The 71,316-nt window shown below is 39.2% G+C and overlaps 5 protein-coding genes across 5 annotated transcripts in view; all 5 read right to left on the minus strand.

The window, feature by feature from the left end:
- Positions 1-6,996: 6,996 nt before the first annotated feature.
- Positions 6,997-10,173, minus strand: LOC134614944 (keratin, type I cytoskeletal 19-like). Its single transcript, XM_063459228.1, has 6 exons — positions 9,557-10,173; positions 9,376-9,458; positions 8,685-8,841; positions 8,413-8,574; positions 7,855-7,980; positions 6,997-7,221 (listed from the first exon to the last, which is right to left on the minus strand). Exons 1-6 carry the CDS (start codon positions 10,127-10,129, stop codon positions 6,997-6,999), a joined length of 1,326 nt encoding a protein of 441 aa, XP_063315298.1. The 5' UTR covers positions 10,130-10,173.
- A 7,842-nt stretch (positions 10,174-18,015) lies between these two features.
- LOC134614945 (keratin, type I cytoskeletal 19-like) lies at positions 18,016-22,885 on the minus strand. The gene is made up of 8 exons (XM_063459229.1): positions 22,279-22,885; positions 22,098-22,180; positions 21,407-21,563; positions 21,135-21,296; positions 20,621-20,746; positions 19,766-19,986; positions 19,011-19,045; positions 18,016-18,330 (listed from the first exon to the last, which is right to left on the minus strand). The coding sequence occupies exons 1-8, from the start codon at positions 22,849-22,851 to the stop codon at positions 18,266-18,268; spliced, it is 1,422 nt and encodes a 473-aa protein (XP_063315299.1). The 5' UTR covers positions 22,852-22,885; the 3' UTR covers positions 18,016-18,265.
- Positions 22,886-34,356: 11,471 nt separating this feature from the next.
- On the minus strand, positions 34,357-39,269 carry LOC134565849 (keratin, type I cytoskeletal 19-like). The gene is made up of 6 exons (XM_063425517.1): positions 38,663-39,269; positions 38,481-38,563; positions 37,792-37,948; positions 37,520-37,681; positions 36,994-37,119; positions 34,357-34,581 (listed from the first exon to the last, which is right to left on the minus strand). Exons 1-6 carry the CDS (start codon positions 39,233-39,235, stop codon positions 34,357-34,359), a joined length of 1,326 nt encoding a protein of 441 aa, XP_063281587.1. The 5' UTR covers positions 39,236-39,269.
- Positions 39,270-50,388: 11,119 nt separating this feature from the next.
- On the minus strand, positions 50,389-55,276 carry LOC134614946 (keratin, type I cytoskeletal 19-like). The gene is made up of 8 exons (XM_063459230.1): positions 54,660-55,276; positions 54,479-54,561; positions 53,777-53,933; positions 53,501-53,662; positions 53,012-53,137; positions 52,179-52,399; positions 51,424-51,458; positions 50,389-50,743 (listed from the first exon to the last, which is right to left on the minus strand). Exons 1-8 carry the CDS (start codon positions 55,230-55,232, stop codon positions 50,679-50,681), a joined length of 1,422 nt encoding a protein of 473 aa, XP_063315300.1. The 5' UTR covers positions 55,233-55,276; the 3' UTR covers positions 50,389-50,678.
- Positions 55,277-67,184: 11,908 nt separating this feature from the next.
- Positions 67,185-71,316, minus strand: part of LOC134614947 (keratin, type I cytoskeletal 19-like) — a 7,278-nt gene continuing 3,146 nt past the window's right edge. The window contains exons 3-8 of the mRNA XM_063459232.1: positions 70,640-70,796; positions 70,244-70,405; positions 69,977-70,102; positions 69,376-69,596; positions 68,432-68,457; positions 67,185-67,432 (exon numbers count right to left, since the gene is read on the minus strand). Coding sequence (XP_063315302.1) covers positions 67,371-67,432; positions 68,432-68,457; positions 69,376-69,596; positions 69,977-70,102; positions 70,244-70,405; positions 70,640-70,796 — 754 coding nt within the window. The 3' untranslated portion in view covers positions 67,185-67,370. The remainder of the gene's footprint in view (positions 67,433-68,431; positions 68,458-69,375; positions 69,597-69,976; positions 70,103-70,243; positions 70,406-70,639; positions 70,797-71,316) is intronic.

Below are 71,316 nucleotides of genomic sequence, written 5' to 3' on the forward strand. Positions count from 1 at the left end.
AGTAGGACTGGCACAAACATCCCTCTGCAACCAGACATCTACCTACTGCACGTTATACCTAATATGGACGTACATCCTCACAAAAAAGTGATTTTAAATATCTTGACGGTGGCCAAAGTAGCTCTAGCAAGCAACTGGAAGAGCAAGCAGATTCCTCAGATAGAAACTATAATTGCTAAAATGGAGGGTATTAGTGCACATGAGAGGATGTCCAGCAAGATGAGAGGTAGCCTGGAAAAATATGACCAGGAATGGGCATGTTGGGCAGCTACTTAGCAACTAAAAGAAACTGAGGCGCAAAACTGGAACTAACAACTCAAGGGACCAAGACATTAGGTTGATGAGATGTTATTGATGCTAGACTGTGGAGTGAATCCAGGGAACCCCCTCCCCCCATCCCTTTTCTTTTCTGTACCCTACTCCCCACCTAGTTAGAAAATTTTAACATAAAGTGTTTCAAAGTTATATGCATCACATCCGATGTCGCCTGTTAACGCTCTACCATTCTGTTTAGCCGCAGAGGAAAAGTCGATGTTATTTATTAATGATGCTTGTGCAGATGCAATGTAAACCGTTCACCATGATATGTGTTGCATATATTACTCAACAATATTCAATAAAAATGATAAATGAGAAAAAAGTGTCAAATATAAACATGAACAAATGTACTTCCAAACTTAAAAAAACAAGATAAACTCACAGCTCAGGAATTAAATGTGTTTGGTATATGTTATTGGTTAAGTATTTGAATGGCTTAAAAAAAAAAATCGTCAACATTTTTTTTAAATTAAATTAGTCAGAGTTAACATGGTTTTATGACAGATCATGTCAGTATAATTTATTTGCTTTTTTATATGTGTGGTAATCCATTCGATGCCGACACACCATCCTACATATCCCCTTTTCCCCCAGCTTAAGCGCCCGTCAAGTGAAAACGCTACCTGTTACTTTAACTTTGTATCTTGTAAAGTAGCTAGTTTGAACACTCCCATCAACACAAAGTAATTTTTAACCTATTAACCCTATTAAAACCACAGCCAGATCAATCACTAGAAGCAGAGTAACACTTTCTCCTCAAAGGCAGAATAGATCTCCAACTGAATTTCCGCTAACTGGAGATCTAAATTTAGAGGGATCTCTACCTTTTAAATCTCTAACAACCAGAAATTAATGGTTATAATGGTTGGAAACATTACCACCAGGAGTTGGAGACTGACAGGAACAATCAAATTACTTATAATGCATAATTGTGAAAAATGCCTTGGATTACCTCCGATAGCCTCAATGAATGATTTTACCGTTTCCTTGAATTACACTGCACTACCAAATAATGGGACATGTCACAGTATCAGATTCGGTATCATTTTTATTCTTTTTTTTGTAAGTTATTTTTATTTATTTTTAGTAATGCATTTTGATACAATGGAATATTGCACTACCCTGCATGGTGTGTACGTTATAGTTTACACTGTTAGTCACCTATTTTAGTTTCTGTCTTTTGGGGGTATTGCTGCACTAAATATGTATTTATTTTTTACTACTACAGTATTGCTACAATACATATTGAAGATTTTATATTTGTTAATTATTTTTCTTTCTTTGCACAACTTGGATTACTTACATTTTTATGTGCATTATTAGTAAGTTATGGTGCCAGCTAGGATCTTGAACATAAATGGTTTAATTTGTCAAATATGTCAGATGTACAAAATAAGGTTTTAAAATCTACTTTAAACCCCTGTTACACTTTCTAACAGTAAGCAAATATAGAGTGCTACATTGGAGTAACTTGGATGCACTCAAAAGTCCAAAGACTGCAGAGCAGAATTAACGATAAGGCAAGATTAGGCAGCTGCCTGGGGTCCAATGGTTAGACAGGGGCCTCAGAACCATGACTTTGTCTGACCTCATTCACCATCCCTGTGCAAAGAATAAAGGGGGTCTGAAAACTGGTAATCTGCGGGATTTTAAGCCTTCTCTGAAAGATTACCACCGTATGTCTGATGATTGGTGCTTCATGTGGACAGATAAATGGGGCAGTCTTCAGATTTGCAAGCGCTGATTTACAGGGAGCAGTGCATGTAAGTGCCTGCACCTCAATGCTCATTGCTATGGGTTAGCATGCAAGTTGGGAGGTGTAATATGCAGTATTCTGACTGATAGCATTTGAAGGATGAACTTCGAGCTCCACTTTCAAGTCCTATTCGCCAGTAGGAGGAATTTGTCAAACAAAAAGAATGCAGGTAAAAGTCCCTAGTACTATCACCACTTCAATAAGCTGAATGGCTATAGCACCTAGAGAGTCCCTTAAACACCTTACTAAAATTATGGTAGAAAGATAACTGGCAGACATTAATCCAATACTGAGTGAGTATATTTTTGTTTGATTTTTCTTCTGTGTTTTTCTCTTTTCGTTTTGAAATTACATTACTAAATAATGTAGATGGATTTATTATGTTTATATATTATATCAAATATTACCAACTCTCTTTTTGGCAAATGTTTGGTGTTTCACTTCAACCTACAAAAATCTAAAGCATCGTGTGAAGCCTAGACTCACCATCATTTATTCTTCTTTATAAGACTTTCAGTGGGCTGAAAATATACGATATCTAGGTGTAATGATCACTAAGGAACTACCTAATGAAATTTAGGCCATGCTCTTTTTGAAGGAATAACATCTGCTTGCTATTATAAGGGTCATAAAGCATTGTTCATAGACCATTCTAAAAAGAATTATGGCTAGACTCCAAATGTCACAAGCCTTGGTTTTATAAGGTAAGATCTCTAGAGCTGAGTAAAAATCCATTCCACAATATGTTTCACTAAGATTAATTTGTCCAAGGTTGTAGTAGGATAGACATCTTGCTAAACAAGTCTGGTGAATCGATGTTAAGATCCTGATTTAATAGAATGCTCACGCATCCGTTTCATGTACGCACAAGTAGTATTGCAGGCTCAAGGGAGAGAGCGCAGCATAATGGACAAGGGCGCATGTATGAGTGTGGGAATGGATAAGCAGTCATTGGTTGTCATGTTTGTGTGGGAGTGTTGTATGTGAGGATTGGATGGTGACTAACTAAGCTTACCTCAGTGCTCAGTGCCACTTGGGATCAGGGCCAGCAACAGTTTCCTGCCCACCCACTCTTCTTTTAGATTCTGGTTTGTCGTCAAAGCTGGTGGTGGGCATGTCCTTGCCAAACAGGTTGGGAGATGGTTTACAGGTAGACTAAGAATGTGGATAATGGCTGGGTCTCAACCTCCCCTGTCTCTTATGGTAAACAGCAAGGGTACCAAGTTGGACATGTCCCCACTGAGCTAAAAGCTGTCTGGTGGGGAGCATTAAATGTAAAAGGTAATTTTGTTATGACAATGGGGGAGGTGAGAGCCTTTCGGGGTGTGAGTTAGCTTGGCAAGGATGTCTGATTAAAGTTGAATATACTGTATGACATTATGTGGTATGTTCTTTATATGTTCATTTATTAATGAGTTGGTTATATTTATAGATTTATCATTAAATGCTGTGGCCTGTGTCATCCATCATTGGTGTCTGTCTTTATTGAGGATTTAATAGTTGGTTATGGGAAGGCTTATCTCATCCAGTGCCCACCACGTGCAAAAATGACCTTTGTACTGGATATTAGCATAGAGAAATAAATCTTGTTTTAATGTACTTTCTTAAGATATAAGTCACATATATATTTCTACATTTTTATACTGAACTATACCCAGGAAATATTACCTCCGCTAATGTTCATTGTTTTCACATGTTGTATACAGAGATCATTAACAACATATAATATTGTGATATAGCATGCAGAGATCCTTAATAACAGTGTAAGACGATTTTCTAGATCACGATATATTGCACATTGATTCTATTTTAGATTTTATACAATGACACAAACTGAAAATCTGGTTACACAAGATATATTTTATTAATGAAATTACAGAAAAGATTGATTGTACAGAAAGAGCAGATTACTATAATCAGGTGATTTTAAGCCATTACAATTTGTATCTCATTGTACCAATTATGGCCTTCGTTTAATTCATTTGGATCTGTATTTTAAATGATCATGAACTGTTAGAAAAGCATTGTAAATGACGTATCTACAGAAGGCATTATTAAAGTCTACAGGAATTAATCATCAGATTAATCATCCGAAATGTTTTCCTAACAGAATGTGATCATCTAAAATGCTGAGTCAAACACATTTTTTAAAAAGGCCAGCTTGTGGAAATTTGTCATGAATTACAAACTGATTCACAAAATTAAGGTGAAAATTGCTGAGCTAAAAAATGACTAGTTTGGTTGCTTTAAGTCATACTGATACTCTTCCTCCTAGGCATATTGGTCTTACTTTTTGAAAATCAGTAAAGTCATGGGCTTTTGTGGGGGAGGGGCTTTAGGGGCTGAAGATGTAGATGTAGCGCTTTTTAGACTCGGATTTCTACACTTGGTGGAGGGGACAGGAGGATATTAGTGTTTTTTTATTTTTTATTTTACATCAGACATCTTTTCTAAAAAGAAAGATCAGTATTATAGCTCTCTGCTAGGCAACTTACGGGGAGGGAGCTTTGACCCTGTTGACTTTCGGGAGTAGATACTGGGGGGCAGAACTTTTCTGTCAGTATTGAATTGAATGCCTGGCTATGCTTTAATTGAGTATCAGGGGCAAACTGTTCATGAATAAAGAGAAGTGGACATAAAACAAAAAGGTGGGGGGCTGTCATGACATATCTCCATTGCTCTGTTAGTGTAGGGGGTCATCAAGTTTTCCATTGGGCTCAAGCCCCAGGTGTTTCGGGAACCTACCAACACCCCCGGTTTAAGATATTTTTAGCAAATAAAACCACAAGGATGTTCTATTAAAATGATTTGTTACAAGCATAACTTCCTAACATGAGAGTCAATTTGCTAAAAGAAATTTGTGTTTGAGTTCATAACCAATTTTGTAAAATTTACACAAAATTGCTAATATTGTGTAAGCTCGACCTTTAAGGTGAATGAGAGATTTTTTTTTTATTTCCAAATCAGGTATTTTGCATTTAAATTTTCATGTTTGTTTGTGATTTAGTTCTACTTAGCGAATAGACTCTCTACATTTTCAGCTTCGACTGAATTTCACTTACAATTTACAATTTTAAAATCATTTTAAAATAATTTATTGATAATTATTAAAATTAATTTAAATTATTTCTGATATTTTATTAACTTATTTCAAGGCCATAGCAATTTATTCTTAGTAGTTGTGTTAGTAGTTGTAGTATAAAGTGGTACAATAGTTCTTTTTAAACCTGTCTGATTAATTCTAAGTTTGTGTCATGTCAATCAAAATTGAATTGTATTTGAGTTGGGTAAAGGATTATTTAGGAGACATATTGTGGCATCGAAAACCATAGCATTAATGGTAATTTGAAAGAACAGTGAGTGAAAAGTTAAAGAAGAAGAATCATTGTGTGTTCATCGTAGATCTTTTGAATCCTTTCTGAACTATATTTTTAGCATTTAGCTTGGTGAGAATGTCCTTCATTGTGATGATGAGCACTATTGTTGCTATGAGATCCTAGGAAAACAAATTATTATTAGCGTAAATATAATTCCAAACATAACAGCAGTACAAGTCTTATTCATTAAAATTGGTGTTCTTAACAAAATGTTAGTCTAAAAGAGATACATTTGGAAAAATTGTTCAATTGGACATCTTTTCCAGTTTAATTATTGCAGTCTAAAATGTGCAATTGTCTTGACAATTTTTCACAATATCCAATTAAAGAAGCACTCAAAGTAACTTAGTGATTACAGCTCGCTGGATGGATTAGGTTGTCTATTGTAGACTGTCACAGTCTCCCTACTTAATTTCATATCTGTTAAGAACCCTTTAACAAGAGTCTTCCCAAAACTGACATGCTGCACCTCTTTGGCCTCATGGACAATTCGAAACTTTCATATTTTCATTGTCATTCTACTAGGACCAGACTTATCGGCTGAGAGTGCTTTGGTGGTTTGTCCAGCATTCTAATCTAATCAATACCATGCAGATTGGTTGAAATTAATATTGATAGTGATGAAGCATTCTACATATGCTGAAGGTGGAATAAAACACATACAGTATATCTAAAAAACTATATGGCTATAAGCAAATGCATTATATATGAGATGGGTCCCTTTCTAGTAAAGGCCACTTCGTTTTCTATTCTATAATTTCCCTTTGAAAACAGAAAATTATTTTACAACTTACCATGTTTTCCACCCAAGAAAGAACTATTTGAAACACTGCAAAAGGAAAGAAGCATTTGTTTAGAATTTGTTTTATCCCTTCTTCCATTTTCTATGTCTTTAAAGGCATGCAGTAGACCCAACTAACATGTAGAAGAAGGTTCTTGGGTTTGATGAAACCAAACCTTAACTTTAGCATAAACATCACTGGTTGGCTTATATTAGATAAATAATTGTATCTCTTGTAATTGAATAGGAAAATTGGAAAACTGATATTCAGTTATAAGGAAGAGGTAAACATATCTCCTCTAATAGAATCTAGAACCGATGCACCTAAGAATAGATTGGTGGTACACCTTTTGGCAAGATAATGCTCTGTCAAATCTGTACCTTAGCTGTTTAAGACTAAGAATGGGAATGTTTTGATTCACAGTCATAGCCCAGTTAAATTCTTGAAATAATTATGGAAGCTGGTTCTACCAAGTATTTACTCAGGCTGAATACTTATGCAACTAACTCATGTCTAATAAGATTTAGTTTGATTGACATTTGAGTCACCATAAAAACAACTAAAAAATGTTTGTATCCTGCATGTTGTTTGCATTTTATGTTCTGATTACTTTAAGGGAGTTAGGAGCTGAAAGACTACTTGAAAGTATCAGTTTAAAATCTTACCACGTACATATTTCAATATAGGTAATCCATCTATTTCGATTCGATACAACTTTAAATAAATTAATTCAGATTTAATTGTATATGGGATTGAAGGTAACTTACTGGATGTCTTGTCCTTCCAGAAGGTGTTTGTAGGTGGCAATTTCCATCTCTAGATGTGTCTTTTGGTCCATAAGTATTTTGTACTCGTGATTCTGATGCTCCAGATCAGCTCGGATCTGCCCTAGCTGAGATTCTACATTGTTGATTAGACCTTGTAGCTGGGAGAGCTGGGAGCTGTATCCAGATTCTATTTCTGATAATGAGCCCTCCAGAGCACATTTCTAGAGTCATAAGAAAATGAGAAAGTCACAGATTGAGAAGAGCTCACTTTTTTCATTGAGGAATATTTCAAGATAACGGCAAGAGAAATCGGATATAGGTAAGAATTGGGGCAAAGAAGACATGTAAGTTGGATAGAAAAAATTAAAAACTAGTAAATCCTCTCCAATGGTAAACAAAGTTGTGCCATAGGTATGTTTCACTTATGTTAACATATTTTGATGATCATAAATTGGGAACAAAGATTTATATTGTGACAGTAAATATACTAGGGATGTTGACTGATTTGAGCACTGTGAAGTTCTACAAAATGTCAGTAATATTGCTTTCAATTAATATGCACTCACTGGGGTCATATGGGTTCATAATATGTATATTATTTCCATATTTTATTTACAATAACCTTTAAGCGTCCTCCTACTGGCATCTCTAACAGATCCAAGGGAAATTCAAAAAATGACCATTTCTGGTCTTGTTTTCATTCCTTTACCATCATTTTTTTTTCATTTTTTTTTTTTTTAGAGGGGGTGATCCAGTTTAAGATACTAGCCCATTGATTACTACCTGCAACACACTTGTGTCCGCTGTAATCTACATTGTGTGGCACTACCTTCAATTCAAGTGAAAAGACATACCATGCTTAGTTGACTCTGTAGCTCAATCTCCAAAGTCTGCACACTGCGCTTCAAATCAATGAGTTCAGTTTGGACTGTCTGCAGTTGTTCAGAACCAGATTCCACTTGACGATTCAGCTCTTCACTCTGCAAAGACCAAAAATATGACGATAGGAGAGTTTCACGCAATGTCGTAAACTCAGCTTGGGTGAAATATAGATGCATTACTGAAAATAATGCAAAATTATTTTAGGAATTGATTATGTTCTAAAATGAAAAATATTGCCACCAAAACATTGTAAAAAAACACTTAATGGATTTGTATATAAGGAAATGAACAATATCTTCATTTGCGTGTAGATCATCAGCAAAATATGGGTAGCTTTAACATTGGAACAAATTCCTATCTAGCAGCTCCTGCTCTTATTACAACAGAGATAGACTGACCAACAGAGAGACAGACAGACAGACAGAAAGATAGATAGATAGATAGATAGATAGATAGATAGATAGATAGATAGATAGATAGATAGATAGATAGATAGATAGATAGATAGATTGAATGATATGTCAACTTACCCGTTGCCGGAACATATTTTCGACCTCCCTTAGGTTTCTGTCCATTAAGTTTTCATATTGCTCTCGGATCTCGGACAGGGTTCTATTCAGATCTTTTGATGGAGCAGCGTCAACTTCCACACTGACTCTCTGTCCCAGTTGGGCCCTTAGGGCATTCACCTCCTTCAAATAAACCCCACATAGTCATAATTATTTCTGATTCCTTCATTCACTGCAATCTTTTTTTTATCAGGATGCAATATCCTTTTGTGATATAACCCTTTTCTCATTACCTCCTCGTGGTTTCTCCTCATTTGCTGCAGCTCTTCCTGCAGGTTTCGAACCTGTTGCTCAAGGTCACATATTTCACGATTCAAGCTTTCTAGGACTCTGCGCAGGCCATTCACATCACCCTCAACATTGTTCCTTAGTCTTTGTTCCATCTCGTATCTGACAAATCAAAATGTAAGTTAAAAACATATTGAATTTTTTAAAAGGAGGGTAAACGAATATATGTTGACCATTTTCAGTAAAACACAACATATTAAATTATAGCTGAATTTCAGATATGAGGCCTTTATTTGTGGCGCATGACAGTATCCTATTGTGTATTTTGGTTTATTTTGATTTTGTTTTGTATTTATATTAATCAAATTATTTAATACTGCAATGATTGTTAATCTTTCTGTATTATTCAGTTTACATTCTGTTAGTGCGTATATTTTTCTATTGTATGTTACTGCTAGTATAACAAAATCATATTAAGGGTTCTTCTGCAATATGTTTGAGGCTTGAGATGTTAACTACATGTTGCATTGCTTATTCTTTTTGTATGATGCTTTAATGTTTAATTTATTCTTAAACGTGATGATAAAAAAAATAAGCTAATCCCACTTGTCTTACAGGCAGGATCTATGTGTTTATGTCCTGGGATCTTTTTTTTTTTTTTTTTTTTAATTTTAACATACTATATAAAAAGCATACTTGTTTCGAAAATCATCAGAAGCCAGACGAGCATTGTCTATTTGAAGAGCAATCCTGGCATTGTCTACTGTTGCTCCGGAGATCTATGGAAAATGTCAAATAAAGCTGCAGTCAGCTATAATTTGCAAAATATATTATATTGTTTGTATATGTATAAGAGTAGAGAATATTTTTTTCCTACCTGACACTGGACCTCCTGTATGATCCTGAAGAAGTTGCTGAAATCAGGTAAAGCACTGGGTTGGTTTCTTTCATACCATTCTCTGATATTCCTCTCCAGCTGGGTATTTTCGTTCTCCAGTGAGCGAACCTTCTCCATATAGCATGCCAAGCGGTCATTCAACGATTGCATAGTTTCCTTCTCATTAACACTGAAAATACCATCTCTCTTTCCAAAGCTAGTATCATGACTGTGGACACCATGGCTAAAGGATAAATGCTTGGAGATGGAGATTCCCTTACCTCCTGAACCACCATGCACACTTGGGGCTCGGTAATGGCCTGCGTGGTGGGAAAGGTTTGCTCCTGCATGATGAGAAGTTAGGGAAATCCCATGGTTTTGAGTGTAAGATCCACCATGGTGTGAAAGATGGGATCCTCCATAACTAGAAAGGTTGGTGCCTCCATGTTGTTTTTTATGCGAGATTCCGCAGTGAGCTAAAGATTTATGTTTAGTGACATTTTGGGAATGTCCACCACTGTGACAGCTTCTATTTGAGGATCCACTGGAGAATTGATGCTTAATGTGGCTCATGATGATGATCAGAAAATATGTTCTTGAGGAACAATTTAGATTTATTCAGCTACATAAATAGATGTCCTTCACTTCATCCAAAGCTCTTCTTTTATAACAAGTACAGGGGGTGTTGCTGAGCATGAATGCGTGTTAAACATTTTATAAGCATCTACTTTCTTGATTGGAATTACAAAGTAGAAACATCAGATTTATTTTCTGAAAAGACAGAAGCGTTTATTGAAACCTTTAGCTTCAGAAACTGGCTTGATGCACACCCTTATAAAATGAAAGATGAGATCAATAAAATGAGAACATGCTTCGTATTTTTTTTTCTTTCAATTCTTTATTTTATTGTGCAAAATCGAAAATCACAAATTGGCTTGCACTGCTACAACAGCATGTGTGAGCCCATAACTGTTATACATTTGAGAACATGAACATAGCAGGTGAGGAATGTTGCACATTTTTTTTTTTTTTTTAAATATAAACATAGCTAGGCAGCTGAGCATACATGGACATCAAATTAAGCGGTGACATTGGTTACCTGAGGTGTTTTAGTGCTTTGGGCAGGACACCACTATAGTTTAAGTAAAAAATAAAACAGATAGTTTTGTTTTGGATGTCATGTTAAAAACCGCCTATAGTAAGACAGTGGGTCCTAGGCTTCGTCTCTCCGTGTTGTTTTAGTTGGGGTATTCCATTGGGGCCCTATGTGATTTATCACTGTAATTTACTTTCCCCGTAGGGTATTTGGTGGTTCCCTAGTGTGGACCAGGAGCTTCGGGTGGAGACAAAATGTTAAGGAGTCACCTGTCTGTTAGAAACTTTGCTCCCTACCGAACACTGGAGTAAAGGTTTGCAGAGTGGTTCTCTTTGGGGGGCTTGGTAGGGGGGGGGGTGGGCATTTGAAAGAGAGTGGATGGGCCTGATAGGTAGCACTAGTGGGAAGTAATTATATACTGGGTCTGAGGTTCATGAGCGGACCACAGTCAAGGTGGTGGGATAGCTAATTGGCGGTAACAAGGAGGCTGTTACTACTAAAACAATGCTAAACAGTGACGGTAATGCACTTAAGAAACACAAAATAGTAAAATAAAACAATAAAACAGTGATGCGGAGGAACGAGAGAAAGACATCAGAGAAACCTGGCAAGCAACAATCAGTCCTGCACAGTGGTTGGATATTTAATCTTCTAGGCGGACAGACCGTCTCTGGCTCGGTCATCTTGTTGGCGCTCAGGTCGGCATCGCATTCAGGGTCGTTCTCGGAGTAAAGTCCGCTATGTTTGCAGGGTTTATGTGGAGCAGAGTCCCGCTTGCCCCATTCTGGGGAGCTGTAAGGCTGAGTGAATGCAGGTGTGTTTCCAGTTCTTGTAGGCTCCGTGCCTTGTAGGTATTCCCTTGATATGTGAAGAGTAGTGCTCATGGAGTGCCCCATCGGTATGGTATGTTCTTGGTGCGGAGGTGTTGGAGCTGCGGCTGCAGTGATTTCCGCCAGGATAGAGTGCTTTTCGTCACGTCTGGAAAGACTAGGAGCGTGGCTCCTTCAAAGGTTAGGGGGGTTTTCCCTCTTATCGCTGCTGTGAAGGTGTTCTTGTCCTGGAGGTTTTGGAAGCGGAGGATGAGATCCGCTGGTGCAGATTGTGGTACCTGTGCAGGCTTAGGGAGTCGGAACATCCCGTCTAACTTTATGGCTTTGGCCTGTTTGGGCATCATCATAGCTTCAAACAGGCATCTGATGAAGTGGGGTAAGTCCTTGAGGCCTATGGTCTCCGGTATGCCTCTGACTTTTAAATTGTATCTTCGTCTTTGGTCTTCAAGTGAGTTTACACGGTTTTCCGTGGCTAGTTGCCTGTTTTGGAGGTCTGCCAGTGATTGCTCCACCATCGTGATTCAGGTGTCGTGCACACTGGCGGTGGCTTCAAGTTGTGTGGCTTTGGTCATTACGCTTTCTATGGTGGTTTTGGGGTAGGCCCTGTCTGCAGCCAGGTCTTTTCGCAGGTCCACAAACATGGATTTAAGCAGGTCCGCCGTCACCGGTTCCCTGGTTTGCAGGGGCTTGACTGCTCTTTTCTGCGGTGGGTCATAGGAGGCTCCCTCCTCGAGATCTATGGAGGCCTCATCGGAGGAGCAGGATAACTCACCCCTGAGCGCCATCTTGGCCCATGCAGCCTGCTGTGAGTTCCTTAGTAGTTCCCCTAAATCTTTGCTGATCGGGCACTTGTCGGCTCGGGGCTTTTTTGTTTTTCTGCCCATTGTCTGCCCTTGCGTTGTGTGCATGGTATGGGGTCGGCTTTTGGCTTAAAATGCCTATTTTCACACAGTTCCATTAAAGTAGGGTTCAGAGCTCAGAGAGATGTGTCCGCTCCGTTCCTCAGTTGGCCGCTTCGTAATTTTTTTATGTTACAATAATTCCATTAACCTTTGATTTGTAAGTAACATGCCACCTTTGAGGTTTGTAATGATCAAAACTTATTGTGGTGGTCTAATAATGATACTACACCGTATGTTAGAAGGCAACCAAGTCTTTTTATCTCATCATAAATACTATGTAACAGGGTACTTGACGCCATGCGGCCATCTCAAGGGTTTTGTGTTAAAAAGTTATAGTATTTTGAAGTATGCATACTTGTGTAAGTGTAATCCCATCGTTGTGCTATGATATACCTGCAGTACTACAAAATCCATGTGATTGCATGTGGGTGCATTATGGGGGATGAATTGCACAAAAAGCTAAATTAAGTAAAGTTTGATATAGCTCTATATATATAGTACTTAGGGATCTAAACAAAAGGTTATTACTAATATTTCAGGTTTCAGGTTTATGTCGTACATGTTAAAGTGTCAAATATAAACATAAACAAATGTACTTCCAAATTTAAAAAACAAGATAAACTCTCTTATAAAACAGATAAACAGCTCAGGAATTAAATGTGTTTGGTATATGTTATTGGTTAAGTATTTGAATGGCTTTTAAAAAAAAAAAAAATCGTCAACATTTTTTTTTTATTAAATTAGTCAGAGTTAACATGGTTTTATGACAGATCATGTCAGTATAATTTATTTGCTTTGGTATATGTGAACACATATTCTAATGCTGAAGAGGTTACAGCTGACCTCATTCAAATGGACCAGTTTTGAGATCCAGTGTGGTCAAAGTTTAAGCGTACTGGCTCCATGAACGATCACTGTACTTACAGACAATGGCGAAATGCGTGCACAAAACAATCAAAAGGGCAAAGGCCCAATATTTAAGTGAACATATGAACAACAACCTATCAAACCCAAGAAACTTTCTGGAAAATCATAAATAGCATACACCATCCTACATGTCCCCTCGTCCCCCAGCTGAAGCGCCCGTCAAGTGAAAACGCTACCTGTTACTTTAACTTTGTATGTTGTAAAGTAGTTAGTTTGAACACTCCCATCAACACAAAGTAATTTTTAACCTATTAACCCTATTAAAACCACAGCCTGGCTTGGCAGATCAATCACTAGAATAACACTTTCTCCTCAAAGGCAGAATAGATCTCCAACTGAATTTCCGCTAACTGGAGATCTAAATTTAGCTGGATCTCTACCTTTTTAAATCTTTAACAACCAGAAATTAATGGTTATAATGGTTGGAAACGTTTCCACCAGGAGTTGGAGACTGACAGGAACAATCAAATTACTTATAATGCATAATTGCGAAAAATGCCTTGGATTACCTCCGATAGCCTCAATGAATGATTTTACAGTTTCCTTGAATTACACTGCACTACCAAATAATGGGACATGTCATAGCATCAGATTCTGTATCATTTTTATTCTTTTTTTGTAAGTTATTTTTATTTATTTTTAGTAATGCATTTTGATACAATGGAATATTGCACTATCCTGCATGGTGTGTACGTTATAGTTTACACTGTTAGTCACCTATTTTGGTTTCTGTCTTTTGGGGGTATTGCTGCACTAAATATGTATTTATTTTTTACTACTACAGTATTGCTACAATACATATTGAAGATTTTATATTTGTTAATTATTTTTCTTTCTTTGCACAACTTGGATTACTTACATTTTTATGTGCATTATTAGTAGGTTATGGTGCCAGCTAGGATCTTGAACATAAATGGTTTAATTTATCAAATATGTCAGATGTGCAAAATAAGGTTTTAAAATCTACTTTAAACCCCTGTTACACTTTCTAACAGTAAGCAAATATAGAGTGCTACATTGGAGTAACCTGGATGCACTCAAAAGTCCAAAGACTGCAGAGCAGAATTAACGATAAGGCGAGATTAGGCAGCTGCCTGGGGTCCAATGGTTAGACAGGGGCCTCAGAACCATGACTTTGTCTGACCTCATTCACCATCCCTGTGCAAAGAATAAAGGGGGTCTGAAAACTGGTAACCTGCGGGATTTTAAGCCTTCTCTGAAAGATTACCACCGTATGTCTGATGATTGGTGCTTCATGTGGACAGATAAATGGGGCAGTCTTCAGATTTGCAAGCGCTGATTTACAGGGAGAGGTGCATGTAAGTACCTGCACCTCAATGCTCATTGGTATGGGTTAGCATGCAAGTTGGGAGGTGTAATATGCAGGATTCTGACTGATAGCATTTGAAGGATGAGCTTCGAGCTCCACTTTCAAGTCCTATTCGCCAGTAGGAGGAATTTGTCAAACAAAAAGAATGCAGGTAAAAGGCCCTAGTACTATCACCACTTCAATAAGCTGAATGGCTATAGCACCTAGAGAGTCCCTTAAACACCTTACTAAAATTATGGTAGAAAGATAACTGGCAGACGTTAATACAATACTGAGTGAGTATATTTTTGTTTGATTTTTCCTCTGTGTTTTTCTCTTTTCGTTTTGAAATTACATTACTAAATAATGTAGATGGATTTATTATGTTTATATATTATGTAACCCTGGGAAGTTACACAGGCTGCATTATCTGAAATGCCCAGTAGATGGCACATGGCCTCAGTATGCTGTTAATAAAACATTGAGCATTGATCACATGACTTGCTGAATTGAGTGGGAGGACTTCCTGCACAGCTCTGAGGAAGGAGGCCTAAGAAAGAAAGATTCTAGAAGTACCACATGCTGAGCCGAAAAAAAGGACATGTGAGAGACTGTAGCACAGAGATGGAACCTGGCGGAACTTGTTTCACCCAAGATCACACCAGCTGAGAGAGGGACCTGCTGGCAAAGACAAGCATTGAGTCCAGACGTTTGGTGAATCCAGTGAGAGGAGACTGCTCCTGACTGACCTGGTTAATTGTTTTGTGAGGGTAAGCCAAGCCTCTCACTGTATCACCACAGGGCACCTGTCTCCTCGCTCACAGTAAAGACTCTGAGGTCCCGTGACGGACATTACACATCTAAGGCTGCTTCAGTGACCCTGCGGAGCAGGACTTATTAGAGCCCCAACTCTCCTATGTGCACCAACGGCCGCTGAGTAAAAATCCATTCCACAATATGTTTCACTAAGATTAATTTGTCCAAGGTTGTAGTAGGATAGACATCTTGCTAAACAAGTCTGGTGAATCGATGTTAAGATCCTGATTTAATAGAATGCTCACGCATCAGTTTCATGTACGCACAAGTAGTATTGCAGGCTCAAGGGAGAGAGCGCAGCTTAATGGACAAGGGCGCATGTATGAGTGTGGGAATGGACGAGCAGTGATTGGTTGTCATGTTTGTGTGGGAGGGTTGTATGTGAGGATTGGATGGTGACTAACTAAGCTTACCTCAGTGCTCAGTGCCACTTGGGATCAGGGCCAGCAACAGTTTCCTGCTCACCCACTCTTCTTTTAGATTCCGGTTTGTCGTCACAGCTGGTGGTGGGCATGTCCTTGCCAAACAGGTTGGGAGATGGTTTACAGGTAGACTAAGAATGTGGATAATGGCTGGGTCTAAACCTCCCCTGTCTCTTATGGTAAACAGCAAGGGTACCAAGTTGGACATGTCCCCACTGAGCTAAAAGCTGTCTGATGGGGAGCATTAAATGTAAAAGGTCATTTTGTTATGACAATGGGGGAGGTGAGAGCCTTTCGGGGTGTGAGTTAGCTTGGCAAGGATGTCTGATTAAAGTTGAATATACTGTATGACATTATGTGGTATGTTCTTTATATGTTCATTTATTAATTGGTTAGTTATATTTATAGATTTATCATTAAATGCTGTGGCCTGTGTCATCCATCATTGGTGTCTGTCTTTATTGAGGATTTAATAGTTGGTTATGGGAAGGCTTATCTCATCCAGTGCCCACCACGTGCAAAAATGACCTTTGTACTGGATATTAGCATAGAGAAATAAATCTTGTTTTAATGTACTTTCTTAAGATATAAGTCACATATATATTTCTACATTTTTATACTGAACTATACCCAGGAAATATTACCTCCGCTAATGTTCATTGTTTTCACATGTTGTATACAGAGATCATTAACAACATATAATATTGTGATATAACATGCAGAGATCCTTAATAACAGTGTAAGACGATTTTCTAGATCATGATATATTGCACATTGATTCTATTTTAGTTTTTATACAATGACACAAACTGAAAATCTGGTTACACAAGACATATTTTATTAATGAAATTACAGAAACGATTGATTGTACAGAAAGAGCAGATTACTATAATAAGGTCAATTTAAGCCATTACAATTTGTATCTCATTGTACCAATTATGGCCTTCGTTTAATTCATTTGGATCTGTATTTTAAATGATCATGAACTGTTAGAAAAGCATTGTAAATGACGTATCTACAGAAGGCATTATTAAAGTCTACAGGAATTAATCATCAGATTAATCATCCGAAATGTTTTCCTAACAGAATGTGATCATCTAAAATGCTGAGTCAAACACATTTTTTAAAAAGGCCAGCTTGTGGAAATTTGTCATGAATTACAAACTGATTCACAAAATTAAGGTGAAAATTGCTGAGCTAAAAAATGACTAGTTTGGTTGCTTTAAGTCATACTGTTACTCTTCCTCCTAGGCATATTGGTCTTACTTTTTGAAAATCAGTAAAGTCATAGGCTTTGGTGGGGGAGGGGCTTTAAGGGCTGAAGATGTAGATGTAGCGCTTTTTAGACTCGGATTTCTACACTTGGTGGAGGGGACAGGAGGATATTAGTGTTTTTTTATTTTTTATTTTACATTAGACATCTTTTCTAAAAAGAAAGATCAGTATTATAGCTCTCTGCTAGGCAACTTACGGGAAGGGAGCTTTGACCCTGGTGACTTTCGGGAGTAGATACTGGGGAAAATAACTTTGCTGTCAGTATTGAATTGAATACCTGGCTATGCTTTAATTGAGTATCAGGGACAAACTGTTCATTAATAAAGAGAAGTGGACATAAAACAAAAAGGTGGGGGGCTGTCATGACATATCTCCATTGCTCTGTTAGTGTAGGGGGTCATCAAGTTATCCATTGGGCTCAAGCCCCAGGTGTTTCGGGAACCTACCAACACCCCCGGTTTAAGATATTTTTAGCAAATAAAACCACAAGGATGTTCTATTAAAATGATTTGTTACAAGCATAACTTCCTAACCTGAGAGTCAATTTGCTAAAAGAAATTTGTGTTTGAGTTCATAACCAATTTTGTAAAATTTACACAAAATTGCTAATATTGTGTAAGCTCGACCTTTAAGGTGAATGAGAGATTTTTTTTTTATTTCCAAATCAGGTATTTTGCATTTAAATTTTCATGTTTGTTTGTGATTTAGTTCTACTTAGCGAATAGACTCTCTGTATTTTCAGCTTCGACTGAATTTCACTTACAATTTACAATTTTAAAATCATTTTTAAATAATTTATTGATAATTATTAAAATTAATTTAAATTATTTCTGATATTTTATTAACTTATTTCAAGGCCATAGCAATTTATTCTTTGTAGTTGTGTTAGTAGTTGTAGTATAAAGTGGTACAATAGTTCTTTTTAAACCTGTCTGATTAATTCTAAGTTTGTGTCATGTCAATCAAAATTGAATTGTATTTGAGTTGGGTAAAGGATTATTTAGGAGACATATTGTGGCATCGAAAACCATAGCATTAATGGTAATTTGAAAGTACAGAGAGTGAAAAGTTAAAGAAGAAGAATCATCGTGTGTTCATCGTAGATCTTTTGAATCCTTTCTGAACTATATTTTTAGCATTTAGATTGGTGAGAATGTCCTTCATTGTGATGATGAGCGCTATTGTTGCTATGAGATCCTAGGAAAACAAATTATTATTAGCGTAAATATAATTCCAAACATAACAGCAGTACAAGTCTTATTCATTAAAATTGGTGTTTTTAACAAAATGTTAGTCTAAAACAGTTAAATTTTGAAAAATTGTTCAATTGGACATCTTTTCCAGTTTAATTATTGCAGTCTAAAATGTGCAATTGTCTTGACAATTTTTCACAATATCCAATTAAAGAAGCACTCAAAGTATCTTAGTGATAACAGCTGGCTGGATTGATTAGGTTGTCTATTGTAGACTGTCACAGTCTCCCTACTTAATTTCATATCTTTTAAGAACCCTTTAACAAGAGTCTTCCCAAAACTGACATGCTGCACCTCTTTGGCCTCATGGAGAATTCGAAACTTTCATATTTTCATTGTCATTCTACTAGGACCAGACTTATCGGCTTAGAGTGCTTTGGTGGTTTGTCCCAGCATTCTAATCTAATCAATACCATGCAGATTGGTTGAAATTAATATTGATAGTGATAAAGCATTCATTCTACATATGCTGAAGGTGGAATAAAACACATACAGCATATCTAAAAAACTAAATGGCTATAAGCAAATGCATTATATATGAGATGGGTCCCTTTCTAGTAAAGGCCACTTCGTTTTCTATTCTATAATTTCCCTTTGAAAACAGAAAATTATTTTACAACTTACCATGTTTTCCACCCAAGAAAGAATTATTTGAAACACTGCAAAAGGAAAGAAGCATTTGTTTAGAATTTGTTTTATTCCTTCTTCCATTTTCTATGTCTTTGAAGGCATGTGGTAGACCCAACTAACATGTAGAAGAAGGTTCTTGGGTTTGATGAAACCAAACCTGAACTTTAGCATAAACATCACTGGTTGGATTTTATTAGATACATAATTGTATCTCTTGTAATTGAATAGGAAAATGGGAAAACTGATATTCAGTTATAAGGAAGAGGTAAACATATCTCCTCTAATAGAATCTAGAACCGATGCACCTAAGAATAGATTGGTGGTGCACCTTTTGGCAAGATAATGCTCTGTCAAATCTGTACCTTAGCTGTTTAAGACTAAGAACGGGAATGTTTTGTTTCACAGTCATAGCCCAGTTACATTCTTGAAATAATTATGGAAGCTGGTTCTACCAAGTATTTACTCAGGCTGAATACTTATGCAACTAACTCATGTCTAATAAGATTTAGTTTGATTGACATTTGAGTCACCATAAAAACAACTAAAAAATGTTTGTATCCTGCATGTTGTTTGCATTTTATGTTCTGATTACTTTAAGGGAGTTAGGAGCTGAAAGACTAATTGAAATTATCAGTTTAAAATCTTACCACGTACATATTTCAATATAGGTAATCCATCTATTTCGATTCGATACAACTTTAAATAAATTAATTCAGATTTAATTGTATATGGGATTGAAGGTAACTTACTGGATGTCTTGTCCTTCCAGAAGATGTTTGTAGGTGGCAATTTCCATCTCTAGATGTGTCTTTTGGTCCATAAGTATTTTGTACTCATGATTCTGATGCTCCAGATCAGATCGGATCTGCCCTAGCTGAGATTCTACATTGTTGATTAGACCTTGTAGCTGGGAGAGCTGGGAGCTGTATCCAGATTCTATTTCTGATAATGAGCCCTCCAGAGCACATTTCTAGAGTCATAAGAAAATGAGAAAATCACAGATTGAGAAGAGCTCACTTTTTTCATTGAGGAATATTTCAAGATAACGGCAAGAGAAATCGGATATAGGTAAGAATTGGGGCAAAGAAGACATGTAAGTTGGATAGAAAAAATTAAAAACTAGTAAATCCTCTCCAATGGTAAACAAAGTTGTGCCATAGGTATGTTTCACTTATGTTAACATATTTTGATGATCATAAATTGGGAACAAAGATTTATATTGTGACAGTAAATATACTAGGGATGTTGAATGATTTGAGCACTGTGAAGTTCAACAAAATGTCAGTAATATTGCTTTCAATTAATATGCACTCACTGGGGTCATATGGGTTCATAATATGTATATTATTTCCATATTTTATTTACAATAACCTTTAAGCGTCCTCCTACTGGCCTCTCTAACAGATCCAAGGGAAATTCAAAAAATGACCATTTCTGGTCTTGTTTTCATTCCTTTACCATCATTTTTTTTTTCATTTTTTTTTTTTTTAGAGGGGGTGATCCAGTTTAAGATACTAGCCCATTGATTAGTACCTGCAACACACTTGTGTCCGCTGTAATCTACATTGTGTGGCACTACCTTTAATTCAAGTGAAAAGACATACCATGCTTAGTTGACTCTGTAGCTCAATCTCCAAAGTCTGCACACTGCGCTTCAAATCAATGAGTTCAGTTTGGACTGTCTGCAGTTGTTCAGAACCAGATTCCACTTGACGATTCAGCTCTTCACTCTGCAAAGACCAAAAATATGACGATAGGAGAGTTTCACGCAATGTCGTAAACTCAGCTTGGGTGAAATATAGATGCATTACTGAAAATAATGCAAAATTATTTTAGGAATTGATTATGTTCTAAAATGAAAAATATTGCCACCAAAACATTGTAAAAAAAGACTTAATGGATTTGTATATAAGGAAATGAACAATATCTTCATTTGCGTGTAGATCATCAGCAAAATATGGGTAGCTTTAACATTGGAACAAATTCCTATCTAGCAGCTCCTGCTCTTATTACAACAGAGATAGACTGACCAACAGAGAGACAGACAGACAGACAGAAATATAGATAGATAGATAGATAGATAGATAGATAGATAGATTGAATGATATGTCAACTTACCCGTTGCCGGAACATATTTTCGACCTCCCTTAGGTTTCTGTCCATTAAGTTTTCATATTGCTCTCGGATCTCGGACAGGGTTCTATTCAGATCTTTTGATGGAGCAGCGTCAACTTCCACACTGACTCTCTGTCCCAGTTGGGCCCTTAGGGCATTCACCTCCTTCAAATAAACCCCACATAGTCATAATTATTTCTGATTCCTTCATTCACTGCAATCTTTTTTTTATCAGGATGCAATATCCTTTTGTGATATAACCCTTTTCTCATTACCTCCTCGTGGTTTCTCCTCATTTCCTGCAGCTCTTCCTGCAGGTTTCGAACCTGTTGCTCAAGGTCACATATTTCACGATTCAAGCTTTCTAGGACTCTGCGCAGGCCATTCACATCACCCTCAACATTGTTCCTTAGTCTTTGTTCCATCTCGTATCTGACAAATCAAAATGTAAGTTAAAAACATATTGAATTTTTTAAAAGGAGGGTAAACGAATATATGTTGACCATTTTCAGTAAAACACAACATATTAAATTATAGCTGAATTTCAGATATGAGGCCTTTATTTGTGGCGCATGACAGTATCCTATTGTGTATTTTGGTTTATTTTGATTTTGTTTTGTATTTATATTAATCAAATTATTTAATACTGCAATGATTGTTAATCTTTCTGTATTATTCAGTTTACATTCTGTTAGTGCGTATATTTTTCTATTGTATGTTACTGCTAGTATAACAAAATCATATTAAGGGTTCTTCTGCAATATGTTTGAGGCTTGAGATGTTAACTACATGTTGCATTGCTTATTCTTTTTGTATGATGCTTTAATGTTTAATTTATTCTTAAACGTGATGATAAAAAAAATAAGCTAATCCCACTTGTCTTACAGGCAGGATCTATGTGTTTATGTCCTGGGATCTTTTTTTTTTTTTTTTTTTTAATTTTAACATACTATATAAAAAGCATACTTGTTTCGAAAATCATCAGAAGCCAGACGAGCATTGTCTATTTGAAGAGCAATCCTGGCATTGTCTACTGTTGCTCCGGAGATCTATGGAAAATGTCAAATAAAGCTGCAGTCAGCTATAATTTGCAAAATATATTATATTGTTTGTATATGTATAAGAGTAGAGAATATTTTTTTCCTACCTGACACTGGACCTCCTGTATGATCCTGAAGAAGTTGCTGAAATCAGGTAAAGCACTGGGTTGGTTTCTTTCATACCATTCTCTGATATTCCTCTCCAGCTGGGTATTTTCGTTCTCCAGTGAGCGAACCTTCTCCATATAGCATGCCAAGCGGTCATTCAACGATTGCATAGTTTCCTTCTCATTAACACTGAAAATACCATCTCTCTTTCCAAAGCTAGTATCATGACTGTGGACACCATGGCTAAAGGATGAATGCTTGGAGATGGAGATTCCCTTACCTCCTGAACCACCATGCACACTTGGGGCTCGGTAATGGCCTGCGTGGTGGGAAAGGTTTGCTCCTGCATGATGAGAAGTTAGGGAAATCCCATGGTTTTGAGTGTAAGATCCACCATGGTGTGAAAGATGGGATCCTCCATAACTAGAAAGGTTGGTGCCTCCATGTTGTTTTTTATGCGAGATTCCGCAGTGAGCTAAAGATTTATGTTTAGTGACATTTTGGGAATGTCCACCACTGTGACAGCTTCTATTTGAGGATCCACTGGAGAATTGATGCTTAATGTGGCTCATGATGATGATCAGAAAATATGTTCTTGAGGAACAATTTAGATTTCTTCAGCTACGTAAATAGATGTCCTTCACTTCATCCAAAGCTCTTCTTTTATAACAAGTACAGGGGGTGTTGCTGAGCATGAATGCGTGTTAAACATTTTATAAGCATCTACTTTCTTGATTGGAATTACAAAGTAGAAACATCAGATTTATTTTCTGAAAAGACAGAAGCGTTTATTGAAACCTTTAGCTTCAGAAACTGGCTTGATGCACACCCTTATAAAATGAAAGATGAGATCAATAAAATAAGAAAATGCTTCGTATTTTTTTTTCTTTCAATTCTTTATTTTATTGTGCAAAATCGAAAATCACAAATTGGCTTGCACTGCTACAACAGCATGTGTGAGCCCATAACTGTTATACATTTGAGAACATGAACATAGCAGGTGAGGAATGTTGCACATTTTTTTTTTTTTTTAAATATAAACATAGCTAGGCAGCTGAGCATACATGGACATCAAATTAAGCGGTGACATTGGTTACCTGAGGTGTTTTAGTGCTTTGGGCAGGACACCACTATAGTTTAAGTAAAAAATAAAACAGATAGTTTTGTTTTGGATGTCATGTTAAAAACCGCCTATAGTAAGACAGTGGGTCCTAGGCTTCGTCTCTCCGTGTTGTTTTAGTTGGGGTATTCCATTGGGGCCCTATGTGATTTATCACTGTAATTTACTTTCCCCGTAGGGTATTTGGTGGTTCCCTAGTGTGGACCAGGAGCTTCGGGTGGAGACAAAATGTTAAGGAGTCACCTGTCTGTTAGAAACTTTGCTCCCTACCGAACACTGGAGTAAAGGTTTGCAGAGTGGTTCTCTTTGGGGGGCTTGGTAGGGGGAGGGTGGGCATTTGAAAGAGAGTGGATGGGCCTGATAGGTAGCACTAGTGGGCAGTAATTATATACTGGGTCTGAGGTTCATGAGCGGACCACAGTCAAGGTGGTGGGATAGCTAATTGGCGGTAACAAGGAGGCTGTTACTACTAAAACAATGCTAAACAGTGACGGTAATGCACTTAAGAAACACAAAATAGTGGGGGGGGCGGGGCCTGACCGCTAAGAGCAACGGACGCACAAAGCAACAGCTCCTGAGCCGAACCGCTATTAATGCGGATTATACCACAAAGGCACACTAACTGGGCTCTTACAAAGCTGGTACCGGGCGGCGGACACCGAGACCTTTCTAAAGACACCTCGAAAGCAGAGATACTGCCCGGCGCCGACATGCGGCCTACACACGCGGGCGGCGCGGGAGAGACGGCCGCTCTCCCGCCGCTTGCCTATCCGGCACATACCCTGCTGGGCCCACGTTCCCCCCCCTACGGACCGGCGGGGGTCATCCCGGTCCACCCTCCTCAGGGACACAGAACTCTGCGAGCACACACGACCGCACTCACCCCTCATCCGGAACCCAAGATGGCGGCTGCTGCTCGGGCTCCGGGGCCTCCACGCACCCAATCTGTACCGACTCAACTGACAAGCGAGCTCCCCCAGGAGGACCGCATAGCAGCGGCCTTTGACCATTTTTGGACCCGGTGGTGGACCATTATGGCACAGGCCCAAGCAGCCACAAGGATCCCTCGACTGTCCACCGCCATGCCTTCACACGCACCGGCTCTGAACCACACAGTCAGGCCACAGACCGGCAAAAAGCAGCAAGGGGCACAAGGGGCTCTGCCCAAACTCAGAGACCGCAGACCACGCCTCAGACGCCGCCGGCCCAGGCCCCGACGTGTTCGGAGAGCTATTCAACGGCGTCCGCCGCTGTGCAACCCACAGAGGCGCACACGAGAGGCCTATGTTTGGCCTGCAGCAGGGGAGGCCTCTTTAAACTATCGGCCCATCTCCCACCAGCAGGGATGCTTAACCGCATCCAGCACTCAGAAGGACCCTGGCGGAGCAATATGGCAAGGCACTACGTGGAAACCAAGCGGGATCGTACCTGGCCTCCGCACAAGCCACTCACCTAATTCGGGAACCGATGCTCCCACTCCTACCAACGGGGCAAGCCGACAGGACTTACTGACGGAGCTACGGAGAACCCCAGAGGAAACTCCTACCTGCCGATACACCACAGGATGGGTCAGCCTGCTGTATGCCACATGGCCACGGGACTCTGTGCACCATCAGGCGGGCATTGGCTAAGCAGTCCCCACTGCGATGACCCCAGGGACACCCACTATATCCAAGGGACTTAACTTGTAACTATGCAGCAAGGAACGTTATCCTACCTACACCGAATCGTTAATTATTATTGTTTATATGTTGCAGCTACACAATTTTCCTTTTAGACTAGACTACCAGCTAAGACAAGTGATGTAAGCAGCCTATGTCCTGACCGACAGATACTAGGCCTGACTTTTGCAATGCTTGATGCATTACTCATTTTGACTAAATTTGTATACCGATAAAATGTTTAGCATTTAGCTTGTTCCATCTGTTAAGCGACCAACACAGCTTAGTTAATCTCCCTCTATTTGTTCAGCTTGATCGTTGTTTACCTATCTTGAAATAGAATGACATTTCTTCACCACTATTGTGTATCGTATGACATAAATAGCATCAACTTATTAATGCATAGGATAATGTAGCACAGGTGTCGTCTTAAGCAAATCTTAATCCTATATATCACACACGAAATGTCTATATAATGCCTGAAACCCTTCAAAATATACTAAGCAAGCCTCTAATCTTGTTGTTATACCTGTTAAAAAAAAAAAATGTGCATGATTCTCTCACTACATCACTACGTATAAGCTATGTATTGTGAATCTACTGTTGGCTGATGTGGCACGACAAAATGTGTGATTTTTATTCTGCACTACAAAAATAAAGAATTAAAAAAAAAGAAAAAAAAAAAAAGAAACACAAAATAGTAAAATAAAACAATAAAACAGTGATGCGGAGGAACGAGAGAAAGACATCAGAGAAACCTGGCAAGCAACAATCAGTCCTGCACAGTGGTTGGATATTTAATCTTCTAGGCGGACAGACCGTCTCTGGCTCGGTCATCTTGTTGGCGCTCAGGTCGGCATCGCATTCAGGGTCGTTCTCGGAGTAAAGTCCGCTATGTTTGCAGGGTTTATGTGGAGCAGAGTCCCGCTTTCCCCATTCTGGGGAGCTGTAAGGCTGAGTGAATGCAGGTGTGTTTCCAGTTCTTGTAGGCTCCGTGCCTTGTAGGTATTCCCTTGATATGTGAAGAGTAGTGCTCATGGAGTGCCCCATCGGTATGGTATGTTCTTGGTGCGGAGGTGTTGGAGCTGCGGCTGCAGTGATTTCCGCCAGGATAGAGTGCTTTTCGTCACGTCTGGAAAGACTAGGAGCGTGGCTCCTTCAAAGGTTAGGGGGGTTTTCCCTCTTATCGCTGCTGTGAAGGTGTTCTTGTCCTGGAGGTTTTGGAAGCGGAGGATGAGATCCGCTGGTGCAGATTGTGGTGCCTGTGCAGGCTTAGGGAGTCGGAACATCCCATCTAACTTTATGGCTTTGGCCTGTTTGGGCATCATCATAGCTTCAAACAGGCATCTGATGAAGTGGGGTAAGTCCTTGAGGCCTATGGTCTCCGGTATGCCTCTGACTTTTAAATTGTATCTTCGTCTTTGGTCTTCAAGTGAGTTTACACGGTTTTCCGTGGCTAGTTGCCTGTTTTGGAGGTCTGCCAGTGATTGCTCCACCATCGTGATTCAGGTGTCGTGCACACTGGCGGTGGCTTCAAGTTGTGTGGCTTTGGTCATTACGCTTTCTATGGTGGTTTTGGGGTAGGCCCTGTCTGCAGCCTGGTCTTTTCGCAGGTCCACAAACATGGATTTAAGCAGGTCCGCCGTCACCGGTTCCCCGGTTTGCAGGGGCTTGACTGCTCTTTTCTGCGGTGGGTCATAGGAGGCTCCCTCCTCGAGATCTATGGAGGCCTCATCGGAGGAGCAGGATAACTCACCCCTGAGCGCCATCTTGGCCCATGCAGCCTGCTGTGAGTTCCTTAGTAGTTCCCCTAAATCTTTGCTGATCGGGCACTTGTCGGCTCGGGGCTTTTTTGTTTTTCTGCCCATTGTCTGCCCTTGCGTTGTGTGCATGGTATGGGGTCGGCTTTTGGCTTAAAATGCCTATTTTCACACAGTTCCATTAAAGTAGGGTTCAGAGCTCAGAGAGATGTGTCCGCTCCGTTCCTGAGTTGGCCGCTTCGTAATTTTTTTATGTTACAATAATTCCATTAACCTTTGATTTGTAAGTAACATGCCACCTTTGAGGTTTGTAATGATCAAAACTTATTGTGGTGGTCTAATAATGATACTACACCGTATGTTAGAAGGCAACCAAGTCTTTTTATCTCATCATAAATACTATGTAACAGGGTACTTGACGCCATGCGGCCATCTCAAGGGTTTTGTGTTAAAAAGTTATAGTATTTTGAAGTATGCATACTTGTGTAAGTGTAATCCCATCGTTGTGCTATGATATACCTGCAGTACTACAAAATCCATGTGATTGCATGTGGGTGCATTATGGGGGATGAATTGCACAAAAAGCTAAATTAAGTAAAGTTTGATATAGCTCTATATATATAGTACTTAGGGATCTAAACAAAAGGTTATTACTAATATTTCAGGTTTCAGGTTTATGTCGTACATGTTAAAGTGTCAAATATAAACATAAACAAATGTACTTCCAAATTTAAAAAACAAGATAAACTCTCTTATAAAACAGATAAACAGCTCAGGAATTAAATGTGTTTGGTATATGTTATTGGTTAAGTATTTGAATGGCTTTTAAAAAAAAAAAAATCGTCAACATTTTTTTTTTATTAAATTAGTCAGAGTTAACATGGTTTTATGACAGATCATGTCAGTATAATTTATTTGCTTTGGTATATGTGAACACATATTCTAATGCTGAAGAGGTTACAGCTGACCTCATTCAAATGGACCAGTTTTGAGATCCAGTGTGGATCTCAAGATAAACTCTCTTATAAAACAGATAAACAGCTCAGGAATTAAATGTGTTTGGTATATGTTATTGGTTAAGTATTTGAATGGCTTTTAAAAAAAAAAAAAATCGTCAACATTTTTTTTTTATTAAATTAGTCAGAGTTAACATGGTTTTATGACAGATCATGTCAGTATAATTTATTTGCTTTGGTATATGTGAACACATATTCTAATGCTGAAGAGGTTACAGCTGACCTCATTCAAATGGACCAGTTTTGAGATCCAGTGTGGTCAAAGTTTAAGCGTACTGGCTCCATGAACGATCACTGTACTTACAGACAATGGCGAAATGCGTGCACAAAACAATCAAAAGGGCAAAGGCCCAATATTTAAGTGAACATATGAACAACAACCTATCAAACCCAAGAAACTTTCTGGAAAATCATAAATAGCATACACCATCCTACATGTCCCCTTGTCCCCCAGCTGAAGCGCCCGTCAAGTGAAAACGCTACCTGTTACTTTAACTTTGTATGTTGTAAAGTAGTTAGTTTGAACACTCCCATCAACACAAAGTAATTTTTAACCTATTAACCCTATTAAAACCACAGCCTGGCTTGGCAGATCAATCACTAGAATAACACTTTCTCCTCAAAGGCAGAATAGATCTCCAACTGAATTTCCGCTAACTGGAGATCTAAATTTAGCTGGATCTCTACCTTTTTAAATCTTTAACAACCAGAAATTAATGGTTATAATGGTTGGAAACGTTTCCACCAGGAGTTGGAGACTGACAGGAACAATCAAATTACTTATAATGCATAATTGCGAAAAATGCCTTGGATTACCTCCGATAGCCTCAATGAATGATTTTACAGTTTCCTTGAATTACACTGCACTACCAAATAATGGGACATGTCATAGCATCAGATTCTGTATCATTTTTATTCTTTTTTTGTAAGTTATTTTTATTTATTTTTAGTAATGCATTTTGATACAATGGAATATTGCACTATCCTGCATGGTGTGTACGTTATAGTTTACACTGTTAGTCACCTATTTTGGTTTCTGTCTTTTGGGGGTATTGCTGCACTAAATATGTATTTATTTTGTCTACTAAAGTATTGCTACAATACATATTGAAGATTTTATATTTGTTAATTATTTTTCTTTCTTTGCACAACTTGGATTACTTACATTTTTATGTGCATTATTAGTAGGTTATGGTGCCAGCTAGGATCTTGAAAATAAATGGTTTAATTTGTCAAATATGTCAGATGTACAAAATAAGGTTTTAAAATCTACTTTAAACCCCTGTTACACTTTCTAACAGTAAGAAAATATAGAGTGCTACATTGGAGTAACCTGGATGCACTCAAAAGTCCAAAGACTGCAGAGCAGAATTAACGATAAGGCAAGATTAGGCAGCTGCCTGGGGTCCAATGGTTAGACAGGGGCCTCAGAACCATGACTTTGTCTGACCTCATTCACCATCCCTATGCAAAGAATAAAGGGGGTCTAAAAACTGGTAACCTGCGGGATATTAAGCCTTCTCTGAAAGATTACCACTGTATGTCTGATGATTGGTGCTTCATGTGGACAGATAAATGGGGCAGTCTTCAGATTTGCAAACGCTGATTTACAGGGAGCAGTGCATGTAAGTACCTGCACCTCAATGCTCATTGGTATGGGTTAGCATGCAAGTTGGGAGGTGTAATATGCAGGATTCTGACTGATAGCATTTGAAGGATGAGCTTCGAGCTCCACTTTCAAGTCCTATTCGCCAGTAGGAGGAATTTGTCAAACAAAAAGAATGCAGGTAAAGGTCCCTAGTACTATCACCACTTCAATAAGCTGAATGGCTATAGCACCTAGAGAGTCCCTTAAACACCTTACTAAAATTATGGTAGAAAGATAACTGGCAGACTTTAATACAATACTGAGTGAGTATATTTTTGTTTGATTTTTCTCTTTTCGTTTTGAAATTACATTACTAAGTAATATAGATGGATTTATTATGTTTATATATTATATCAAATATTACCAACTCTCTTTTTGGCAAATGTTTGGTGTTTCACTTCAACCTACAAAAATCTAAAGCATCGTGTGAAGCCTAGACTCACCATCATTTATTCTTCTTTATAAGACTTTCAGTGGGCTGAAAATATAAGATATCTAGGTGTAATGATCACTAAGGAACTACCTAATAAAAATTTAGGCCATGCTCTTTTTGAAGGTATAACATCTTCTTGATATTAGTAGTGTCATAAAGCATTGTTCACAGAACATTCTAAAAAGAATTACGGCTAGACTCCAAATGTCACAAGCCTTGGTTTTATAAGGTAAGATCTCTAGAGGTGAGTAAAAATCCATTCCACAATATGTTTCACTAAGATTAATTTGTCCAAGGTTGTAGTAGGATAGACATCTTGCTAAACAAGTCTGGTGAATCGATGTTAAGATCCTGATTTAAAAGAATGCTCACGGATCAGTTTCATGTACGCACAAGTAGTATTGCAGGGTCAAGGGAGAGAGCGCAGCTTAATGGACAAGGGCGCATGTATGAGTGTGGGAATGGACGAGCAGTGTGGGAGGTTTCATGTGTCATGTTTGTGTGGGAGGGTTGTATGTGAGGATTGGATGGTGACTAACAAAGCTTACCTCAGTGCTCAGTGCCACGTGGGATCAGGGCCAGCAACAGTTTCCTGCCCACCCTGCCCAGATTCTGGTTTGTTGTCACAGCTGGTGGTGGGCATGTCCTTGCCAAACAGGTTGGGAGATGGTTTACAGGTAGACTAAGAATGTGGATAATGGCTGGGTCTCAACCTCCCCTGTCTCTTATGGTAAACAGCAAGGGTACCAAGTTGGACATGTCCCCACTGAGCTAATAGCTGTCTGGTGGGGAGCATTAAATGTAAAAGGTAATTTTGTTATGACAATGGGGGAGGTGAGAGCCTTTCGGGGTGTGAGTTAGCTTGGCAAGGATGTCTGATTAAAGTTGAATATACTGTATGACATTATGTGGTATGTTTCATTTATTAATGAGTTGGTTATATTTATAGATTTATAATTAAATGCTGTGGCCTGTGTCATCCATCATTGGTGTCTGTCTTTTTTGAGGATTTAATGGTTGGTAATGGGAAGGCTTATCTCATCAAGTGCCCACCACGTGCAAAAATGACCTTTGTACTGGATATTAGCATAGAGAAATAAATCTTGTTTCAATGTACTTTCTTAAGATATAAGTCACATATATATTTCTACATTTTTATACTGAACTATACCCAGGAAATATTACCTCCGCTAATGTTCATTGTTTTCATATGTTGTATATAGAGATCATTAACAACATATAATATTGTGATATAACATGCAGAGATCCTTAATAACAGTGTAAGACGATTTTCTAGATCACGATATATTGCACATTGATTCTATTTTAGATTTTATACAATGACACAAACTGAAAATCTGGTTACACAAGATATATTTTATTAATGAAATTACAGAAAAGATTGATTGTACAGAAAGAGCAGATTACTATAATCAGGTGATTTTAAGCCATTACAATTTGTATCTCATTGTACCAATTACGGCCTTCGTTTAGTTCATTTGGATCTGTATTTTAAATGATCATGAACTGTTAGAAAAGCATTGTAAATGACTTATCTATAGAAGGCATTATTAAAGTCTACAGGAATTAATTATCAGATTAATCATCCGAAATGTTTTCCTAACAGAATGTGATCATCTAAAATGCTGAGTCAAACACATTTTTTAAAAAGGCCAGCTTGTGGAAATTTGTCATGAATTACAAACTGATTCACAAAATTAAAGTGAAAATTGCTGAGCTAAAAAATGACTAGTTTGGTTGCTTTAAGTCATACTGTTACTCTTCCTCCTAGGCATATTGGTCTTACTTTTTGAAAATCAGTAAAGTCATGGGCTTTTGTGGGGGAGGGGCTTTAGGGGCTGAAGATGTAGATGTAGCGCTTTTTAGACTCGGATTTCTACACTTGGTGGAGGGGACAGGAGGATATTAGTGTTTTTTTATTTTTTATTTTACATCAGACATCTTTTCTAAAAAGAAAGATCAGTATTATAGCTCTCTGCTAGGCAACTTACGGAGAGGGAGCTTTGACCCTGGTGACTTTCGGGAGTAGATACTGGGGAACAGAACTTTGCTGTCAGTATTGAATTGAATACCTGGCTATGCTTTAATTGAGTATCAGGGGCAAACTGTTCATGAATAAAGAGAAGTGGACATAAAACAAAAAGGTGGGGGGCTGTCATGACATATCTCCATTGCTCTGTTAGTGTAGGGGGTCATCAAGTTTTCCATTGGGCTCAAGCCCCAGGTGTTTCGGGAACCTACCAACACCCCCGGTTTAAGATATTTTTAGCAAATAAAACCACAAGGATGTTCTATTAAAATGATTTGTTACAAGCATAACTTCCTAACATGAGAGTCAATTTGCTAAAAGAAATTTGTGTTTGAGTTCATAACCAATTTTGTAAAATTTACACAAAATTGCTAATATTGTGTAAGCTCGACCTTTAAGGTGAATGAGAGATTTTTTTTTTATTTCCAAATCAGGTATTTTGCATTTAAATTTTCATGCTTGTTTGTGATTTAGTTCTACTTAGCGAATAGACTCTCTGTATTTTCAGCTTCGACTGAATTTCACTTACAATTTACAATTTTAAACTCATTTTTAAATAATTTATTGATAATTATTAAAATTAATTTAAATTATTTCTGATATTTTATTAACTTATTTCAAGGCCATAGCAATTTATTCTTTGTAGTTGTGTTAGTAGTTGTAGTATAAAGTGGTACAATAGTTCTTTTTAAACCTGTCTGATTAATTCTAAGTTTGTGTCATGTCAATCAAAATTGAATTGTATTTGAGTTGGGTAAAGGATTATTTAGGAGACATATTGTGGCATCAAAAACCATAGCATTAATGGTAATTTGAAAGAACAGCCAGTGAAAAGTTAAAGAAGAAGAATCATCGTGTGTTCATCGTAGATCTTTTGAATCCTTTCTGAACTATATTTTTAGCATTTAGATTGGTGAGAATGTCCTTCATTGTGATGATGAGCACTATTGTTGCTATGAGATCCTAGGAAAACAAATTATTATTAGCGTAAATATAACTCCAAACATAACAGCAGTACAAGTCGTATTCATTAAAATTGGTGCTCTTAACAAAATGTTAGTCTAAAAGAGATACATTTGGAAAAATTGTTCAATTGGACATCTTTTCCAGTTTAATTATTGCAGTCTAAAATGTGCAATTGTCTTGACAATTTTTCACAATATCCAATTAAAGAAGCACTCAAAGTAACTTAGTGATTACAGCTCGCTGGATTGATAAGGTTGTCTATTGTAGACTGTCACAGTCTCCCTACTTAATTTCATATCTGTTAAGAACCCTTTAACAAGAGTCTTCCCAAAACTGACATGCTGCACCTCTTTGGCCTCATGGACAATTCGAAACTTTCATATTTTCATTGTCATTCTACTAGGACCAGACTTATCGGCTGAGAGTGCTTTGGTGGTTTGTCCAGCATTCTAATCTAATCAATACCATGCAGATTGGTTGAAATTAATATTGATAGTGATGAAGCATTCTACATATGCTGAAGGTGGAATAAAACACATACAGTATATCTAAAAAACTATATGGCTATAAGCAAATGCATTATATATGAGATGGGTCCCTTTCTAGTAAAGGCCACTTCGTTTTCTATTCTAAATTTCCCTTTGAAAACAGAAAATTATTTTACAACTTACCATGTTTTCCACCCAAGAAAGAACTATTTGAAACACTGCAAAAGGAAAGAAGCATTTGTTTAGAATTTGTTTTATCCCTTCTTCCATTTTCTATGTCTTTAAAGGCATGCGGTAGACCCAACTAACATGTAGAAGAAGGTTCTTGGGTTTGATGAAACCAAACCTTAACTTTAGCATAAACATCACTGGTTGGCTTATATTAGATAAATAATTGTATCTCTTGTAATTGAATAGGAAAATGGGAAAACTGATATTCAGTTATAAGGAAGAGGTAAACATATCTCCTCTAATAGAATCTAGAACCCGATGCACCTAAGAATAGATTGGTGGTGCACCTTTTGGCAAGATAATGCTCTGTCAAATCTGTACCTTAGCTGTTTAAGACTAAGAACGGGAATGTTTTGTTTCACAGTCATAGCCCAGTTAAATTCTTGAAATAATTATGGAAGCTGGTTCTACCAAGTATTTACTCAGGCTGAATACTTATGCAACTAACTCATGTCTAATAAGATTTAGTTTGATTGACTTTTGAGTCACCATAAAAACAACTAAAAAATGTTTGTATCCTGCATGTTGTTTGCATTTTATGTTCTGATTACTTTAAGGGAGTTAGGAGCTGAAAGACTACTTGAAAGTATCAGTTTAAAATCTTACCACGTACATATTTCAATATAGGTAATCCCTCTATTTCGATTCGATACAACTTTAAATAAATTAATTCAGATTTAATTGTATATGGGATTGAAGGTAACTTACTGGATGTCTTGTCCTTCCAGAAGGTGTTTGTAGGTGGCAATTTCCATCTCTAGATGTGTCTTTTGGTCCATAAGTATTTTGTACTCGTGATTCTGATGCTCCAGATCAGCTCGGATCTGCCCTAGCTGAGATTCTATATTGTTGATTAGACCTTGTAGCTGGGAGAGCTGGGAGCTGTATCCAGATTCTATTTCTGATAATGAGCCCTCCAGAGCACATTTCTAGAGTTATAAGAAAATGAGAAAATCAAAGATTGAGAAGAGCTCACTTTTTTCATTGAGGAATATTTCAAGATAACGGCAAGAGAAATCGGATATAGGTAAGAATTGGGGCAAAGAAGACATGTACCGTATATACTCGAGTATAAGCCGACCCGAATATAAGCCGAGGCCCCTAATTTTTCCCCAAAAAACTGGGAAAACTTATTGACTCGAGTATAAGACTAGGGTGGGAAATGCAGCAGCTACTGGTAAATTTCTAAATAAAATTAGATCCTAAAAAAAATATATTAATTGAATATTTATTTACAGTGTGTGTATAATGAATGCAGTGTGTGCGTATGAGTGCAGCGTGTGTGTGTATGAGTGCAGCGTGTGTGTATGAGTGCAGTGTCTGTATGAGTGCAGCGTGTGTGTGTATGAGTGCAGCGTGTGTATGAGTGCAGCGTGTGTATGAGTGCAGCGTGTGTATGAGTGCAGTGTGTGTGTGTATGAATGCAGTGTGTGTGTGTATGAATGCAGTGTGTGTGTGTATGAATGCAGTGTGTGTGTGTATGAATGCAGTGTGTGTGAGTGCAGTGTGTGTGTATGAGTGCAGTGTGTGTATGAATGCAGTGTGTGTATGAATGCAGTGTATGAATGCAGTGTGTGCAGGGCCGGTGCAAGGATATTTGCCCCCCCATATGTCCTGACCTCCCCTCCTCCTCCCTCAGTGGTCCTTACCTCCCCACCCCCGTGTTCCTTCACCCCCCTCCCCCAGTGGTCCTGACTCACCCCTCCCCTAGTGGTCCTTACTTCCCCCTCCCCTCCCCTAGTGGTCCTTACATCCCCCTCCCCTCCCCTAGTGGTCCTTATCCCCCCCTCCCTCCCCTAGTGGTCCTTATCCCCCCCTCCCTCCCATAGTGGTCCTTATCCCCCTCCCTCCCATAGTGGTCCTTATCCCCCCCTCCCTTCCTCCCATAGTGGTCCTTATCCCCCCCTCCCTCCCATAGTGTTCCTTTTCTCCCCCCCTCCCTCCCATAGTGGTCCTTATCCCACCCCCCTGCCTCCGATAGTGGTCCTTATCCCCCCTCCCTTCCATAGTGGTATAGTGGTCCTTATCCCCCCCTCCCTCCCATAGTGGTCCTTATCCCCCCCCTCCCTCCCATAGTGGTCCTTATCCCCCCCTTCCCTCCCATAGTGGTCCTTATCCCCCCCCTCCCTCCCATAGTGGTCCTTATCCCCCCCCCTCCCTCCCATAGTGGTCCTTATCCCCCCCCTCCCTCCCATAGCGGTCCTTATACCCCCCTCCCTCCCATAGTGGTCCTTATCCCACCCCCTCCCTCAAATAGTGGTCCTTATCCCCCCCCCTCCCTCCCATAGTGGTCCTTATCCCACCCCCTCCCTCCCATAGTGGTCCTTATACCCCCCCCCCCACAGTGGTCCTTATACCCCCTTTTTTTAATTATTTTTTTTATTATTATTATTTTTTTTTATTATTATTATTTCTTATTTTATTTTTTTTTCGTCCCCCCTCCCTGCTTGATACATGGCAGGGAGGGGGGCTCTCCTTCCCTGGTGGTCCAGTGGCAGTTCAGTGGGGGGGGGGAGGGAGGCTGGCAGAGCTGTACTTACCTGTTCTGCAGCTCCTGTCAGCTCTCTCCTCCTCTGCGCCGTCCGTGCAGCTCTCGCGAGACTTACACTGGGAGCTGACCGAGGTGCTGAACGGACGGCGCGGAGGAGGAGAGAGCTGACAGGAGCTGCAGAACAGGTAAGTACAGCTCTGCCAGCCCCCCTCTCCCCCGGTCTGTATTATGGCAATGTAAATTGCCATAATACAGACCTTGACTCGAGTATAAGCCGAGTTGGGGTTTTTCAGCCCAAAAAATGGGCTGAAAAACTCGGCTTATACTCGAGTATATACGGTAAGTTGGATAGAAAAAATTAAAAACTAGTAAATCCTCTCCAATGGTAAACAAAGTTGTGCCATAGGTATGTTTCACTTATGTTAACATATATTGATGATCATAAATTGGGAACACAGATTTATATTGTGACAGTAAATATACTAGGGATGTTGACTGATTTGAGCACTGTGAAGTTCTACAAAATGTCAGTAATATTGCTTTCAATTAATATGCACTCACTGGGGTCATATGGGTTCATAATATGTATATTATTTCCATATTTTATTTACAATAACCTTTAAGCGTCCTCCTACTGGCATCTCTAACAGATCCAAGGGAAATTCAAAATGACCATTTCTGGTCTTGTTTTCATTCCTTTACCATCATTTTTTTTTCATTTTTTTTTTTTTTTTTAGAGGGGGTGTTCCAGTTTAAGATACTAGCCCATTGATTAGTACCTGCAACACACTTGTGTCCGCTGTAATCTACATTGTGTGGCACTACCTTCAACTCAAGTGAAAAGACATACCATGCTTAGTTGACTCTGTAGCTCAATCTCCAAAGTCTGCACACTGCGCTTCAAATCAATGAGTTCAGTTTGGACTGTCTGCAGTTGTTCAGAACCAGATTCCACTTGACGATTCAGCTCTTCACTCTGCAAAGACCAAAAATATGACGATAGGAGAGTTTCACGCAATGTCGTAAACTCAGCTTGGGTGAAATATAGATGCATTACTGAAAATAATGCAAAATTATTTTAGGAATTGATTATGTTCTAAAATGAAAAATATTGCCACCCAAACATTGTAAAAAAAGACTTAATGGATTTGTATATAAGGAAATGAACAATATCTTCATTTGCGTGTAGATCATCAGCAAAATATGGGTAGCTTTAACATTGGAACAAATTCCTATCTAGCAGCTCCTGCTCTTATTACAACAGAGATAGACTGACCAACAAAGAGACAGACAGACAGACAGACAGAAAGATAGATAGATAGATAGATAGATAGATAGATAGATAGATAGATAGAGTGAATGATATGTCAACTTACCCGTTGCCGGAACATATTTTCGACCTCCCTTAGGTTTCTGTCCATTAAGTTTTCATATTGCTCTCGGATCTCGGACAGGGTTCTATTCAGATCTTTTGATGGAGCAGCGTCAACTTCCACACTGACTCTCTGTCCCAGTTGGGCCCTTAGGGCATTCACCTCCTTCAAATAAACCCCACATAGTCATAATTATTTCTGATTCCTTCATTCACTGCAATCTTTTTTTTATCAGGATGCAATATCCTTTTGTGATATAACCCTTTTCTTAATACCTCCTCGTGGTTTCTCCTCATTTGCTGCAGCTCTTCCTGCAGGTTTCGAACCTGTTGCTCAAGGTCACATATTTCACGATTCAAGCTTTCTAGGACTCTGCGCAGGCCATTCACATCACCCTCAACATTGTTCCTTAGTCTTTGTTCCATCTCGTATCTGACAAATCAAAATGTAAGTTAAAAACATATTGAATCTTTTAAAAGGAGGGTAACCAAATATATGTTGACCATTTTCAGTAAAACACAACATATTAAATTATAGCTGAGTTTCAGATATGAGGCCTTTATTTGTGGCGCATGACAGTATCCTATTGTGTATTTTGGTTTATTTTGATTTTGTTTTGTATTTATATTAATCAAATTATTTAATACTGCAATGATTGTTAATCTTTCTGTATTATTCAGTTTACATTCTGTTAGTGCGTATATTTTTCTATTGTATGTTACTGCTAGTATAACATAAAATCATATTAAGGGTTCTTCTGCAATATGTTTGAGGCTTGAGATGTTAACTACATGTTGCATTGCTTATTCTTTTTGTATGATGCTTTAATGTTTAATTTATTTTTAAACGTGATGATAAAAAAAATAAGCTAATCCCACTTGTCTTACAGGCAGGATCTATGTGTTTATGTCCTGGGATCTTTTTTTTTTTTTTTTAATTTTAACATACTATATAAAAAGCATACTTGTTTCGAAAATCATCAGAAGCCAGACGAGCATTGTCTATTTGAAGAGCAATCCTGGCATTGTCTACTGTTGCTCCGGAGATCTATGGAAAATGTCAAATAAAGCTGCAGTCAGCTATAATTTGCTAAATATATTATATTGTTTGTATATGTATAAGAGTAGAGAATATTTTTTTTCCTACCTGACACTGGACCTCCTGTATGATCCTGAAGAAGTTGCTGAAATCAGGTAAAGCACTGGGTTGGTTTCTTTCATACCATTCTCTGATATTCCTCTCCAGCTGGGTATTTTCGTTCTCCAGTGAGCGAACCTTCTCCATATAGCATGCCAAGCGGTCATTCAACGATTGCATAGTTTCCTTCTCATTAACACTGAAAATACCATCTCTCTTTCCAAAGCTAGTATCATGACTGTGGACACCATGGCTAAAGGATGAATGCTTGGAGATGGAGATTCCCTTACCTCCTGAACCACCATGCACACTTGGGGCTCGGTAATGGCCTGCGTGGTGGGAAAGGTTTGCTCCTGCATGATGAGAAGTTAGGGAAATCCCATGGTTTTGAGTGTAAGATCCACCATGGTGTGAAAGATGGGATCCTCCATAACTAGAAAGGTTGGTGCCTCCATGTTGTTTTTTATGCGAGATTCCGCAGTGAGCTAAAGATTTATGTTTAGTGACATTTTGGGAATGTCCACCACTGTGACAGCTTCTATTTGAGGATCCACTGGAGAATTGATGCTTAATGTGGCTCATGATGATGATCAGAAAATATGTTCTTGAGGAACAATTTAGATTTCTTCAGCTACGTAAATAGATGTCCTTCACTTCATCCAAAGCTCTTCTTTTATAACAAGTACAGGGGGTGTTGCTGAGCATGAATGCGTGTTAAACATTTTATAAGCATCTACTTTCTTGATTGGAATTACAAAGTAGAAACATCAGATTTATTTTCTGAAAAGACAGAAGCGTTTATTGAAACCTTTAGCTTCAGAAACTGGCTTGATGCACACCCTTATAAAATGAAAGATGAGATCAATAAAATGAGAAAATGCTTCGTATTTTTTTTTCTTTCAATTCTTTATTTTATTGTGCAAAATCGAAAATCACAAATTGGCTTGCACTGCTACAACAGCATGTGTGAGCCCATAACTGTTATACATTTGAGAACATGAACATAGCAGGTGAGGAATGTTGCACTTTTTTTTTTTTTTTTTTTTTAAATATAAACATAGCTAGGCAGCTGAGCATACATGGACATCAAATTAAGCGGTGACATTGGTTACCTGAGGTGTTTTAGTGCTTTGGGCAGGACACCACTATAGTTTAAGTAAAAAATAAAACAGATAGTTTTGTTTTGGATGTCATGTTAAAAAACGCCTATAGTAAGACAGTGGGTCCTAGGCTTCGTCTCTCCGTGTTGTTTTAGTTGGGGTATTCCATTGGGGCCCTATGTGATTTATCACTGTAATTTACTTTCCCCGTAGGGTATTTGGTGGTTCCCTAGTGTGGACCAGGAGCTTCGGGTGGAGACAAAATGTTAAGGAGTCACCTGTCTGTTAGAAACTTTGCTCCCTACCGAACACTGGAGTAAAGGTTTGCAGAGTGGTTCTCTTTGGGGGGCTCGGTAGGGGGGGGGGGCATTTGAAAGAGAGTGGATGGGCCTGATAGGTAGCACTAGTGGGCAGTAATTATATACTGGGTCTGAGGTTCATGAGCGGACCACAGTCAAGGTGGTGGGATAGCTAATTGGCGGTAACAAGGAGGCTGTTACTACTAAAACAATGCTAAACAGTGACGGTAATGCACTTAAGAAACACAAAATAGTAAAATAAAACAATAAAACAGTGATGCGGAGGAACGAGAGAAAGACATCAGAGAAACCTGGCAAGCAACAATCAGTCCTGCACAGTGGTTGGATATTTAATCTTCTAGGCGGACAGACCGTCTCTGGCTCGGTCGTCTTGTTGGCGCTCAGGTCGGCATCGCGTTCAGGGTCGTTCTCGGAGTAAAGTCCGCTATGTTTGCAGGGTTTATGTGGAGCAGAGTCCCGCTTGCCCCATTCTGGGGAGCTGTAAGGCTGAGTGAATGCAGGTGTGTTTCCAGTTCTTGTAGGCTCCGTGCCTTGTAGGTATTCCCTTCATATGTGAAGAGTAGTGCTCATGGAGTGCCCCATCGGTATGGTATGTTCTTGGTGTGGAGGTGTTGGAGCTGCGGCTGCAGTGATTTCCGCCAGGATAGAGTGCTTTTCGTCACGTCTGGAAAGACTAGGAGCGTGGCTCCTTCAAAGGTTAGGGGGGTTTTCCCTCTTATCGCTGCTGTGAAGGTGTTCTTGTCCTGGAGGTTTTGGAAGCGGAGGATGAGATCCGCTGGTGCAGATTGTGGTACCTGTGCAGGGCATCATCATAGCTTCAAACAGGCATCTGATGAAGTGGGGTAAGTCCTTGAGGCCTATGGTCTCTGGTATGCCTCTGACTTTTAAATTGTATCTTCGTCTTTGGTCTTCAAGTGAGTTTACACGGTTTTCCGTGGCTAGTTGCCTGTTTTGGAGGTCTGCCAGTTATTGCTCCACCATCGTGATTCGGGTGTCGTGCACACTGGCGGTGGCTTCAAGTTGTGTGGCTTTGGTCATTACGCTTTCTATGGTGGTTTTGTGGTAGGCCCTGTCTGCAGCCAGGTCTTTTCGCAGGTCCACAAACATGGATTTAAGCAGGTCCGCCGTCACCGGTTCCCCGGTTTGCAGGGGGTTGACTGCTCTTTTCTGCGGTGGGTCATAGGAGGCTCCCTCCTCGAGATCTATGGAGGCCTCATCGGAGGAGCAGGATAACTCACCCCTGAGCGCCATCTTGGCCCATGCAGCCTGCTGTGAGTTCCTTAGTAGTTCCCCTAAATCTTTGCTGATCGGGCACTTGTCGGCTCGGGGCTTTTTTGTTTTTCTGCCCATTGTCTGCCCTTGCGTTGTGTGCATGGTATGGGGTCGGCTTTTGGCTTAAAATGACTATTTTCACACAGTTCCATTAAAGTAGGGTTCAGAGCTCAGAGAGATGTGTCCGCTCCGTTCCTCAGTTGGCCGCTTCGTAATTTTTTTATGTTACAATAATTCCATTAACCTTTGATTTGTAAGTAACATGCCACCTTTGAGGTTTGTAATGATCAAAACTTATTGTGGTGGTCTAATAATGATACTACACCGTATGTTAGAAGGCAACCAAGTCTTTTTATCTCATCATAAATACTATGTAACAGGGTACTTGACGCCATGCGGCCATCTCAAGGGTTTTGTGTTAAAAAGTTATAGTATTTTGAAGTATGCATACTTGTGTAAGTGTAATCCCATCGTTGTGCTATGATATACCTGCAGTACTACAAAATCCATGTGATTGCATGTGGGTGCATTATGGGGGATGAATTGCACAAAAAGCTAAATTAAGTAAAGTTTGATATAGCTCTATATATATAGTACTTAGGGATCTAAACAAAAGGTTATTACTAATATTTCAGGTTTCAGGTTTATGTCGTACATGTTAAAGTGTCAAATATAAACATAAACAAATGTACTTCCAAATTTAAAAAACAAGATAAACTCTCTTATAAAACAGATAAACAGCTCAGGAATTTAATGTGTTTGGTATATGTTATTGGTTAAGTATTTGAATGGCTTTTAAAAAAAAAAAAATCGTCAACATTTTTTTTTTTTATTAAATTAGTCAGAGTTAACATGGTTTTATGACAGATCATGTCAGTATAATTTATTTGCTTTGGTATATGTGAACACATATTCTAATGCCGAAGAGGTTACAGCTGACCTCATTCAAGTGGACCAGTTTTGAGATCCAGTGTGGTCAAAGTTTAAGCGTACTGGCTCCATGAACGATCACTGTACTTACAGACAATGGCGAAATGCGTGCACAAAACAATCAAAATGGCAAAGGCCCAATATTTAAGTGAACATATGAACAACAACCTATCAAACCCAAGAAACTTTCTGGAAAATCATAAATAGCATACACCATCCTACATATCCCCTTGTCCCCCAGCTGAAGCGCCCGTCAAGTGAAAACGCTACCTGTTACTTTAACTTTGTATGTTGTAAAGTAGTTAGTTTGAAAACTCCCATCAACACAAAGTAATTTTTAACCTATTAACCCTATTAAAACCACAGCCTGGCTTGGCAGATCAATCACTAGAATAACACTTTCTCCTCAAAGGCAGAATAGATCTCCAACTGAATTTCCGCTAACTGGAGATCTAAATTTAGAGGGATCTCTACCTTTTAAATCTTTAACAACCAGAAATTAATGGTTATAATGGTTGGAAACGTTACCACCAGGAGTTGGAGACTGACAGGAACAATCAAATTACTTATAATGCATAATTGCGAAAAATGCCTTGGATTACCTCCGATAGCCTCAATTAATGATTTTACCGTTTCCTTGAATTACACTGCACTACCAAATAATGGGACATGTCATAGCATCAGATTCTGTATCATTTTTATTCTTTTTTTGTAAATTATTTTTATTTATTTTTAGTAATGCATTTTGATACAATGGAATATTGCACTATCCTGCATGGTGTGTACGTTATAGTTTACACTGTTAGTCACCTATTTTGGTTTCTGTCTTTTGGGGGTATTGCTGCATTAAATATTTATTTATTTTTTACTACTAAAGTATTGCTACATTACATATTGAAGATTTTATATTTGTTAATTATTTTTCTTTCTTTGCACAACTTGGATTACTTACATTTTTATGTGCATTATTAGTAGGTTATGGGGCCAGCTAGGATCTTGAACATAAATGGTTTAATTTGTCAAATATGTCAGATGTACAAAAAAAGGTTTTAAAATCTACTTTAAACCCCTGTTACACTTTCTAACAGTAAGCAAATATAGAGTGCTACATTGGAGTAACCTGGATGCACTCAAAAGTCCAAAGACTGCAGAGCAGAATTAACGATAAGGCGAGATTAGGCAGCTGCCAGGGGTCCAATGGTTAGACAGGGGCCTCAGAACCATGACTTTGTCTGACCTCATTCACCATCCCTATGCAAAGAATAAAGGGGGTCTGAAAACTGGTATCCTGCGGGATTTTAAGCCTTCTCTGAAAGATTACCACCGTATGTCTGATGATTGGTGCTTCATGTGGACAGATAAATGGGGCAGTCTTCAGATCTTCAGATTTGCAAACGCTGATTTACAGGGAGCAGTGCATGTAAGTACCTGCACCTCAATGCTCATTGGTATGGGTTAGCATGCAAGTTGGGAGGTGTAATATGCAGGATTCTGACTGATAGCATTTGAAGGATGAGCTTCGAGCTCCACTTTCAAGTCCTATTCGCCAGTAGGAGGAATTTGTCAAACAAAAAGAATGCAGGTAAAGGTCCCTAGTACTATCACCACTTCAATAAGCTGAATGGCTATAGCACCTAGAGAGTCCCTTAAACACCTTACTAAAATTATGGTAGAAAGATAACTGGCAGACTTTAATACAATACTGAGTGAGTATATTTTTGTTTGATTTTTCTTCTGTGTTTTTCTCTTTTCGTTTTGAAATTACATTACTAAGTAATATAGATGGATTTTTTATGTTTATATATTATATCAAATATTACCAACTCTCTTTTTGGCAAATGTTTGGTGTTTCACTTCAACCTACAAAAATCTAAAGCATCGTGTGAAGCCTAGACTCACCATCATTTATTCTTCTTTATAAGACTTTCAGTGGGCTGAAAATATAAGATATCTAGGTGTAATGATCACTAAGGAACTACCTAATAAAAAATTAGGCCATGCTCTTTTTGAAGGTATAACATCTTCTTGATATTAGAAGTGTCATAAAGCATTGTTCACAGACCATTCTAAAAAGAATTACGGCTAGACTCCAAATGTCACAAGCCTTGGTTTTATAAGGTAAGATCTCTAGAGCTGAGTAAAAATCCATTCCACAATATGTTTCACTAAGATTAATTTGTCCAAGGTTGTAGTAGGATAGACATCTTGCTAAACAAGTCTGGTGAATCGATGTTAAGATCCTGATTTAACAGAATGCTCACGCATCAGTTTCATGTACGCACAAGTAGTATTGCAGGCTCAAGGGAGAGAGCGCAGCTTAATGGACAAGGGCACATGTATGAGTGTGGGAATGGATGAGCAGTGATTGGTTGTCATGTTTGTGTGGGAGGGTTGTATGTGAGGATTGGATGGTGACTAACTAAGCTTACCTCAGTGCTCAGTGCCACGTGGGATCAGGGCCAGCAACAGTTTCCTGCCCACCCTGCCCAGATTCTGGTTTGTTGTCACAGCTGGTGGTGGGCATGTCCTTGCCAAACAGGTTGGGAGATGGTTTACAGGTAGACTAAGAATGTGGATAATGGCTGGGTCTCAACCTCCCCTGTCTCTTATGGTAAACAGCAAGGGTACCAAGTTGGACATGTCCCCACTGAGCAAAAAGCTGTCTGGTGGGGAGCATTAAATGTAAAAGGTAATTTTGTTATGACAATGGGGGAGGTGAGAGCCTTTCGGGGTGTGAGTTAGCTTGGCAAGGATGTCTGATTAAAGTTGAATATACTGTATGACATTATGTGGTATGTTCTTTATATGTTTCATTTATTAATGAGTTGGTTATATTTATAGATTTATAATTAAATGCTGTGGCCTGTGTCATCCATCATTGGTGTCTGTCTTTATTGAGGATTTAATGGTTGGTTATGGGAAGGCTTATCTCATCCAGTGCCCACCACGTGCAAAAATGACCTTTGTACTGGAAATTAGCATAGAGAAATAAATCTTGTTTCAATGTACTTTCTTAAGATATAAGTCACATATATATTTCTATATTTTTATACTGAACTATACTCAGGAAATATTACCTCCGCTAATGTTCATTGTTTTCACATGTTGTATATAGAGATCATTAACAACATATAATATTGTGATATAACATGCAGAGATCCTTAAAGGGACTCTATAGTCACCATATAAAAGCAAGAAAGACAGGTCCCCCAGCCTTCCTTCTTGCTTTTATATGAACTTTCATTCATTAAAAAAAAAAAAATCGGTGTTTTTATATTAAAAACTTACCTCCGTTCCAGCGCCGAGCTCCCCGCTAGGCCGCGCCCCCTTTTTCGTCAAAATGACGAAATCGCGGGGCCCAATGGGACGGCTTCGCGCTGGACCAATCGCGTTCTTCATAGAGCGGCATTGAATGCCGCCCTATGAAGAACCTGAGCGCTTTACCGCGCATGTGCGCGGAATGCGCGTTCGCGAGCTGAGCTGTCTGACTGACAGCTCAGCTCGCTTTCTAAAATTATCAATAATAATTTAGGGCCCCCACCCGCCCTGTGCGGCGGGTGGGGGCCCTAAAATTATCAATGAGGGGGGGGACCTACTGTCCCCCCCCCGGCCCCCACCCCTGTGCGGCGGGTGGGGGCCCTAAAATGATCAATGAGGGGGGGACCTACTGTCCCCCCCCGGCCCCCACCCCTGTGCGGCGGGTGGGGGCCCTAAAATTATCAATGAGGGGGGGGACCTACTGTCCCCCCCCCGGCCCCCACCCCTGTGCGGCGGGTGGGGGCCCTAGAATTATCAATGAGGGGGGGACCTACTGTCCCCCCCCGGCCCCCACCCCTGTGCGGCGGGTGGGGGCCCTAAAATTATCAATGAGGGGGGGACCTACTGTCCCCCCCCGGCCCCCACCCCTGAGCGGCGGGTGGGGGCCCTACAATTATCAATGAGGGGGGGGACCTACTGCCCCCCCCCCGGCCCCCACCCCTGAGCGGCGGGTGGGGGCCCTAAAATGATCAGTAAGGGGGGGGGACCTACTGTCCCCCCCCCGGCCCCCACCCCTGTGCGGCGGGTGGGGGCCCTAAAATGATCAGTAAGGGGGGGGACCTACTGTCCCCCCCCCCGGCCCCCACCCCTGAGCGGCAGGTGGGGGCCCTAAAATGATCAATAAGGGGGGGGACCTACTGTCCCCCCCCCGGCCCCCACCCCTGAGCGGCGGGTGGGGGCCCTAAAATTATCAATAAGGGGGGGGGACCTACTGTCCCCCCCCCCCGGCCCCCACCCCTGAGCGGCGGGTGGGGGCCCTAAAATTATCAATAAGGGGGGGGGACCTATTGTCCCCCCCCGGCCCCCACCCCTGAGCGGTGGGTGGGGGCCCTAAATACAAAGGGGGGGGGACCCTAGTTAACCCTCCCCCCCCCCCAAAAAAATATCTCCCTACCTACCCCCCTCACCCTAAAAATAATGAGGGGGGACCATTAACTAAAAACCTGTAAAAAAATGAGATAAAATCAACTTACCATTCGATGTTTTCTTTCTTCTAAAATCTTCTTTCTTCAGCCCCAAAAAAGGCCAAATAAAAATCCATAATAACCGACGCAATTAAAAAAAAAAAAAAAAAAACCGAGCGCAAAAAAAAATAATCCATCTTCACCCAAGGAGGGCTCCGCGCAGACTGAGCTCCGCAGGGCGGGGGAAGGCTTATAAAGCCTTGCCCCGCCCTGCAATTAGGCTAAGAACACTCTGATTGGTGGGTTTAAGCCAATCAGAGTGCTCTTTGTCATTTTACAAGCGTGGGAAAGTTCTTTGGAATTTTCCCACGCTTGTAAAATGACACAGAGCACTGTGATTGGATGGATTTCAAGCCATCCAATCACAGTGCTCTGTGTCATTTTACAAGCGTGGGAAAGTTCTTTGGAATTTTCCCACGCTTGTAAAATGACAAAGAGCACTGTGATTGGATGGATTTCAAGCCATCCAATCACCGTGCTCTGTGTCATTTTACAAGCGTGGGAAAGTTCTTTGGAATTTTCCCACGCTTGTAAAATGACAAAGAGCACTGTGATTGGATGGATTTCAAGCCATCCAATCACAGTGCTCTTTGTCATTTTACAAGCGTGGGAAAGTTCTTTGGAATTTTCCCACGCTTGTAAAATGACACAGAGCAATGTGATTGGATGGCTTGAAATCCATCCAATCACAGTGCTCTGTGTCATTTTACAAGCGTGGGAAAATTCCAAAGAACTTTCCCACGCTTGTAAAATGACAAAGAGCACTGTGATTGGATGGATTTCAAGCCATCCAATCACATTGCTCTGTGTCATTTTACAAGCGTGGGAAAATTCCAAAGAACTTTCCCACGCTTGTAAAATGACAAAGAGCACTCTGATTGGCTTAAACCCACCAATCAGAGTGTTCTTAGCCTAATTGCAGGGCGGGGCAAGGCTTTATAAGCCTTCCCCCGCCCTGCGGAGCTCAGTCTGCGCGGAGCCCTCCATGGGTGAAGATGGATTATTTTTTTTGCGCTCGGGTTTTTTTTTTTTTTTTTTTTTATTGCGTCGGTTATTATGGATTTTTATTTGGCCTTTTTTGGGGCTGAAGAAAGAAGATTTTAGAAGAAAGAAAACATCGAATGGTAAGTTGTTTTTATCTTATTTTTTTTTTCTTTACAGGTTTTTAGTTAAAGGGTCCCCCCTCATTATTTTTAGGGTGAGGGGGTAGGTAGGGAGATAAGTTTTTTGGGGGGGGGGGGAGAGGGTTAACTAGGGTCCCCACCCCCTTTGTATTTAGGGCCCCCACCCACCGCTCAGGGGTGGGGGCCGGGGGGGGACAATAGGTCCCCCCCTATTGATAATTTTAGGGCCCCCACCCACCGCTCAGGGGTGGGGGCCGGGGGGGGGCAGTAGGTCCCCCCCCTTATTGTGAATTTTAGGGCCCCCACCCGCCGCACAGGGGTGGGGGCCGGGGGGGGACAGTAGGTCCCCCCCTATTGTGAATTTTAGGGCCCCCACCCACCGCTCAGGGGTGGGGGCCGGGGGGGGGGCAGTAGGTCCCCCCCCTTATTGTGAATTTTAGGGCCCCCACCCACCGCTCAGGGGTGGGGGCCGGGGGGGGGGGCAGTAGGCCCCCCCCCCTTATTGTGAATTTTAGGGCCCCCACCCGCCGCACAGGGGTGGGGGCCGGGGGGGGGCAGTATGTCCCCCCCTTATTTTTTATTTTAAGGCCCCCACCCACCGCACAGGGGTGGGGGCCGGGGTGGGACAATAGGTCCCCCCTTATTGATAATTTTAGTGCCCCCACCCGCCGCACAGGGGTGGGGGCCGGGGGGGCAGTATGTGCCACCCTTATTTTTAGGGCCCCCACTCACCGCTCAGGGGTGGGGGCCGGGGGGGGGGGGGGGAGGAGAGTAGGTCCGTCCCCCCCCTCCCTTCAACCACTATTGTGGCCAGTCAGCACACAAAGCGCGTTCACAGTGCTTTGTGTGCTGATAGCCCGTCTGATGCATTCACCCAGAATGCATCGGACGAGAGGCCTTTTTAGGGCCTCTGAACTCGGAAGTCCCTCTGGTGGCCGTCTGATTGACTGCAACAAGAGGTGTTCCAAGCTTCCAATGTAAACACTGCATTTTCTCAGAAAATACAGTGCTTACAAGAAAAAGGCTCCGGGTAGCTGTAGCACTCACCTAAACAACCTCATTAAGCTGAAGTTGTTCAGGTGACTATAGTGTCCCTTTAATAACAGTGTAAGACGATTTTCTAGATCACGATATATTGCACATTGATTCTATTTTCGTTTTTATACAATGACACAAACTGAAAATCTGGTTACACAAGATATATTTTATTAATGAAATTACAGAAAAGATTGATTGTACAGAAAGAGCAGATTACTATAATCAGGTGATTTTAAGCCATTACAATTTGTATCTCATTGTACCAATTATGGCCTTCGTTTAATTCATTTGGATCTGTATTTTAAATGATCATGAACTGTTAGAAAAGCATTGTAAATGACGTATCTACAGAAGGCATTATTAAAGTCTACAGGAATTAATCATCAGATTAATCATCCGAAATGTTTTCCTAACAGAATGTGATCATCTAAAATGCTGAGTCAAACACATTTTTTAAAAAGGCCAGCTTGTGGAAATTTGTCATGAATTACAAACTGATTCACAAAATTAAGGTGAAAATTGCTGAGCTAAAAAATGACTAGTTTGGTTGCTTTAAGTCATACTGATACTCTTCCTCCTAGGCATATTGGTCTTACTCGTTGAAAATCAGTAAAGTCATGGGCTTTTGTGGGGGAGGGGCTTTAGGGGCTGAAGATGTAGATGTAGCGCTTTTTAGACTCAGATTTCTACACTTGGTGGAGGGGACAGGAGGATATTAGTGTTTTTTTATTTTTTATTTTACATCAGACATCTTTTCTAAAAAGAAAGATCAGTATTATAGCTCTCTGCTAGGCAACTTACGGAGAGGGAGCTTTGACCCTGGTGACTTTCGGGAGTAGATACTGGGGAAAAGAACTTTGCTGTCAGTATTGAATTGAATACCTGGCTATGCTTTAATTGAGTATCAGGGGCAAACTGTTCATGAATAAAGAGAAGTGGACATAAAACAAAAAGGTGGGGGGCTGTCATGACATATCTCCATTGCTCTGTTAGTGTAGGGGGTCATCAAGTTTTCCATTGGGCTCAAGCCCCAGGTGTTTCGGGAACCTACCAACACCCCCAATTTAAGTTATTTTTAGCAAATAAAACCACAAGGATGTTCTATTAAAATGATTTGTTACAAGCATAACTTCCTAACCTGAGAGTCAATTTGCTAAAAGAAATTTGTGTTTGAGTTCATAACCAATTTTGTAAAATTTACACAAAATTGCTAATATTGTGTAAGCTCGACCTTTAAGGTGAATGAGAGATTATTTTTTTTTATTTCCAAATCAGATATTTTGCATTTAAATGTTCATGTTTGTGTGTGATTTAGTTCTACTTAGCGAAAAGACTCTCTGTATTTTCAGCTTCGACTGAATTTCACTTACAATTTACAATTTTAAAATCATTTTTAAATAATTTATTGATAATTATTAAAATTAATTTAAATTATTTCTGATATTTTATTAACTTATTTCAAGGCCATAGCAATTTATTCTTAGTAGTTGTGTTAGTAGTTGTAGTATAAAGTGGTACAATAGTTCTTTTTAAACCTGTCTGATTAATTCTAAGTTTGTGTCATGTCAATCAAAATTGAATTGTATTTGAGTTGGGTAAAGGATTATTTAGGAGACATATTGTGGCATCGAAAACCATAGCATTAATGGTAATTTGAAAGTACAGAGAGTGAAAAGTTAAAGAAGAAGAATCATCGTGTGTTCATCGTAGATCTTTTGAATCCTTTCTGAACTATATTTTTAGCATTTAGATTGGTGAGAATGTCCTTCATTGTGATGATGAGCGCTATTGTTGCTATGAGATCCTAGGAAAACAAATTATTATTAGCGTAAATATAATTCCAAACATAACAGCAGTACAAGTCTTATTCATTAAAATTGGTGTTTTTAACAAAATGTTAGTCTAAAACAGTTAAATTTTGAAAAATTGTTCAATTGGACATCTTTTCCAGTTTAATTATTGCAGTCTAAAATGTGCAATTGTCTTGACAATTTTTCACAATATCCAATTAAAGAAGCACTCAAAGTATCTTAGTGATAACAGCTGGCTGGATTGATTAGGTTGTCTATTGTAGACTGTCACAGTCTCCCTACTTAATTTCATATCTTTTAAGAACCCTTTAACAAGAGTCTTCCCAAAACTGACATGCTGCACCTCTTTGGCCTCATGGAGAATTCGAAACTTTCATATTTTCATTGTCATTCTACTAGGACCAGACTTATCGGCTTAGAGTGCTTTGGTGGTTTGTCCCAGCATTCTAATCTAATCAATACCATGCAGATTGGTTGAAATTAATATTGATAGTGATAAAGCATTCATTCTACATATGCTGAAGGTGGAATAAAACACATACAGCATATCTAAAAAACTAAATGGCTATAAGCAAATGCATTATATATGAGATGGGTCCCTTTCTAGTAAAGGCCACTTCGTTTTCTATTCTATAATTTCCCTTTGAAAACAGAAAATTATTTTACAACTTACCATGTTTTCCACCCAAGAAAGAATTATTTGAAACACTGCAAAAGGAAAGAAGCATTTGTTTAGAATTTGTTTTATTCCTTCTTCCATTTTCTATGTCTTTGAAGGCATGTGGTAGACCCAACTAACATGTAGAAGAAGGTTCTTGGGTTTGATGAAACCAAACCTGAACTTTAGCATAAACATCACTGGTTGGATTTTATTAGATACATAATTGTATCTCTTGTAATTGAATAGGAAAATGGGAAAACTGATATTCAGTTATAAGGAAGAGGTAAACATATCTCCTCTAATAGAATCTAGAACCGATGCACCTAAGAATAGATTGGTGGTGCACCTTTTGGCAAGATAATGCTCTGTCAAATCTGTACCTTAGCTGTTTAAGACTAAGAACGGGAATGTTTTGTTTCACAGTCATAGCCCAGTTACATTCTTGAAATAATTATGGAAGCTGGTTCTACCAAGTATTTACTCAGGCTGAATACTTATGCAACTAACTCATGTCTAATAAGATTTAGTTTGATTGACATTTGAGTCACCATAAAAACAACTAAAAAATGTTTGTATCCTGCATGTTGTTTGCATTTTATGTTCTGATTACTTTAAGGGAGTTAGGAGCTGAAAGACTAATTGAAATTATCAGTTTAAAATCTTACCACGTACATATTTCAATATAGGTAATCCATCTATTTCGATTCGATACAACTTTAAATAAATTAATTCAGATTTAATTGTATATGGGATTGAAGGTAACTTACTGGATGTCTTGTCCTTCCAGAAGATGTTTGTAGGTGGCAATTTCCATCTCTAGATGTGTCTTTTGGTCCATAAGTATTTTGTACTCATGATTCTGATGCTCCAGATCAGATCGGATCTGCCCTAGCTGAGATTCTACATTGTTGATTAGACCTTGTAGCTGGGAGAGCTGGGAGCTGTATCCAGATTCTATTTCTGATAATGAGCCCTCCAGAGCACATTTCTAGAGTCATAAGAAAATGAGAAAATCACAGATTGAGAAGAGCTCACTTTTTTCATTGAGGAATATTTCAAGATAGCGGCAAGAGAAATTGGATATAGGTAAGAATTGGGGCAAAGAAGACATGTAAGTTGGATAGAAAAAAATTAAAAACTAGTAAACCCTCTCCAATGGCAAACAAAGTTGTGCCATAGGTATGTTTCACTTATGTTAACATATATTGATGATCATAAATTGTGACAGTAATTATACTAGGTATGTTGACTGATTTGAGCACTGTGAAGTTCAACAAAAGGTCAGTAATATTGATTTCAATTAATATGCACTCACTGGGGTCATATGGGTTCATAATATGTATATTATTTCCATATTTTATTTACAATAACCTTTAAGCATCCTCCTACTGGCATCTCTAACAGATCCAAGGGAAATTCAAAATTACCATTTCTGGTCTTGTTTTCATTTCTTTACCATCATTTTTTTTTCCATTTTTTTTTTAAGAGGGGGGTGTTCCAGTTTAAGATACTAGCTCATTGATTAGTACCTGCAACGCGCTTGTGTCTGCTGTAATCTACATTGTGTGGCACTACCTTCAACTCAAGTGAAAAGACATACCATGCTTAGTTGACTCTGTAGCTCAATCTCCAAAGTCTGCACACTGCGCTTCAAATCAATGAGTTCAGTTTGGACTGTCTGCAGTTGTTCAGAACCAGATTCCACTTGACGATTCAGCTCTTCACTCTGCAAAGACCAAAAATATGACGATAGGAGAGTTTCACGCAATGTCGTAAACTCAGCTTGGGTGAAATAGAGATGCATTACTGAAAATAATGCAAAATTATTTTAGGAATTGATTATTTTCTAAAATGAAAAATATTGCCACCAAAACATTGTAAAAAAGACTTAATGAATTTGTATATGAGGAAATGAACAATATCTTCATTTGCGTGTAGATCATCAGCAAAATATGGGTAGCTTTAACATTGGAACAAATTCCTATCTAGCAGCTCCTGCTCTTATTACAACAGAGATAGACGGACAAACAGAGAGACAGACAGACAGATAGATAGATAGATAGATAGATTGAATGATATGTCAACTTACCCGTTGCCGGAACATATTTTCTACCTCCCGTAGGTTTCTGTCCATTAAGTTTTCATATTGCTGTCGGATCTCAGACAGGGTTCTATTCAGATCTTTTGATGGAGCAGCGTCAACTTCCACACTGACTCTCTGACCCAGTTGGGCTCTTAGGGCATTCACATCCTTCAAATAAGTCATAATTAGTCATAATTATTTCTGATTCCTTCATTCACTGCAATCTTTTTTTTTTTTATCAGGATGCAATATCCTTTTGTGATATAACCCTTTTCTCATTACCTCCTCGTGGTTTCTCCTCATTTGCTGGAGCTCTTCCTGCAGGTTTCGAACCTGTTGCTCAAGGTCACATATTTCACGATTCAAGCTTTCTAGGACTCTGCGCAGGCCATTCACATCACCCTCAACATTGTTCCTTAGTCTTTGTTCCATCTCGTATCTGACAAATCAAAATGTCAAATAAAAACATATTGAATCTTTTAAAAGGAGGGTAACCGAATATATGTTGACCATTTTCAGTAAAACACAACATATTAAATTATAGCTGAGTTTCAGATATGAGGCCTTTACTTGCATGGCGCATGACAGTATCCTATTGTGTATTTTGGTTTATCTTGTTTTGTATTTTGGTTTATTTTGTTTTGTATTTATATTAATCAAATTATTTAATACTGCAATGATTTTTAATCTTTCTGTATTATTCAGTTTACATTATGTTAGTGCGTATATTATTCTATTGTATGTTACTGCTAGTATAACATAAAATCATATTAAGAGTTCTTCTGCAATATGTTTGAGGCTCGATATGTTAACTACATGTTGCATTGCTTATTCTTTTTGTATGATGTTTTAATGTTTAATTTATTCTTAAACTTGATGATAAAAAAATAAGCGAATCACACTTGTCTTACAGGCAGGATCTATGTGTTTATGTCCTGGGATCTTTTTTTTTTTTAAATTTTAACATACTATATAAAAACATACTTGTTTCGAAAATCATCAGAAGCCAGACGAGCATTGTCTATTTGAAGAGCAATCCTGGCATTGTCTACTGTTGCTCCGGAGATCTATGGAAAATGTCAAATAAAGCTGCAGTCAGCTATAATTTGAAAAATATATTGTATTGTTTGTATATATGTAAGAGTAGAGAATCATTTTTTCCTACCTGACACTGGACCTCCTGTATGATCCTGAAGAAGTTGCTGAAATCAGGTAAAGCACTGGGTTGGTTTATTTCATACCATTCTCTGATATTCCTCTCCAGCTGGGTATTTTCGTTCTCCAGTGAGCGAACCTTCTCCATATAGCATGCCAAGCGGTCATTCAACGATTGCATAGTTTCCTTCTCATTAACACTGAAAATACCATCTCTCTTTCCAAAGCTAGTATCATGACTGTGGACACCATGGCTAAAGGATGAATGCTTGGAGATGGAGATTCCCCTACCTCCTGAACCACCATGCACACTTGGGGCTCGGTAATGGCCTGCGTGGTGGGAAAGGTTTGCTCCTGCATGATGAGAAGTTAGGGAAATCCCATGGTTTTGAGTGTAAGATCCACCATGGTGTGAAAGATGGGATCCTCCATAACTAGAAAGGTTGGTGCCTCCATGTTGTTTTTTATGCGAGATTCCGCAGTGAGCTAAAGATTTATGTTTAGTGACATTTTGGGAATGTCCACCACTGTGACAGCTTCTATTTGAGGATCCACTGGAGAATTGATGCTTAATGTGGCTCATGATGATGATCAGAAAATATGTTCTTGAGGAACAATTTAGATTTATTCAGCTACGTAAATAGATGTCCTTCACTTCCTCCAAAGCTCTGCTTTTATAACAAGTACAGGGGGTGTTGCTGAGCATGAATGTGTGTTAAACATTTTATAAGCATCTACTTTCTTGATTGGAATTACAAAGTAGAAACATCAGATTTATTTTCTGAAAAGAGAGAAGCGTTTATTGAAACCTTTAGCTTCAGAAACTGGCTTGATGCACACCCTTGTAAAATGAAAGATGAGATTAATAAAATGAGAACATGCTTCGTAATTTTTTTGTTACAATAATTCCATTAACCTTTGATTTGTAAGTAACATGCCACCTTTGAGGTTTGTAATGATCAAAACTTATTGTGGTGGTCTAATAATGATACTCTACCGTATGTTAGAAGGCAACCAAGTCTTTTTATCTCATCATAAATACTATGTAACAGGGTCCTTGACTTCATGCGGCCATCTCAAGGGTTTTGTGTTAAAATGTTATAGTATTTTGAAGTATGCATACTTGTGTAAGTGTAACCCCATTGATGTGCTATGATATATCTGCAGTACTACAAAATCCACGTGATTGCATGTGAGTGCATTATGGGGGATGAATTGCAAAAATAGCTAAATTAAGTAAAGTTTGATATAGCTCTCTATATATAATACTTAGGGATCTAAACAAAAGGTTATTACTAATATTTCAGGTTTATGTCGTACATGTTAAAGTGTCAAATATAAACATAAACAAATGTACTTCCAAACTTAAAAAAAAGATAAACTCACAGCTCAAGAATTAAATGTGTTTGATATATGTAATTGGTTAAGTATTTGAATGGCTTTTAAAAAAAAAAAATCGTCAACATTTTGTTTTTAAATTAAATTAGTCAGAGTTAACATGGTTTTATGACAGATCATGTCAGTATAATTTATTTGCTTTGGTATATGTGAACACGTATTCTAATGCTAAAGAGGTTACAGCTGACCTCATTCAAATATACCAGTTTAGAGATTCACTGTGGTCAAAGTTCAAGCGTACTGGCTCCATGAACGATCACTGTACTTACAGACAATGGCAAAATGCATGCACAAAACAAACAAAATGGCAAAGGCCCAATATTTAAGTGAACATATGAACAACAACCTATCAAACCCAAGAAACTTCTGGAAAATCATAAATAGCATACAAACCCCCGCAATCTACTCCCAGCCCTCCACTGTCAAAATGGACAACCAAATACTGCAACACCCCCTAGATGTAGCAAATGCCTTTAATAATTCATTTGTTGGATGTGTTTCCACCCTGGTTGCTAATATCAAATAACATTTTCAGACCGCAAATAAAGATCAGGCCCTGCCAAATCTTCAAAATCCTCATATAGAGAAATCTAATTTTAGACCTGTGCCTGTTAGTGTCGTTAATAAACATCTTACTAATTTAAAAATTAAAAACCAGTATGGACCAGATCAAATCCCAGCAATGTTGCTGAAGCTCAGTGCGCCAGCAATCGCTAAACCTGTCACTACCCTTATCAATGAATCCCTGGTGTCAGGATACATACCAAAACTTTGGAAGACTGCAAAAGTTGTACCTATACATAAAAGTGGTGACAATACTTTGGTATCTAACTATCGCCCGATATCATTGCTCCCTGTATTGTCAAAAATCTTGGGAAAATGCGTCCACATGCAACTACGTGAATATTATCAACGATCAAATTATCTGAACCCTGATCAATCAGACATTCGTCCAAATCACTCAACTTCGACTGCCCTCTTAAAAGTTTGCAATGACCTCCAAATTGGCATGGAACAAGGAGACTTAACTGGAGCTATTTTCCTTGATTTTGCCAAGGCCTTTGACACAGTATACCATGGCATTATTTTGCAAAAACTTAAACACTCAGGCATTGGTGATTGTCCGCTAATCTAGTTTCGATCGAATGTTTCAGACCGATTGCAATATGTGGCCATTTCTGATAGCGCTTCCCTCCCTCTTCCAGTCACGTGTGGTGTTTCCCAAGGCTCCATACTCGGCCTCCTGCTATTCACATTATTAATAAATGATCTGCCTAACGTCTGCAAATCCTCAACTGTACACATGTATGCAGACGACACTGTAATCTACGCTAGTAAACCCAAGCTACAGCAGCTTGAGGCTGTGCTCCAAAACCAATTCATAGAGGTAGATAAGTGGATAGCAGATAACAAACTCTTCCTAAACCCTGACAAGACTGTTACAATGATCTTTGGAACTGTACCTAAATTATGTAAACTACAAAATCAACAACTGTGTATTAGAACAAATTCAAATAGCACACTGACAGCAGTCTGCGCTTTTAAACATCTAGGGATGTTGCTAGACCCCAATTTATCCTTTGGCCTTCACATTGAAAAAATCTCTTCAAAGCTTTACCCAAAACTAGGTGCCCTGTACAGAAACAAATCCTGCCTAAGGCCTACAGTAAGGAAACAGATAGTGCAACAAATGCTAATGCCAGTCATTGATTATGGGGATGTATTGTATGTACCGGCACCGCAAACCCACCTTAATAAACTTAATACATTATATAATTTGTTCTGCCACTTTGTACTAGAATGTAATTACTTTACCCACCACTGTGACATGTTAAAAGAGCTAAACTGTCTGTCACTGGAATCCTGACGCACTCTTCATCTTTCCAGCCTTGTGCATAAGAGCATTTCTTGGAAGCTCCCATCCTACCTGAGTAGAATGCTCTCCCCAGCTGTTCCCACCTCCTATAACCTCCGATCTAGTACTAACACGATATTTAGCATACCGCAATACAAAAATAAAGTAGACGGCCACTAGAGGTGCTTTCTGGGTCAATGCTGCACAGTTTGTAGCACTGACTATCAGCATCTCCACGCCCTGCATGGAGACACTGAACGTTCCCTGTAGAGATGGATGAACTCACCAAATCTCTATGAGGAGTTGCTGATTGGCACGCATTAGATTGGCTGAGATTGTCAATTCTGATGATCTCAGCCAAGGAGGTGGAGTGTGGGTGGAGCCAGCACTGGCGGACCTGCAGGGCATGAAATAAAGTGTCAGGAATATACATTTGTATTCCTGACACTATAGTGTTCCTTTAACCCCTTAAGGACGCATGACATGTGGGACATGTCATGATTCCCTTTTATTCCAGAAGTTTGGTCCTTAAGGGGTTAAACAGATCTAATTCAAAGTTTTCTAGATTTTCTAACTTGTTCTTTAAGAAGACTGTACAAAGTACCCAAGTACTCAGTGTGTATAGAGTCAACTGAGGGAGAACCTTAGGAACGACAAGATTATGGAATTGCATATACTAGGGTTAGTGGTGGGATTCAGCCGGTTCACACCAGTTCGCGTGAACCTATTACTAACATTTAACAAGTTCGCCGAACCATCTGCAAAACCGTCTGCCACCAGTGTGACAACTGACTTCTCCGCTCCCCTCAACCTGCAGGCAGCTTGCAGCTCCGTAAGGGAACCGCACACACACTAAGACAGCTGGGAGCGCCTCCCCCTTCCTCTCAGCGTAGGATCGCCGGGAGTCATGTGACTACCTGGCCCTCAAAATGAAGGAGGAAGAGGGCACTGGGGAGTGCGAGGCCCTCTCCCCTGCCTAGACAGTTAAGCAGGGAGGGGGACCATTTATCGTTAGGTGAGGTAACAGGCTGCCTGCCAGTTATGGTAGAAGGGAGAGAGAGACACATCAGTGTCATGGGGTAGGGGGACATGGATAGAATATGTAAGGGGATATGGAGGCTAGAGGGTCAGGGAGGAGAGGGGGACATGAAGAGGAGGGGGATATGGGAATTGATAAGTGGACATGGAGGGGAGGGGGGCATTGAGGGGAGGGGGACATGAAGAGGAGGAGGACATGGAGGGAAGAGGGACATGGAGGAGAGAGGGGCATGGAGGAGAGGGGACATGGAGAGGAGGAGGACATAGAGAGGTCATAGATGGAATTGTTTGGTTGGACATGGAGGGATGGGGGACATGGAGGAGAGGGGGGCATGGAGGGAAGGGGGGCATGAAGAGGAGGGGGACATGCAGGGAATGGGGGCATGGAGGAGAGGGGGACATGGAGAGGAGGAGGACATGGAAAAGAAGGGGACATAGATGGAATTGGTAAGGGGACATGGAGAGGAGGGGACATGGATAAAATTGGTAAGTGGACATGGAGGGGAGGGGGAAACAGAGGGGAGGGGGACATGAAAAGGAGGGGGACATGGAGGGGAGGGGCAATGGAGGAGAGGGGGACATGGAAGAGATGGGGACATGGAAAGGAGGGGGACATGGAGGAAAAGGACATGGAGAGGAAGGGGGTATGGAAAGGAGGGAGACATGGAGAAGAAGGGGACATGGAGGAGATGGGGACTTGGAGAAGATGGGGACATGGAGAGGAGAAGGGCATGGAGAGAAGGGGACATGGAGAGGAGGGGGCAGGAGGAGAGAGGAACATGGCGGAGAGGGGGTCATAGATGGAATTGGTAGGTGGAAATGGAGGGGAGTAAGGATGGAATTGGTAAGAGGATATTGAGAGGAGGGCGACATGGATAAAATTGGTAAGAGGACAAGGAGAAGGACATGGAGAGAATGAGAATATTGATGGAATTGGTAAGGGGACATGAATGGGAAGGGGGAGATATAGATGGAAGGTAAGAGACATGGATAGAAGGGGAGGACATGGCTGGTAGGGGTACATGGAGGGAAGGGGGATATGAAGGGAAGAGGTAACAAGACATATAGGGGAGGGGGACATGGATGAAAGTGGTAAGGGGACATGGAGGGAAGGAAAGAGAGAGACATGGATAGAAGGGGTGATGTCACCCTCCCATGTACACTGTTACCATCTCACACACACTGTCACCATCTCCACACATTGTCACACTGTCACCCTCATTGGATGCAGAGAGGCTAGTGGCAGAGAGATGGCACAGAGAGGTTAAGGGCAGAGAGATGGCACAGAGAGGCTAGTGGCAGAGAAAGGCTGGTGGCAGCGAGATGGCACACACAGGCTAAGGGCAGCATGGCATTGGCAGGCTGTTTGGGGGCACATGGGGCCCATTGGCATGATATACAAATTTTATAAATGTATTGCTCTTTTTCATGATATACCTTGTTTATGTATTTATTGCTTCATTGGCTTGATATACTAAGTGTATGCATTTACTTTCCATTGGCATAATATATCAAGTCAATGTATTTATTGCTCATTGCATGGTATACCTAATTTTTGTATATTCTGCTCACTGGCAAAATATACAAAGTTTATAAATTTAATGGATTAATAGCATTTCCTTTGCTCCTCAGTATATATATGTGTGAATGTGTTGATATTGTTGTATGTGTGTGTGTTTGTGTGTGTGTTTGTGTGTGTGTGTGTGTGTGTGTGTGCGTGCATGACGAGGGAGGGGGTGGTGTCTTGGACCCAGGCAGCACATTGTCTTAGGCCGGTCCTGTGGAGTTGGAAACATGAAAAGTCGGAACTGGTTACTAAACTTTTGAATCCCACTACTGACTAGGGTGGATTGAAAAGTTTTAAGATCTTCTGTACTCACCCTGGTGGTCCACTGATCTGCCGCTGCTCCTAAGCTGTCAGAGGCTCCAGTCAGCCTCTCGGACGCAGGATGCTGTGTGCCCTCCCCTGTTTATGATGCGACGCACGCTTGCTGGCGTTATGACATCTTTTGGGGGCGTGGGTATGCTAGCCACGCCCCCACACATATAAAACCTCAGTTTGCCCAAGGCACAGTGCCCTGTTGTGGTTCCTAGTGTCTCTAGTGTCCCAATAGCACGTTCTTCTGTCCTTTTGGTATTTTTGGTATTTGACATGGCTTGTTATCAACTACTCTGTTTTCTGGCTTCCCTGACTCGGCTTCCTTCCTCGTGATTGTGTATTTCTGGCTTCCCGTGACCATGGCTTTTTTTTTACGTTTCTTGTTGTTTTCTCTATATTCCGGCCGTTCTAAGGACCGGTTTAGGGACTTTCGATCTGTCTCTGTTTCTACTGGTGGGTTTTCACACTGCGTGTTAGGTAAATTGTTACAATAGTCTCTTGGAAACAAGAAGTTTGCCTGAAACGGCTATTGTGTAGTATTGACAATACTATACTAAAACTATGTGAGATCCCCTATATGGAGCAAACTTGTGTATATATTAGTTAGTAGTATATGTTTTTAACTATCATGTGCACTTGACGTTCCATTAAAATCCTGCTTATACATGTGGGGTGTGCTGGTCCTAGCTCAGTTTAGCAAACTGTGTTTTTTTTTTGGTTGGGTGCAGTCCCTATAATTTTTCATATTAAATTAAGTACAGCTTAATGTGTGTTTTGCTATTACTAGAAAGATATTTGGTTCTATTCCTCCAAAATCTTGATACAAATAATACTGACCCTGGAAGTGGCACACTACCACACAAGTATATCCACTTTATACTCGGCCACTATGTGAATAGTTCAGATCACAATGAAGCAGCTAAGCAACAAGTGCCTAGAGATTGTCTGATGGCTGCAGCAGCTCCCACAGCACACTATCACTGTAATAAGTGTGTGTGTGTGTGTGTGTGTGTGTGTGTGTGTGTTATTGTGCATGTGTGTCATCATGTATAAGTGTTTATGTATCTGATAGTATATTTTGGTGTATATGTGACTGTGTATAAATGTCTCTGACATAGTGTATTTGTGTGTGGCACTGAGTATCTGTGTGTCTGTCTTTCTGGCAGTTGTATAAGTAAAAGTCTGGAATATGTGTTTGTGTGTGTACATGAGAGTGTGTGTGTGTGTGTCAGGGTGTGTATATACGTTCATTTATCAATGTGCATATGTGTGTGAACATGTGAGTGTTTGTATGCATTAATGTATATGTGTCCAGAGAGGCAATGTGGTTACAATGAGAATGATTTGGTATGGGTTATGTCATGGCAATGTGACGTTTATTATAATTATACTATACATCCCCTGGATGTTGGGCAAAAGTAACATCCCCAGGACGATGAAAACCAGAGTAATCTAAATGTACCTCTCCTGATTAAATACTTTTATTATTATTATTATTAATAATAATAATAATACATATATAGTTAATTACAACACTGTTTCTTTATCTGTAACTTCATTATTTGGTAAATGTTTTTTTTTTTTTTTTTGGTAAGTGTTTTCGTTCACCCCAAATTTTAATTTTTGTTTCCATTGTAATGCACTATGCATACTGAAACTAAAAATACATTTAAACATTACTTTTCAGGACACCCAAAATACTCAATGTTTTTTTTTTTTTCCAAACCGCTTGGTAGTTAAGGAGTTAATGGTGTGTTTTTTATGTGCACATTAAAACTAGCATATGAGGTGCATGAGAAGTTAGACTTGATGGATGTTTTATATTTCCCACGAAAGTGACAATGCTACTTTGTTATTAAGGAGGACTCGTAGTTTGACAACATGATTTAATATATAATAAAACTTTTTATCCAGCTTGTATTACAATTGTATTTGTAAGCAATAAAGCTATTGAGTTATTAGACATCAAAGATTTTTGTTTGCAGGTTTTTATGCACATATTAACCTCTTTCTATGCTCTGACCCAAGGGTGTTGGACATGGAGTTGAAAGGTTAATTATCAAGCAAAACAAATTGCACTAATGCGTGTGTTCTAATTAGAGTGGGATGAATGTCACCACAGATTTTTGGGTGGTAGTCTAAAACTGTCTAAACCGCATAGCATGCTTAGAGGAAATTATTAAGTGTGTGGATTTTGTTTTCATCTTTTTTTATTTGCCTATATTCTTTGTTCTATGCCTTGTGGATAAAGACCCACCTACGAATATCCTTTACCGTAAAGCCAGTAATGCCACCAAACCACAGCCACTCTTTCTCAATTCACTGACAATACCAGAATACCTGTGGTTAGCAGACATATACATGTTCTTGCTGAAGAACCTTTTAAGGCTAAGCAAAATGCTAGAAAGAGCCAAATTAAAGATAATTTAACTGCGGAAGATAGACAAGGCCTGATGGTACTGATGGTAGGACAATCAGACGAGGGAGGTAAAGTTATGGTAACTCGTAAAGAAAAATTATTTACAGAGTACTATAGGCAATTATCAGATGAGACAACTTATGTTAGGCTCATAAAAGATCACACTAAAAAATGTACAGCTTTACTTAGAATTAGTTGATTGGTGATTTGTCCTTGGTACTCTAAGAGACAGAGATAGATATTTTATTCTCCCACCTCCCAAAGATCCACAAGTCCATTGTAGATCCTTCAGATTGTCCTATGGTATTAGGCATTAGATCTTTGGGAGAGGGATTGTCTGAATGGGTGGATGTCTGCATTCAGTCCTTGGTTAGGCGTCTAGAGAGCTATTTAAGAGAAACTAAGCATGTGTAACAGAAACATGTCCCCTAGAGAGAGTATTTTTGGGTTCTTGGATTCCACCTCATTATACTCCTCTACTCCTCATAATTTAGGAATAATGGCTTTGACACATTAACTTTAACAATTTTCAAGCTTACCTTATGCAATAATGTTTTATCTCTATTGTGGAGTTTTGTTAAGCCATAATTACTTTTTGGCAGTGCCTTCTATGTCCAAAGATGTGGGACAGCTATGGGGACACATTGTGTGCCCTCACATGCCAACCTTTTTATGGGTTGGTGGGAGTGGTTCCACATCTGTTATGATGACAACCAATCTGTAGCAGTACTTACCCTTCCAGGTGCCGGTCGGGGTCCTCTATTCAAGCCGCGCGCGGCTCAGCTGCTGCGCGAGCCTAGCGCGGCTCATCCGACGGCTGGAACTGGAAGGCAGGCAGTGACCGCGAGAAGCGGTCACATGTCCCGCCTGACCTCTTTCCCTTAGTTCCTTGCCCTATCATGGTTTCTGTTACAGTTCCCTTTAGCGCTTGTTGTGTTCAGTTGTGTTCTTTCGTATTTGACCTTGGCTTTGTATTCTGACTTTGTTTACTCTTTATCCTTATCTGTTCTGTTTGCCGGCTTGCTGTTTACTGTGTACCAGACCCCGGCTAGTCCTAGTTTACGCTGTCTCTTTGTGCCCTTGACCTCGGATCGTTCCTGACAATGTACTTCTCCTATATACGTCGAGTCCGGCCACTCTAAGATCCGGTAGACGTATCTCCCCTCTGTGTTGTCTTCTGTTTAGCTGGATCCTGCGTGTTGGGGTATATTCTCGTTACACAATCTAAGGGAGTATTTTGGCAGATTTTTGAAGGATTTTTTGTTAATTTGGAGACGGTCATCAATTATTAAAATACAAATGATTTCAACTTAACTTTTACCTTTAAATGGGATATCACCAACATAACCTTTTTAGATCTGCACTTATAGAATATTTACAGCAGGGGATTCTCTCTTATTGGCTACAAGTTGTCATCCCCACAAGACTGTTACGGGTATCCTCAATGGGGATAGTAGATCAAGTAATGAAAGTTTTGAAAAACATGCATTGGTATTCTTAAAGCATTTGAAGGTATATATATATATATATATATATATAAGTTTAAGGCTATTTGTAGAGAATACGACATAGTTGAAAATAAAAGTAGATATTTCTACTTGTTAGTTACTGTAACGTAATACATATTCTGTATTCAAGTGTTCTGTGTATTATTTTATGGATTGTTTGTGTTGAATTTTATTTTCTTTTTATTATTCATTATAGTTATATTTGTTGGGGATCAATTTAATTTCTTTCTCTTATTTTAGTTATATTTCCCTGAAGACAATCTGTGGTCTGTGGTGGATATGTAAGGTGACTGAGCTATTGCTTGATAGCTTAATTGATAATTAATTGGCTATAAATACCTCCGTGTACCATTTATTTGTATTCCTATGGTCCACTAGTTCCGAAATACATTTTCTAATACTGTCCCTCTCTTTGCTCTCTCCAAGCCTGTCTGAGAAGTGTCATTAAAGCATGCATTTTCTACAAGCCCGACTATTTGTTGTACTTCAGTTTATGTTTGGAGTGGATCCTTTCCAGTCTGCCAGCGTAGAGCCCGGTAAGTCGTCCACAGAATTATAGAGAAGATATTTACTTGCTTCAGACCCATTTTGCAAATATGATCCTATTGTCATAAGCAAAATGCTAGCTATGAGACAGAGTGAGAGGCTGGGATTGCCATCTGCTCCAGATGCAAGGTCTTATGTTCTGTTATATTTGAGTTTTGTAAGAGAAAGTATATTTCATCACCCATATTTGTTGGCATCAGCATTCTGCATAGCTAGCTAGTGTGGTGATGCTAAAGAGAAATGTTTTCTACCTGGAAAAAAGGTTATGAGTACATTTGGATTCAAGAGACAACCAGTATAATTGTTTAAAGCAGCTATGTCACCAAAAGTTATCATCTAACCTGCTTCTATATATCTTCCTGTGTTTGAATATCCTTTAAACATTTTTTCCCTGTGAAAATATATATGCAAAGTAGGAACTACTTTTCCTGGTTTTGTTGACAAAACTTGAAAATAGGCAGAGCTTTCGTTCAGTTGCCAATCAAATTTACCCATAACCCACCAGTAAAATGAAACTCACAGAAGGGAAAATAGCAGACATCTTGGGAAGAGAAAACAAAATGGCTGCACCCAGATATTGAGATCTGACACAAGGAAGAATAAATAATAACTAAAAATAAATAATAATCCTGGTCCCCAAACGAACAAGCCTTACTGAGCCTTACAAATATTAAATAAACATGGATGGCTAACTGAAACAGAGCGAATCTGGGTATGCTGCAAGATGGCCATGTAGCTGTATGTGTAGGATTCCTTGCCCACAACCTAGCAATCACCTGTCAAAATGTGAATATTTTTGAAAAGTTCTGTGCTCAGCTGTCACAACGATTGGCCCTAGTTGAATACTGCCTTCTGGACAGAGCAGAGAGGCAACACAGTAAGAGGTCCCAGAGACTTATGCTGGGCATAGCTTACATTTCTAGCAGAATTACTCAACAATTGCACCCACCCAGGTTGTCTCCTTTCCGTCAGCCACATCTGTGGAGGGCTGTCGGAGGACATGAGAGAAGCACCAAAGCCTATTTCTGAGGTAGGTCCACACACACAGGTTCGCAGTGGCGAAACACTTGGCTACTAAGTGCTATTAGGTCTGGGGTCTTATAATGTTGACTCTTTCATAGGCCTGGGGCTGGTATGGTGTCTTCTTTTGGTCCACACACTGTGCTCTAGCACCTGGACTTTGGGAATCTACTCTGGGAATGCAGCTCCTTGCCTTGTGTTATTTCCATTTACTAGATTGTTATTATATTGATGTTTTAAAGGTGTGCATATTGCCTGCATTATTATGTATTTTTAAATGGCTGATTGTTTTTTTTAAGTTTGGTGATTTGCCCCCTATTCTTTGTTTTTAGGTGCCTGGGACCTGACAAATGTGCATCAAAATAGTAAGGTGAGCTCTGAGTAAGGTGAGCTTTAAAATGTTTTTTAAGCAAGTCAAATATGGGACTATAATATATACTGCACCATTGGAGTTCTCTTTTCTTTCTGTAAAACAACATTTTAAGAACCGCTCGATGGAAGGTGGTATGCTACCATAAAGGCATAAAGGTGCTGCTACAGAGCCATTAGTTACATGCTCTGATCCATGTGAGTGGATCTTATCATTTATTATTTCAAGTTCTATGTGTATTAACATCTACACTATATATTTTTTTTTTTTGTTTCCTTCCTAATTAATTCAATGTGTACCCGCGATATATCATTTTAAAAAGGGTAAGAATAATTGCACTTGGACTATTTTTTAGTACTCCACTCTATCACCTTGATCACAATATATAGAAATATTTTCTTTTTTAAAGCAATCTTAAATATCTGTTGCTTTTCGTACGCTGCTATCTATATTACAAATATGCAATATGTATTGAATAGTCCAAGGTTATCACTATGTATATTAAAGCTACATGACAATAATTTGCTTTGAACAGAATTTTTAATTAGTTAACTGAACAAACATTAAAGCACAAGAAGGGATGAATAAGCTAATTGATTCTCTCTAGAAACAGATTGAAGAATATGCCAAATCAGTAGTTTTGATGCTTTGTTCCTTCACGGTGGGGCCCACAATGTTTTCGGAACACCTAATGTTTGGCCTGCTGAACATGCTGTGTGATGCGTTGAACCTTTACATTTTGGTTCGATTCTGGAAGATAAAACATTGGTGATGAGGAAAAAGAAACACAAGTAGTTTAAGATGTTTTGAGCGCCAGATATTGCCCATATTACTGCTGTCCATCTAACTAAAATTACACCGTCATTATGGCTCTAATATAAGAAAGATGAGCGAAGAAGAAATTAGGTTAACCATCGGTGCACTGGTGTGTGCATGGATGACATAAGGAGGCTACAACCTAAAAATTGTGTTGATGCAGTGTGGGTTTGTCCATCTCTCCCTACCCCCGAATTTATATAAATAAAAAAATAAACCAGTTTAGTCAAGTCAAAAATTTTATATTATTTTTTGTTTGTTTGTCTTTTTTGTAAATGCCCTAGTCTCTTGGTATAAGCCTCCCAGACATGTGTATTGTGGTGTTACAGGATTTCTAAAGGCCATCCATTAGGTAATAGCATGAGCTAGACCTCTTTAAAGTATTTTTCCCAAAATATATCTGTCTACAGGTTGATTGTGATGAACAGGACATTACTTTCTATTGTTTTATGGGTATAAATGAGCAGATTCAAGAAAGTCAGAGGTAGCTTCAAATTCTGGACTTAGAGTCAAGCTCCCATACATCTTTAAACTTCATCAGGCTCCACTGTATGGAAGTATAGACTATTCCACAGTTAAAAACTTGGTTCTCACACAAGATCAAAAAGATATTTGAATGGTCCAATAACGCTACTTCCAAGTAAAACTTGCCTCATTGATTGATACGTAAGTATATAGGCAATATTTTCTGTTTCTAATTAAGCTAAGGATAGTGAAATAATAATAATCACCATTATCAGAGTTGTCTTTATTTATTTTTTAATTTAGGTTTAGTGTTTGAGATAATAAAATATTTGTTATTAATTTTTTGATGCATCATGATCAAGCAAATAAAAGGGAATCCAGACTCTTCCTGCCTTTGTGTACAACATGGATTACTGTCACTTTTTAATTATATTGTATTCATTGCTACATTTTTGTTGTAGGTCTTACCATTTTTGTCATGTTGTCCAGAAACACTGTTGAGAAAAAAATGCATAGATTATAAAAATTACAAAATAATCAATTACTTGGATATTTCACTATATTTTTCTATATCTTGTTGATATGATTGTATTGTTCAGTAAAGGTTTTTCATTTACAATCAAGAATGTTTCAAAACAAAATTTGACTTTTTAGATAGTTGAATAGTAAGAAAAATATTTAGGATTATTTCATTATTTTGTGATGAATTTAATCATGGTTTTCTTTTTGTATTAAATTTCAACATAGGTATGCAACTGTTTAATTTTTGCAATTATCAAACCTTACAGGGTTACTCCAAACATCATAACTCACTTTTTGGGTTTTGATACAAGGAGTTCTATGGTGCTATTCCCCATTAAGGGGGCAAACCATTTTGCAATGTCTTGCTTCTTACCTAAGTCACACCAGGTGCTGAGTCTCTGTCACTGGCAGATAAACCACATCTGGCTTCTGCAGAGCTACACCATGACCACTTCCAAATCCTGGAGTGGACATGGTGCTTGAACTAACCCTTTAAGCTTTGAGGAATTGGCCAGCTGCAACATAACCTACATGGAGATCTTTTTTCAGGATAGCATCAATATGTTATAGACCAGGGGTTGACAGCCCTCGGCACTCCAGATGTTGTGAACTACATCTCCCCTGATTCTTTTCCAGCAATATGGATGTAAGAGCATTATGTGAGATGTAGTCCACAACATTTGGAGTGCAACAGCTTGCCTACCCCAGTTATAGTCTACAGTTAGCCAAAAACGGCCTTCAGCTTATCAACCTCTTCTCAGAAACCTAAGAATAATGGCAGTAATCAACATGTAATGTTGTGTTGCACTACACCTAAGATAGATTTGTGTATTATTAATTATAACCTCTCTAACAATTTTATAATATAAAGAGTATTTTCTTATACGTACTGGATATCGTGTCCTTCCAGTAAGCGCTTGTATGTTGCAATCTCCATTTCCAAGTGGTTCTTCTGGTCCATGAGAATTTTGTACTCAACTATTTGGTGTTCTAGGTCAGATCGAAGATGAGCAAGCTGAGATTCTATGTGATTGATCATCTCTTGTAACTGGGAAAGCTGGGAACTGTATCTGGCATTAGTTTCCACCAATATGTCTTCCATAGTTTCTTTCTATGGGAATTAAAAAACAGAAATATATTGTGTTTTTGATAACATTTGAGATATGATTGGGCAGTACAAAAAAAATATTGCTAAAGTTTTGTTTACCATAATTCTTTTTTTATACTGTTGCTGATCATTTTCGAGATGGTGAGCAACATTCCAAAAACTTTTATGAAAAATCTTCCTACTGCTAAAAATTTGTTTGTAATGCACTCTGGGTCTAGGCATACATATTTGTTTATGTATAATGGAGTATAGTAAAATAACCCGCATGATGTTATTATTTTTCAGAATTACTTTCCTCCGGGAAAAAAAAAAAAGCAGCCATTTTGAACCATATGATAGTGTTTTTATAAATGCATAATAGAGAAGCAAAGACTGTATTTTACCAGGCTCCATTGACTCTGTAGTTCGATCTCGAGGGTCTGCAGGGTACGCTTTAATTCAATAAGGTCTACAGTTACTGACTGTAACTGTTCAGCACCAGATACCACTTCATGACTCAGTTCTTCAGTCTAAAAAAATAAAATAATAATTTGAACATAAGAAAATATACATTTTATATTGAAGCAGAAGAAAATATACAAGTTATTTAAGTGATCTGTACGCACTTCTCTACTCCAAGGCAAATGCAGATATCGTAAAATTCAACTTACCCTTGCAAGGAATATGCTCTCAACTTCTCGCAAATTATTTTCCATGAGGTTCTCGTATTGCTGTCGGATCTCAGACAAGGACTGGTTAAGGTCTATAGCTGGAGCAGCGTCCACTTCCACGCTCACTCTTAGTCCCAGCTGTGCACGCAGACCATTCACTTCCTGCGTGGTGAAAAGGTAGAAAAAATTATGGTTACTAAATGATTTTTAAAACTTATATAGTGCATTTGGAGAGTTCCTTTACTGCCTTATCCTCTGTACCATATTTAAATATAGAACCTCCAGTTGTTTGTGAACTGTGACTTTCATGAGCTTTTTCCAGTCAAAAATACACGTATCTATACTTGGTTAACATCTGGGAGCCGGTTATTTGAAGATCCCCTCTACTAACATTACCTCCTCGTGGTTATTCTTCAACTGTTGCAGCTCCTCCTCAAGAGACTGAACTTGCATATCAAAGTCACATCTTTCTATATTCAGTCTTTCTAGGACCCTGTGCAGACCTTTGACATCAGATGAGATATTGTTGCTCAGGCCCAACTCAATCTCATATCTTAAAAACAAAACAGAAAATAAAAAAGTAAGTTAAAAGCACACCAATAAAAAACATCTTCTAGACCATATGTTGATATACTTGTATCTAAAGTACAGGTTAAAAACAAAACAGTTTTTTGGGGTACTCCAATATATATCTTAGCATAGGTCTATCATCGCTACTGGAATGCTTTCGAGCCTCATAATTATTAAAGGGATTCTCTAGTGCCAGGAAAACAAACCCATTTTCCTGGCACTGTAGAATCCTACAGTACCCCCCTCCCTCCCGCTCCCCATCCCATGTCGCTGAAGGGGTTAAAACGAATCTCAGAAACTGCAAAAATTACCACTGTAGGGTCAAGTGACATGGGACATTGCACCCAGATGACTTCAATGAGCTGAAGTGGTCTGGGTGCCTAAAGTGTCCTTTTAATTTGGGAGAAAGAAGTGACGTGAATGTATTAGGGAGTACGGGAAGGCAGCCCTTATTAAGCAAATAAGGTTCTTAAACTGTGTTACTCATTCAAAGTAACCTGAGA

Source organism: Pelobates fuscus, chromosome 6, assembly GCF_036172605.1.
Source record: "Pelobates fuscus isolate aPelFus1 chromosome 6, aPelFus1.pri, whole genome shotgun sequence".
Classification (NCBI taxonomy): Eukaryota; Metazoa; Chordata; class Amphibia; order Anura; family Pelobatidae; genus Pelobates; species Pelobates fuscus.

What these genes read in the sequence shown, in the direction of transcription:
- LOC134614944 (XM_063459228.1), bottom strand. Translation starts at nt 10,129, where the DNA reads ATGAGCCACATTAAGCATCAATTCTCCAGTGGATCCTCAAATAGAAGC. An exon ending in TCTGATGATTTTCGAAACAA is followed by an intron (nt 8,842 to 9,375) that starts GTATGCTTTTTA and finishes TTGATTTGTCAG; the next exon opens with ATACGAGATGGAACAAAGAC. An exon ending in AAAATATGTTCCGGCAACGG is followed by an intron (nt 7,981 to 8,412) that starts GTAAGTTGACAT and finishes TGGTCTTTGCAG; the next exon opens with AGTGAAGAGCTGAATCGTCA.
- LOC134565849 (XM_063425517.1), bottom strand. Translation starts at nt 39,235, where the DNA reads ATGAGCCACATTAAGCATCAATTCTCCAGTGGATCCTCAAATAGAAGC. An exon ending in TCTGATGATTTTCGAAACAA is followed by an intron (nt 37,949 to 38,480) that starts GTATGCTTTTTA and finishes TTGATTTGTCAG; the next exon opens with ATACGAGATGGAACAAAGAC. An exon ending in TACAGAGTCAACTAAGCATG is followed by an intron (nt 34,582 to 36,993) that starts GTATGTCTTTTC and finishes TTATAACTCTAG; the next exon opens with AAATGTGCTCTGGAGGGCTC.
- LOC134614945 (XM_063459229.1), bottom strand. Translation starts at nt 22,851, where the DNA reads ATGAGCCACATTAAGCATCAATTCTCCAGTGGATCCTCAAATAGAAGC. An exon ending in TACAGGAGGTCCAGTGTCAG is followed by an intron (nt 22,181 to 22,278) that starts GTAGGAAAAAAA and finishes CATTTTCCATAG; the next exon opens with ATCTCCGGAGCAACAGTAGA. An exon ending in AAAATATGTTCCGGCAACGG is followed by an intron (nt 20,747 to 21,134) that starts GTAAGTTGACAT and finishes TGGTCTTTGCAG; the next exon opens with AGTGAAGAGCTGAATCGTCA.
- LOC134614946 (XM_063459230.1), bottom strand. Translation starts at nt 55,232, where the DNA reads ATGAGCCACATTAAGCATCAATTCTCCAGTGGATCCTCAAATAGAAGC. An exon ending in TACAGGAGGTCCAGTGTCAG is followed by an intron (nt 54,562 to 54,659) that starts GTAGGAAAAAAT and finishes CATTTTCCATAG; the next exon opens with ATCTCCGGAGCAACAGTAGA. An exon ending in AAAATATGTTCCGGCAACGG is followed by an intron (nt 53,138 to 53,500) that starts GTAAGTTGACAT and finishes TGGTCTTTGCAG; the next exon opens with AGTGAAGAGCTGAATCGTCA.